Below are 72,089 nucleotides of genomic sequence, written 5' to 3'. Positions count from 1 at the left end.
GGGCTGACTGGGGCAGGGCCTGAGGTGCCTGGGGCGAAGGAGATGCCCACCCTCCTGGGTGAGCAGGCACAGGAAACATGCTGAGGGGCTGCTGGGAATGCAGTGCTGGTACATGGGTGGCGACTGTACCTGTAGTTGGGGTGGGCACAGAGGTGTTTGCCACCACCAGGGAGTTTCCATCAGAGGAGGTGTCCCTGTCCGAACTGTCCTCTCCAGTCTCGGCCGTGGTGCTCCCCTCGCCCCCGTCCCACTGGTGCCCTCACCATCAGTGGATTCGGCCTCATGGGACATGTGGGATGCAGCTCCCTTCATCGCCGGTGCCTCTGCTCCGCCACCAGATGATGCTAATGCACACAAGGACAGGGTGACAAAATAAAAAGGGGGGGAGAGACAGAGGATACACTTGGTCAATGCCAGCAACAACACCACCGTTGGCGTACACAACACACAGGGAACAGCCCTATGCACTAGGCCATGCACTACCAGTAACAATGCTAGTCACCAGGTTATGGAGTACAATACCTAACGCCAATAGCAGCATAGCTGAAACCCACAGGGCCCTGCCCAGTAGTAGATGCCCACTAGCATATTTGGGTTTGGAGAGCATCAGATTCTTCCCATCATGGAACTAACCCTGCCATGTTCATCCTGGCCTAGGGGCACCCGCAGACCCACATCCCCCAACCGGGTTACACCTCAACAAGTGCTTTTTTGTGATTCTGAAACTCACCCACTTGTGGCTGCTGTGATGCCTTCAAGCTCCCATCTAACTCCGGATAGGCCACCGCCAGGATGCGGAACATCAGGGGGTTCAGGGTACGATGGGCACCCCTTCCTCGTTCGGAGGCGATCCCCAGTTGGGCCTCCGCCGTCTTCCTTGCCCAGTGGTGCAGGTCCTCCCACTGTTTTCAACAGTGGCTGCTCCACCTGTCAAAGATACCCAGGGACCGCACCTCCTTAACGATGGCACGCCAAATACCCTTTTTCTGATGGGCGCTGACCTGCAGAAAAAGATACATAAAAAAAGGTATTAGTCATAACGTCCGGACTGTTACACTCATGGCCCACCATATCCCTCCCATCCCCTTACGCACATACATTGACCACCATAAATGCAGCACTCTGCCCAGGACCCCTCAGCCATCCTCCCTTTGCACAATGCTTACACGCACAGCACTCCATGCATTCATGCCCCATGCATTGTGCTCACAGTGTACTCACTTGTTGGTCTGGAGGACCATAAAGTAAACGGTACTGGAGTAGGACCCCATCCACCAGTCTCTCCAACTCCTCCGAAGGGAAGGCAGGGGCCCTTTACCCAGACACTCGAGCCATAGCCTATTCCAGGCACAGGTCACAGCAGCACTTGCAGTGTAGGTCCTCTCCTGTTGAAGGTCAGGTAGCAAGTGAGTGAACAGATAGAATATGGCGGTCACATCCGCGGCGGTGCGTACATTCACCGCCGGCGCACATCCTCATTGGCTACTGGAACCCATAGGGCCCAATGATAACCAATGAGGGGTTGAACGGCCGCCGTCGACCGCCTACAGCAACGGCACACAATGTCAGTGGAATTAACTCATTTCCACTTGTCCCTCCACAAAGTTCAGGCGGCCGCCATTTCAGGGGGGGAGCAGGCCATGGCACCTAACTGCGTCACAGCAGACATAGGCACATTTACGGAACTAGACGTTTACATACTGTTTCTGTCACAACATGCAAGGCATTTTACTGAGGATATGTTAGAATATGACTATCTGCTCACCGTTTTTCACCCTAGAGTTCAACCGCTGTGGATGAATAGGAGATGGAGACATCCTCCTGTGTACAGACCCATGGTGGACCTGCCAACAATGGAGGACTGGCACATTATCCTCATCTACATACAGACTTGATAGGGCCACAATCCAAGAGCTGTGTGCCCAATTGGAGCCAGACCTGATCCCAGCCATCGTCACCCCACTGGGATCCCCCCTCTTGTGCAAGTACTATCAGTGCTACATTTCTTGGCAAGTGGCTCCTTCCAAACGACAGTGGCCTTGGCAGCAGGGATGTCACAGCTTATGTTCTCAAACGTGCTGACCAAAGTGCTGTCTGCCCTAATGAAACACATGCGCAGCTACATAGTTTTCCCCCAGGTGGAGGATTTGGCCACAGTGAAGGCTGACTTCTATGTACTAGAACATTTCCCCAACATCTTTGGTGCTATTGATGTCACACATATTGCCTTTGTCCCCTCCCAGAGAAATGAACAGGTGTACAGAAATTAAAAGAGCTTTCACTCTATGAATGTGCAGATAGTGGGCCTCACGGACCAGTACATTTCCCATGTGAATGCAAAGTATCCTGGGTCTGTGCATGATGCCTTTATCCTGAGGAATAGCAGCATCCCATATGTAATGGCTCAACTCCAGAGGCACAGGGTGTGGCTAATAGGTGAGCCCATGGTCCCCACCCAGTGTATGTTGGTATATGGGTGTGGGGTAGGCCCTAAGGGTGAGTGTAGCGACTAACAGGTATCACTCGATAATTACAGGTGTCTCTGGTTATCCCAACCTCTCATGGGTACTGACCCCAGTGAGGAATTCCAGGACAAGGGCAGAGGAACATTACAATGAGGCACATGGGCGAACAAAGAGGAACATTGAGCTCACCTTTGGCCTCCTGAAGGCCAGGTTCAGGTACCTCCATCTGACCGGTTGATCTCTGTGCTACTCACACAAGAAGGTGTGCCAGATCATCATTGCATGTTGCACAACCTGGCCTTGAGAGGCCAGGTGCCTTTTCTGCAGGAGGATGAGGCTGGAGATGGTCGTGTGGCAGCTGTGGAGCCTGTGGACAGTGACGAAGGGGAGGAAGAGGATGTGGACAACAGAACAACTAATATACAACAGTACGTCCAGTGACACACAGGTAAGACACTGTAACCTCACCTTCCATTGCTGTTTTGTGAAGTGAATTGTCTCTGGCTGGCTGCTGTTTACACTACATAGGCCACTTATTGTACCCTTTAGCATGTCTATTTGCAGATATTTGTGCCCTCCTGTGGTTCCTGGTGTATTGGCTGCAGCACATTACGGGTTATAACTATGTATACGTCACTGTACAGTCTATTTGCAATGTCTACTGATTGTTAAACAACTACATCTTTAATCATTTGACATACTCCATAATTGTTTTTTCCAATGGTGTTTATCTCAGTGCTGAGAAGTAAATGGTGATGTGCAATGGGCTTGGGTGATGATGGAGGAAAGTCCAGGATAGGGTCCAGTCTATTTGTTTCACAGGTGCATTGTCCAAGGGGGCATTGGAAGTGGAGCAATGGTAGTTCAAGGTAGACAGGGTGACATTGGCATGGGCACGGCAGGGGCCCCCAGGGGCCCCGCGACCCCCCCTACCACCATCCTGTTCATGGCGGCTTTCCCGCCATGAACAGGATGGCAGTAGGGGGGGTCAGAAACCCCCATGGCGGCGCAGCAAGCTGCGCCGCCATGGGGGATTCTGAGGGCAGCGGTAAACCGTCGGGAGACCGCCGGTTTACCCTTTCTGACCGCGGCCAAAGCGCCGCGGTCAGAATGCCCTGCGGGGCACCGCCGGCCTGTCGGCGGTGCTCCCGCCGACCCTCGCCCCGGCGGTCGAAGACCGCCGGGGTTAGAATCAGGCCCAATGTCACAATGGTGGCGCAAACTCCTTGTAAACATGCCCCATAGTCTATTCTTGTTACGCTTTTCACTATGGGTTTGGCATTTCTTATTCTTACCCCCACTCGGTGTTTCGTTTTGGAATGGTGCCTCCCTCAACCAAACCATACCCTGGTCCTGGTTCCCTCCGGAGAATAACAATAGGGGAGTACTTTTGGAGCACCAAGCTTGGAATATTTGAGAGTACCTTCGTGCTTGCAATGGTCCCGTGAGTTTCTGGGAAGCGGTATCATGAACCAACTGATTATTTGCCATAACTGTGGTCTGGGTTTTTGGGGCTGTCTGCAAGTGTCCTGCTGGCGGCTTTGGATTGTTTATCCACTACAAGATGTAGATGACCTTGCCCTTCGGCCAGCTGCTTGACCATGTTTTCTGGTTGAGTCATTCTTGGCATCTGTTCTTAGCGATGAAAGAATATCCCTCATCTGACACTGCTGTTCCGGGGCGGCTACTATGATTCAGAACAGTACAGGTAGGTATAAGGATTTTATTATAATAGAAAATAGGTTTGTTGTGTAAATGACGTTACTGCTGTCTGTTTTTTTATGGGTCTTATCAGCTGTTAAGTTTTTCTCCATGTCTTCTCCTTCTCAGGATGGTTCCAGGAAGTGCCAGTTCTCACCCTTGGAGAAAAGGAGAAAAATGGAGAAGAGGTCTTCGTAATCAGGCTTAGTTGAAATGTAGGGGCCCAATACCACACAGTAGGTTGTCCCTTGTGGCTGACTTGGGGAATCACCAAACTCAGATGTGCCCACTTTGACCCCTTTTATAGACCTTTTCTTCTCGCAATGTGGTTGGTATGCTTTTTTTACCAGTGCCTCTGGTACTTCACATGTCAGAATTCTCCCCACCAACCAGTACTTTATAGTGTAACACACACTTCAAAGAGTATATAACTGTGCAGCTCATGATCTCCTTAGAAACCGACTAAGTATCCTGGTGACCTTGCCCACCAAACAATCTGTTGTAAGCCCAGTTAAGGTAGTTACCTGAGGCCGTGACTCTGCCTTAGAGTCATGGTGGCCTCATCTGTGTCACCTTTTCTCAAGCTTGTTGCTTGCTGTTCCCTTCCTGGGATGGTTGTAGCAGCTCCTGCTACTGTGATGTGATATTCTCCTCTGTGCTGAAATCTGCAATTCCTGGCTCCTCTGCTTCTGACTCCAAACTGTAGGTGTTGCCACCTCGTGGTCTTCATGTTCCAAGTCTTCCGGGTCCTCTTCTCCAGGTGCTGCTTCCTTCTCAGTTTCCTGGTCTCAAAAGCCATATGCCATCTATCTTGGCCTGTTGACAGCCCATGAGCATTTGGGGTGTGACATTGGAAACAACTAGAATGCTCACCTGCATTCTCCTTATGGGCCCGGGGTCCTCGTCTGGGCCAATTTTGATCCCCTCTCCGGTCTTCCAATCAGAGTCCCCCTTATTACCTTTCCTTCCGTTGACACACACTTTGAGTGGGTGGGCATCAACACCATTGGGCCTATCCATCCCCAGACTACATTGGGCCATAGGTTTATCTTGGTCTTGGTTGGTCATGCCACTAGGTACCCAGAGGCAATCCTTCTAAGGACCACAACTGCACCTGCAGAGGCAAAGGCCCTGATGGAAATTTTTACACAAGTGGGTTTCCCCAAGGAATTTGTGTCTAACAGGGACACAAACTTCGTGTCTGCTTACATGCAGTAAATGTGGAAGGAGTGTGAGGTAACCTACAAGTTCTTGACTCCTTACCACCTAAAAAGAAATGGGCTTGTTAAGAGATTCAACAAGACCCTAAAAGGCTTGATCATAAGCCTACCTGAGGCATTGAGGAAAAAGTGGGATATCCTCTTGTAATGCCTGTTGTTTGCCGAGGGAGGTACCACAGAAGGGAATAGGCTTTAGCCCTTAGACCTTCTGCATGGCATCCTGTCAGAAGACCTCTGAGTTTAGTCAAGGAAAGATAAGAGCAAGCTCCCAGGAAGATTCAACATGATGTAGTGAGCTAAATGCTGGCCTTCAGGAGCCAAATGACAAAGTTGTGGAAGCAAGCTACCAATATCTGAGAAGCCAGCCTGGCTGTAATGAAAGAGTAATATGACCAAAATTCTACCACTGTGGAATTCCAGCCATGGCAGAAATAGTGTGCTGTGGAACCTGTGAAACTTGAGCCCCCCCCCCCCAGGCTGCTGGATTGGGCCATATGAGTTTATTGAGAGGAAGGGTAAGGACACCTACCCAGTGGACCTTAAGACCCCAGTCAACCTCACAGGGTGTTCCACATCAATCGCATCAAACCCCCCTTTGAGAGGTATGAGCTCACCATGCTGTTAGTGACAGATGGAGAAGAGGCGGATGAGAGTGACCTTTTCCTGAACATCTTGCACTCCAACAAGAAAGATGAGTCTGTGGACGGAGTAACACTTTCTCCTAGTCTAAATCCTGAACGACCAAGAGACTGCTGCCAAGTGTTGGGACAGTTTGCCTCTCTGTTCTCCCTTACTCCTGGGATTTCCCACCTGTGTACCGATGATATAGACACAGGGGACAATCACCCTGTCAAGAATAAGTCTTATAGGTTGTCAGATTATGTGAGGGTCAGTATCAAGAGTGATGTCTCTAAGATACTAGAGTTGGGGGGGATAGACCACTCCAGTGGCCCCTGGCTCAGTCCTGTAGTTCTGGTACCTAAAGCGGCCCCACTGGGCACCACACCTGAAGTAAAGTTCTGTGTGAATTACAGAAGGAGAAATTCAGTGACTAAGACAGATGCTCATCCCATCCCCCAGTCTGATGAACTGATAGACCAGATAGGGGCTGCCCAATACTTAACTCCCCTGACCTCATATCAGGCTACTGACAGATCTCCTTAACAGACGGTGCCAGGGAGAGGTCAGCCTTCATCACTGCAGAGGGCCATTTCCAATTTTATGAAATACCCTTTGGACATAAGAATGCCCCTGACACCTTCCAGACGTTGGTGAAGCAGGTCCTTGCTGGAATGGAGGCCTTTTCAGATGCCCATCTGGATGACATAGCTGTCTTCAGTAGCAGCTGGAAGGACCACCTCTTTCACTGCCAGGCTTTGCAGCAGGCAGGCCTGACTATCAAGGCCAGTAAGTGTCAGAAAGGGCAGAGGTCTGTTGTGTACTTGGGACACCGGGTGGGCAGGGGTAAGGTGCATACCTTCCAGGCAAAGATAGAAACTATCATGGCCTGGAAACCCCCCAAAATCCAGACTGAGGTCAGAACATTCTTGGTATGAAACAAAGTGAGCACACCGTTCCTAAGATAGAATTAGAAAACATTGAGGCACTTCTAATTTTAGAAGCTAGAACCCTCACACGTCCATTGGAGATCATGCTTCATCCTCGGGTCTGCTCCTCGTCGGGCTTCTGCTGCAGTGCCCAGTGGGCCCCTGTGAGGGGGTTCCATGCTGGAGATCTTTTAAGAGTGTGTGCTATAAAGGTAAGTAGGAAAAAATTCAGTCCCACTAAGAAGGACAGAGAGCTAGAAACGTTTAAAATTGGATTTGGAACCAGCCTACAACCAGTTTATTGTGAATGATGGGTCTCGGTCAAGGTTAAAAGCAAGGGGAGTATAAGGGAAATTATGTTTCTCTACTCTAACCAGTCACACGTAGGGCAAAGGACATTGGCTTCAGCCCTAACTATTAGATTGACATGTTTCACACCTCAGGCTTCCATAAGGATCAAATGGCGTTTCATCAGGACCAAGAAACAAAAACCTTACCTACTCAAAAGACATAAATTGAACTTACATGAACAGCTACGCAAACAAAGCCACAGTTGGTGTAGACCTAAACAAGAGGAAAAAGAAACAGACCACAGCAAATAACATGAAAAAATCCATAGATTATACCAAAAGTGATGGCATGCCAACATGCTAAAAGTGACAATACATACGATGTTTTTTACATCCATCGAAAAAAAACCCTAACGAAAGTTATCAACATTAAGCACATGAGCAGGAGCTTACCCTGCTAATTAAGGCAAGGGCATCATGGGTAAATTGCTGGCCAAGGGGCTGTCGTCACCTTGAAGGAAAGCAATCATAATAGATGTATCCTATCTCAAAAAATTCACAGACATAAAAAAATATTATCTGAATGTACGTAGAAAACATGGAATAAGTATGTAACCCGATGTTACCGGGAATGTCAAATGCCATAATATCACACACTAACGGGCCCCAAGGAAAGGCATTCATAAAGCCCAGTCAGTGAAGACATGTGGGCATACTGAAACTTAAATCCCCCTTCATATAGGAGAGTCTGTCTTTCAGAAAAACAACACAGGACAGGGAATCTAGATCCCAGCTGTACAAAGGTTGTAATAATCGAGTGCCCTGCACAAAAAGCAGCTGTCCGACTAAGCGGAACCTGCCGTCTGAAACAAAATATTATGTAAAGGGAATACTCACAATTTCTGACGGGGCCCCTGCTGGGAGACGTACCCGTGGCCGCATACCCGTAAGTAGTAAGAACATCAAACTGCCTGGTTAAATGTGAAGAAGGTGCCGCCCATGGGCCTATCACAAAAGCCACCCAGCCTAAAGGAGTGGCTCTGTAGTGGAACGTCTCCACAACGTGAGCAGAGAGACAAAAGAAGGACTAACAGCCCTGTAGCTAGGTAACCATGATAACAATAGTGGTCATGGTTGCATATCATAAATAATTTTTCATCTTTTAAACCCTGGATATGAGTTTTAAGCCTAAAAACCCAAGGCTGTTCCTTTTCTAGTAAAAAGAGTTAGTCAATCCTTGGGTCATCAAATGCCTCAAGAACGACCCAACTCCGGTCATTAGGAGAATGCTTAATGTCTATGCTGTGCATGCTCAATTTTGTAGAGGGGCACCCACGTCTGATATTACTACGAGGTTCATTGATACGGGCCCTGACTGGTCTTCTTGTCATCCCTATATTACACAACTTGCATGGGCATGTGATCATATAAATACAGTTACAAGTGTTGCAATTGGTATGTTTGGTGAGGTGCCAAATGCCAATAGGTTCCAAATCTAGCCACTCTACTCATCTAGTCAGTGGAAATACAGAACAGTTACTGCACAGGTGGTGTCCCTGTACTGGTGAAAGGTGGTATAATGTGCTCTGTCTGGGCTCAGAAGTAACTGTCTTGGGAGGAGGGTGAACCACCATGTCCCTGATGATTCTAGTGCGTTTAAAAGCAAACAAAGGTTTTGGTATCTTACAACCACCACTCTCAAGGATAGGCCAGCGTTTATTGATGATTTTCTTGATGGAGTTGGACAGTACGGTGTATGTGGACACACAGGTCAATTTGGGATCCATAGTTTTAGGTTCAGTTGACAGAAGGGAGTCTGTATGATTATTACATGCTCGTTTATGAGCAGTATTAATGATTTGAGGTGGATAGTGTCTGTTTTTAAGTTTCTGGACTAAATCATCTTCTTGTCTCTCGAAGGTCAGGGTGTTGCTGCAGTTGCGGCGAAGCCTCAGAAATTGGCCAAAAGGTAGATTGTCATGATTGCCGCGACCCAGGTTGCAGGTTGAGGTTATTGCCCCTTGTCATTTTTTCCTTCCAAATGTTAGACAGTGTGTAAAAAAATACGTTTATTTGAGAAATGCCTTTTAATTCACATGCTAGTATGCGCGCCCCGGAATTCAGAGATGTGCAAATAACCACTGCTTCTCAACACCTTGTCTTGTGCTCATGTTGGAAATGTGAAGGTTTCCTTGATGCCAATTTTTTCACTCTTTATATTTCACCAAATGAATTACTGTATACCCGGTATAGAATGAGAACTCATTGCAAGGTGCAGCTCCATTATTGGCTCTTGGTACCTCGGGATCTTGATGAAACTACAACCCCTAGATATCCCTGCAACCAGAAGAGTCCAGTAGATGTAACGGTATATTGCTTTTGAAAATCTGCCATGGCAGGAAAAAGTGACAGAGTAAAACGTGGAGAGAAATGGCTGTTTTTTTCACCTCAATTTTAATATTTTTTTAATTTAGCTGTGATTGTCTGTAGGAAAACCTTGTAGGATCTTCACAAATAACCCCTTGCTGAATTCAGAGTTTTGTCTACTTCTCAGAAATGTTTAGCTTCCCGGGCTCCAGCATTGGTTTCATACCCATTTCTGTCACTAACTGGAAGGAGGCTAAAACCACAAAACATAGTAAAAATGGGGTATGCGAAAATTGTGTTGAAAAATTTGGTTTTCTGATTCAAGTCTGCCTGTTCCTGAAAGCTGGGGTGATGGTGATTTTAGCACCACAAACCCTTTGTTGATGCCATTTTTAGGGAAAAAAAAACACAAGCCTGATTTTGCAGTCTTTTTTTCCCAAAAAAGTTTTGCTGTATTTTGGTTAATTTTTTGATCTCCTTCAGGGTAACCCACAATCTCTGGGTACCTCTAGAATCCCTAGGATGTTGGCAAAAAAGGATCCAAATTTGGCATGGGTAGCTTATGTGGACAAAAAGTTATGAGGGCCTAAGCACAAACTGCCCCAAATGGCCAAAAAAAGGCCTGGCACCTGAGGGGGAAAAGGCCTGGCAGTGAAGGGGTTAAAGTTTGAATTTGCCCCTGAGATGTCACCCCCCCTAGAGCTTACTCCATTTTAACTTATTTTGTCATGTTCATATTGCTTTTACCGAAAGGTGTTTAATTCCTATATTAAGGATGAGTGGAAATAGAAGATATGGCTTACTTACAACAGTTAAACTATCACTCTCTTTGTGCCAGCATCTGCTCTTTAAAAAAAAAATGTGCTCTTGCAAAAAGGAAATCAATGTTAGTTTAGCCAAAAGCATCTTAGCAGTGTGTGGCCATTCTGATAGATGTTCATCTTGGGTCAAGGTCTAATGAATCTGCAGGTTTTTACTTCTTTTAGCCTCATTTGTCTTGTAATGCACATGCCAAATACCTGCCTTGAGTCTGGGGATCTCGACTTGTCTTGAATCAGTATCATCTGAGTTGCCTGATATAGACATTTACTTTTAAAAGTGATTATGTTACTTCATATATTGGTTGCTTTTATTAATTCATATGTTGTGATAAACTCTGGAAATGGAATGCTTTGAGTACGTATTTGATGTTTAGCTGTTTTGTAGCTGAGATAAAGGTTTTGGTACGATACGATGCACATTTACACACTTTCTGTGACTGTGATCTTGGTAGGGGAAATTACATCTAAATAAGAAATTTTGGATTAGCTTCAACCCTTAAATCTTTAAAATGATTTTGTCGACCATAGTTCCATTGTTTTCTGCAAATCTGGTAAATACTTGATTCGATAGGTTTCAAAGCTAAAATCATTACTTCCTGGCAATTCATGTTATAATGTAGAATCGAAAGTTCATGGGTGGGACAATAAGCTTATTAGCATTTTTTGTTTTAGCATAGTTTCGTTATTAGATATTGCCTTAATTCATAAGCACGTGTCTTATTAGTATCTTCTGGCAGTGCATAGTTAAGCACCATACATGAAAGGGCTATCAAAACACATACGTGTCTAGATTAGATTAAACATTTTTGGGGTCATTCCAACCCTGGCGGTCAATGACCGCCGGGTTGGAGGACCGCGGGAGCACCGCCGACAGGCCGGCGGTGCTCCCAAGGGCATTCCGACCGCAGTGGTAAAGCCGCGGTTGGACCGGCAACACTGGCGGTCTCCCGCCAGTGTACCGCCGCCCTTTGGAATCCTCCAAGGCGCCGAGGAGATTCCGACCCCCCCTACCGCCATCCAGTTCCCGGCGGTCCGCCCGCCGGGAACCGGATGGCGGTAGGGGGGGTCGCGGGGCCCCTGGGGGCCCCTGCAGTGCCCATGCCACTGGCATGGGCACTGCAGGGGCCCCCGTAAGAGGGCCCCTACAAGTATTTCACTGTCTGCTTGGCAGACAGTGAAATACGCGACGGGTGCAACAGCACCCGTCGCACCTTCCCACTCCGCCGGCTCGATTACGAGCCGGCATCCTCGTGGGAAGGGAGTTTTTCCCTCGGCTGGCGGGCGGTCTTTTGGCGACCGCCCGCCAGCCCAGGGAAAAACTTAGAATACCCTCCGCGGTCTTTCGACCGCGGAGCGGTATTTTGGAGGGGGGAAGTCTGGCGGGCGGCCTCCGCCGCCCGCCAGACTCAGAATGACCCCCTTTATCTGCTAAAAATCACACCTATGTAAGTCGTGTGGCAGGTTGTACAGATGTGCTACTAACATAGTGTAGCGTATTATAATGAGTTGTGTTTTAAAATTCTTCTACCACTACTTTGCATATTTTAATGATTTTCCAGGTAATGAAACCTCGCGTATACCAACTGTCAACAGACGTTTTGTGAAGTCAGTGCTAAATTGGTAAAACAATAAGGGGGTTATTCTAACTTTGGAGGAGTGTTAATCCGTCCCAAAAGTGACGGTAAAGTGACGGATATACCACCAGCCGTATTACGAGTTCCATAGGATATAATGGACTCATAATACGGCTGGTGGTAAATCCGTCACTTTTCCGTCACTTTTGGGACGGATTAACACCTCCTCCAAAGTTAGAATAACCCCCTAAGTGTAGACTCATAGGCCCTCATTATGACATTGGTGGTAAGTCCCGGTTACCGCCATGCTGACTGCCGCCAACATACTGCTGCCGCAGCGGTTTACCGCTACCCATATTATGACACACACATGGCAATCCGTCACTATACAGACGCACACATAAGTCCACCAGCCCAAAGGTCAGTGATAAAATGGCAGTAGCAAAACCCTCACCGTTACGGCAACAGAACTACACCCACAGCATTGTGATCCACAAATCACAGTGGTGGACATTCAACCACAGTGGGCCTGATTCTGACCTTGGCGGTCTTTTCGCAAGACCGGCGAGTTACCGCCGCGGTAAAGACCGCCGACCGCGGCGGTATGCCGCTGCGCGTATTCCGACCGCTGGGAGCATTCCGCCGGAATACCGCCAGCAGCCACACTGGCGGTCGGCGGGAAAGTGGAGACTGGTCAACCTCCACCGCCACGCCAGCAGAACACCGCCCCCAGAATTACGACCCACATTTCTGTGTGGCGGTCTTCTGTTGGCGGTCTTCTGTTGGCGGTCACGTCCCTATGGCTCCCGTCGCCTCCCGGAGGACCAACGCACAAGGTAAGTTGATCGTCCGTGAGGGGAGGGGGTGGGGGGGTGTTGTGTGATGTGTGCGTGCATGGGGGTGTGTAGAGGGGGTGTGTGAGTGCGTGCATGCGGGCGGGGGGTGCTGCTGTGCCTTTGGGCAACGTGTGTAGTTCGGCGGGTGCGCATGTCGGCATGTATGTGTGCGGGTATGTGCCCCCGTTGTGTATGTGTGTGTGTAGGGGGTGTGCATATGTGCATGTTGGGGGTGCGTGCATGTCGGGGTGCGTGTATGTGCATGTCAGGGTGGGGGGGCAGGGGGTTCGTACCACCTCTGGGGGGTGGCAGGGGGGTGGAGGGTGTGGGGGGAGGACTCGTGGGGGGCAGTGGGGGGTGGGGGAGACCCCTATCAGTGCCAGGGAAGGAATTCCCTGGCACCGATAGTGCCTACCGCCATGGTTCGCATGGCGGTTCCCGACTGCCAAAAACCGCGGCGGTAAGCAGGGTCATGATACGGTTGGCGGTCTTGGGTCGACCGCCGGGCCGGAGTGTGCGAACTCCAGCCCGTCGGTCATGACCGCCGTGGCGGTCGGAGTGGGGAAGTGCCGGTCGATCGCGGCGGTGACCGCCGCGGTCAGAATGCCATTTTTTGGACCGCTGGTCTGTTCGAGGTCCGACCGCCGCCTCTCCGCCGACCGCCAAGGTAAGAATCAGGCCCAGTAAGCCATTGGCGGTCACTACTGCTGCGCTCAAAATACATGCACACATAAAAACACCACCACATTGGACAATTTGAATAACACACACCTGACACCCATACACACATCACACCCACACCACTATAAAACACACACACACATTAACCACAACCCTTTATGACTCAAAGAAATTGCCACTAAAGAAAGATATAGCAAGAGCTTCACACAACCAGAGCAACAGAACACCATCACCCATACACCCATCCATGCACCTCGCAGCACACACCCTAACACATCACCCCACACGCCCTCACACACACCACACACACTACACCCATGGCACCACAAAGACACTCCAGGTTCTCTGAGGAGGAGCTAAGGGTCATGGTGGAGGAAATCATCCGGGTAGAGCAGCAGCTATTCGGATCACAGGTGCAGCAGACATCCATTGCTAGGAAGCTGGAGCTGTGGTGGACAATCGTGGACAGGGTCAACACTGTGGGACAGCACCCAAGAACAAGGGATGACATCAGGAAGAGGTGGAATGGCCTACGGGGGAAGGTGCATTTCTGGTTGCAAGACACCAGATAGCAGTACAGAGGACTGGTGGTGGACCCCCCCACCTCCTCCCCCACAACTAACAACATGGAAGGAGCAAGTCTTGGTAATACTGCATCCTGAGTGCCTGGCAGGAGTAGAAGAAGGACTGCACTCTGGTAAGTCAGATCTCTCTTACTATCACCCCCACCACTTGCATGCCATCACATACCCCCACCCTCACCGCCATTACTCCACCACCTCCCACACACCCCACCATCACAACCCACCCCTCCCACTACCAAGCCCTGTTTGCAACACCAATGCATGGACACCCATCACAAACCTGCATGGACACCCATCACCAAAGCATGCTCACTTGAGACAATCACCTAGCCAACCAAATCACCACTCACACAAGCCCAGGCTGCCAGGGCAATCACAACCTTACAAGGCAACACACTCATGCACAAGATTTCACACGCAGAAACAATAACACTGCATTTACATCCTCACAGGTCCCCCACACAACGTCACCGGAAAGGAGGTGCCAGCAACATCCAGTCCACCCACAGAAGAGGCCCACAGTAATGACAGCAGCTCTGCACGCCTGGTTCAGGATGACCAACCAAGCCCATCAGGGACCTCCGGACAGTCTGTTACCCAGGCACAGTCCCATATCACCACAGAGCCTCTCCCCTCAGGAAACACAAGCACAGCACCCACCCAGCGGACCATTAGCTCTGTCCCAAGGACACGTCAATCAGCAGTGTGTCCACCACTGCAGGGACCCCAGGCCACACCACAAACACAAGACGATCAGGGACCTGGGGTCAGTGGCAGTGGCTACACAGTTCAGGGGACAGAGGCACAGGACAACAGGGAAGCTAGGAGGACTGCTGTGTGACAGTGGCAGGATAGGTCCAGGGAACCGACTCTTCATGAGGCACTCACCCACATCCTGGGAGCATACCACCATTCCCAGGAGACCATGGGCCAGATACTGGCCAAGTTGCAGGAGACCCAGCGGCTTCAGGAGGAACAGTACCTGGGGATCAGGGAGGACCTGAAGGTCATCCACACCACCCTGGCCACCATTGCAGGGATGCTGGCAGACATGGCCAACACCATGAGGGAGGCAGTGGCACACCAATGGGTCCCTGACACTAGCCACACCGATTAACAGCCTTCCACCTCTGCTGACGCTAGTGGACAGGAAGCCCCGCCACAGGAACAACAGGCCACCAACACCCCTTCCCCTGCAGAAGGAGAACCACCCCACAAATTGTCCTTGCGATCCAGGTAGAAGCCAGAGAACATTGCCAAGACCCCCGCCAGGAAATAAGACTCTCCTGATTGTCAACCTTGTGTCCCACTCTGTCACCCTGTCCGCCTTGAACTGCCATTGCTCCACCTCCTATGTCCCCTTGAACAATGCACCTGTCATACAAATAGACTGGAACTCTTACCTGGACTCTCCTCCACCACCACCCCAGCCCATAGCAATACCCCATCCACTTATTAGCATGTAAATAAACATCCTTATAAAAATACAAGTAATGAGTCTGTCAAGTGATTGAACTATGTATTCGTTTAACAATCTGTAGACATTGCAATTCAACTGTACAGCAATGTATACATAGGTATGACCTGTATTTTGCTGCAGTCAATACACCACGAGCCAGAGTGGGGCACAGATAGCTGTAAATAGACATGTCAAAGGGTGCAGTAAGTGTCCATAGTAGTGGGAATATGAGCCTGCCAGTGAAAATTTACAATACAAAACTGCAATGGAAGGTGACGTTACAGTGTCTTACCTGTGTGTCACTGGAAGTACTGTTGTATGATTGATTTTCTATTGTCTACAATCTCATACTCTGCCTCCTCTTCGTCACTGTCCACAGGCTTCAATGCTGCCACACGCCCATCCCCAGCCTCATCCTCCTGCAGAAAAAGCACCTGGCGATGTAAGGCAAGGTTGTGCAACATGCAACATGCCACGATAATCTGACACACCTTCTTGGGTGAGTAGCACCGGAACCACCTTTTAGATGGAGGCACCGAAACCTGACCTTCAGGAGTCCAAAGGTTCGCTCTATAATTCTTCTTGTTCACCCATGTGCTTCATTGTAATGTTCCTCTGCCCCGTCCTGACACTCCTCACAAGGGTCAGTAGGCATGAGAGGTTGGGTAACCAGAGTCACCTGCAAATACCAAGGGATACCTGTTAGCTAGACACTAACCCTTAGGGCCAACTCCATCCACCAACATATACTGGGTGGGGACCATGGGCTCATCTATTAGCCACACCATGTGCCTCTGGAGTTGAGCCATCACATATGGGATGCTGCTATTCCTCAGGATAAAGGCATCATGCACAGACTCAGGATACTTTGCATTGACATGGGAGATGTACTGGTCTGGCAGGCACATGATCTGCACATTCATAGAGTGAAAGCTCTTTCGATTTCTGAACACCTGTTCATTTGTCCAGGGAGGGTACAAATGCAATATGCCCCAATGATGTTGATGACATGTCCCATTGCATAGAAGGCAGCATTCACTGTGGTCAAAACCTGTATCTGGGGGAAAACAATGTTGCTGCGCATGTGTTTCATCAGGGCAGACAACGCTCTGGTCAGCACTATTGAGAACATTGGCTGAGACATTCCTGCTGCCAAGCCCACTGTCACTTGGAAGGAGCCAGTTGCCAAGAAATGGAGCACAGATAGGACTTGCACAAGAGGGGGGATCCCAGTGGGCTGACGTATAGCAGAGATCTGGTTTGGCTCCAATTGGGCACACAGCTCTTGGATTGTGGCCCTATCAAGTCTGTAGGTGAGGATAATGTGCCTGTCCTCCATTGTTGCCAAGTTCACCAGGGGTCTGTACACGGGGGATGTCTCCATCTCCTATTCATCCGCAGCGGTTGTAATCTAGGGGGCAAAATGATGAGCATCTGGTCAGTATACAACATTTCCAAAATGTACAGTGCATTGCATGTTGTGGCAGAAACAGAATGTAGTTGTATAGACCCAAATGGTGCCTATGTGTGCCGTGACACAGTTAGGTGCCATGGCCTGCCCCCCCCCCCGAAATGGCGCCCACCTGTACTGTGTGGCTGGACAGGGGGAAATGAGGCAATGCTGCTGACGTTGTGCGCCGTTGCGGGAGGCGGTCGAGTACCGCCGCGCAACTCCTCATTGGTTGTCATTCAGCTCTATGGGTTACAGTAGCCAATGGTGATGTACGCCAGCGGTGATGGGCCGCACTGCTGAGGACGTGACCGCCATTTTCAATCTGTTCACTCATTTGCTCCCTGACCTTCAACAGGAGAGGACCTACACAGCATATGCTGCTGTGACCTGTGTCTGGAACCAACCATGGCTTGTGTGACTGGGGAAGGGGCTCCTACCTTCACCGCTGCGGAGTTGGAGAGACTGGTGGATGGGGTCCTACCCCAGTAACGAATGCTGTATGGGCCTCCAGAACAACAGGTGAGTACACTGTGAGCACGATGCATGGGGCATGAATGCAAGGAGTGCAGTATGTGAGGGCCTTGTGTAAAGAGGGGTGGTTGAGGGGTAATGGGCAGCGTGCTGCATGTATGGTGGGCAAAGTCTGTGCGTAAGGGGATGGGAGGGATATGGTGGGCCATTAGTGTAACAGGCCGGACGGTATAACTGATGACCTTTTTCTATGTGTTTTTCCTCTGCAGGTCAGCGTCCATCAGAAAAAGGGTATATGGCTTGCCATCGCCAAGGATGTGCAGACCCTGGGGGTCTATGGCAGGCGGAGCACCCACTGTCGCAAACGGTGGGAGGACCTGAGACGCTGGGCATGGAAGACCGCGGAGGCCCAGCTGGGGATGGCCTCCCAACGAGGAAGGGGTGCCTGTCAAACCCTGACCCCCCTGATGTTCCACATACTGGCGGTGGCCTATCCTGAGCTGGATGGGCGCTTGAGGGCATCACAGCAGCCACAAGGGGGTGAGTACAGTTTCCCAATATACTACTTGCGCGCAGTGGGGGTGGTCTCTGGGTTAGGGATGTGGGCCTATTGGTGCCCCTTGGCCAGGTTGGACATTGCAGGGTAGGTTCCATGTTTCCACCTCCAAACAAGATAGTGGGCATCCACTACTGGGCAGGGCTCTGTGGGTCTCAAGTATGCTGCAATTGGCGTCAGGTATTACTGTCCATGGCATGGTGACTAGCATTGTGACTGGTAGTGCACTGCCTAGTGTGTAGGGCTGTTCCCTGTGTGTTGTGTACGCCAATGGTGGAGTTGTTGCTGCCATTGACTGAGCGTATCCTCTGTCTCTTCCCCCCTTGTTGTTTTGTCATCCTGTCCTTATGTGCATTAGCATCATCTTGCAGAGGAGCAGAGGTACCGGCTACAGAGGGAGCTGCATCCCACAGGGCCCATGAGGCGGAATCCACCGACGGTGAGGGCACCAGTGGGACGGAGGGCATGGGGAGAACCACGGCAGAGACATGGAGGGACAGTTCTGAAAGTGATACCTCCTCTGATGGACCTTACTAGTGGTGGTGGACACCTCTGTGGCCCCCCCAACTACATGTTCAGCCGCCACCCCCTAATCAACACCGCCCTCCCAGCAGCCCCTCAGAGAGTGTCCTGTGCCCGCTCACCCAGGAGGGTGGGCATCTCCTTCGCCCCAGGCACCTCAGGCACTGCCCCAGTTAGATCTGCTGCCCTGAGTGAGGAGGCTATTGACCTCCTGCGATCCATCTCTGTTGGGCAGCCAACCATAGTGAATGCCAACCAGGGTCTGGCAGGGCATTTGCAACAAACAAATGCATTCATGGAGGGCATTCACTCTGGGATTGCGGCCCAACTGTCAAAGCCCAGCTCACCTGAGTTCTTGTTCAGTTCTGATGGAGGTTGAAGACAATCCGACCCCACCCTGAAACTGCTTGTTCCAGCACACTAGTTTTTAAAACAGTGCACTAAGAACAGAAGCTCAAGGGAAGGGGGGAAGTGGATAAAATAAAAAAGAGAGACAACACCGTTCTTGCGTTTCCACTGTTGAAGTGCTGCACAAATCTGCGGCCCTTTCTGACTTCTGTAGAAACTGGTGCCTAATGAAACATAACCAAAGAACAGATAAGTGCAACCTATTCCTAAATGGGTTCCTGACTATCCCTTTATTTATTAGAAATTCTCTTCTAAAAGTACCTCTTGGATCCTGGTCTCTAGTTTCCAGGTTTGGAATGTGTTACTGCTCTGGGATGTGTTTTCTATTACTGTAAAGCTTCTAAAACATTAAACAAATACCATTATCAGAATTACCAATATCAAACATTCATCATAATATAACTAAAGCCTAAATTCCCAAAAGCAGACTCACTTTTCCCATATTTCCAGAATCTTTTATAAAACAAATACTGTACTTTTACATCAAAATACAGCATGTAATTTGTGCAAGTCCTTGATTTACTGTTTGCCTTGCTGTTAATGGTTTCCACTGTTCGATTCTTAAAAGTTCCATGAGAAAAAACAATGTTTGCTTCACAAAGTTCTGCAAAATATTCTTGTAACAAAGAGTTTGAATCACAATGTTCGTGGAAGGTATTTCGTTTCAAATTGTCTATACACGAATCCAGAAATTGTTGTCAAAGTTCTTTCAGGTAATAAAAGGTTTTGCACTTACTTGTTGCTGGTAAGAGATACTGATCAGTCTAACCTTGTCTTCTTTCTCTTTTGCAGGTTACTCATAGGAGAGAGGCTGAAGCAAGGAGGAACCGGAAACCGGAAGAAGGAAGAGCCAGAAGCTGCGCCCATTGAAGTCAATGAAAGTCTGTAAAGAGCAGGAGTGCCAGCGCCGAGGGATCTGTTCTCAGGTAAGCGGGAGGTAGACGAGCACAAGCACTGGGTGAGGCTCGGGGATGCCTTTTATAGACAGGGCTGGGTGTGGTTTGAAGAGCTGGGTGTGGTCCTCACATGCTGCACATGTTCTTAAAAGGTGTGCAGAGTTTCAGTTATTGTACAAATGAATTGGATTAACACATGGCCTAGGGAGGAGTATTTTAAAGAAGCCTTGGTAAAAGCAAGGCCCAATGTGTAAACAAAACAGCACATTAAACAACATACACAGAAGCCTAGGGGGGGGGGAAGGTGAGATAACAAGAAAGGCTTTCAATAGTAAGTTTAAAAGGGAGCTATTACAGAACCCACTAGTGCAGTGAGAGGGGACATGCTCTTTGCTGTGTACAAACCCTAACACCAACAGAGATCATTCCATGGCAGCCATTGTTCCTGTCTCTAGCCTCCCCCCTCCAACTTCCTCTGCCCAGTCCCATTCCCCTGAACCCCAACCTATCCCAAGCACACATTCAGACCAGCATGCACCAAAGACAACACACAGCAGTGGCTCAGGCAAACACAAGCACCAACATCATCCCACAGGCACTCACACAAACCCCATCCAGATGCAGACACATCAACATCCACTGCCTCCACTGTGTCCCCCTCCTCCTCATTCACATCTCTCCCAGTAGTGTCTCAACTCACACCTGCATGTACTACATCCACACCCACTGCCTCCATCACCCTCACACCTATCACTACACACCCCTCACTTGCAGTTACCACCCCCAAATCCATGCACACGTCCCTGTGTCCTCTCCCACTGTGTCTGTGCCCCCTCCTCCCAAAGTACACAAATGCAAGCACTCAGACACCCTACAGCCATCCACCTCACAACAGCATCCAGCCCATGCACCTGCACCCAAACACAGCAGACAGAAACCTCCAACAACCACTCCCTCCTCCTCCACTGCCAAACCTTCACCCTCTTCCAGCCCCAGTTTCCCTAAGAAACTTTTCCTCTCCGCCATTGACCTCTTCCCTCCCCCTCACCCCCAGTCCTTCACGTCAGGCCAGGGTGGGCAGAACCCAGGCTAGCACCTCAGCCACCTACTCCATGGCCACAGTAATTTTGGCAGCTACTGCAGGTGTGAGAGGCTCCAAGGAAACAACCATCAGCATTGGCAGTGTGCCTGCACCAGCTGACAAGGGGAAGGGCAAGGATGTACCACCAGCTGCCAAGGGGAAGGGCAAGGAGGCACCACCAGCTTACAAGGGGAAGGCCAAGGAGCACCACCAGCTGGCAAGGTCAAGGAGGCACCACCAGATGGCAAGGGCAAAGGGCCTGTCCCTTCAAGCAGGAAGAACAGGAGGCCTGGTGCTGGAACTGAGTCTGAGCCCCCAACTCCAACCATGGCGCTTCAGCCGTCTGAGGCTGCAGGGGAAGGGCTGGAGCGTCCCCCCACCACTGCCTGCACCGCCACCAGCACCACTGCCAGCAGCAGCCCCAGTGGGCAGCCATCCGAGGCTGCAGGGGAAGCGCTGGAGTCTCCCCCCACTAATGGCAGCACTGACACCAGCACCGGCACCAGCACCGCCACCTGCACCACCACCTGCACTGCCACCAGCACCACTGCCACCACCACTGCCAGCATCAGCAGCCCCAGTGGGCAGCCATCCGAGGCTGCAGGGGAAGGGCTAGCGCCTCCCCCCACCAGTGCCAGCACTGCCACCAGCACCACTGCCAGCAGCAGCAGCCCCAGTGGGCAGCCATCCACGGCTGTAGGGGGAGGGCTGGAGCCTCCCCCCACCAGTTCCAGCACCGCCACCAGCACCACTGCCAGCAGCAGCAGCCCCAGTGGGCAGCTGTCCGAGGCTGTAGGGGAAGGGCTGGAGCCTCCCCCACCACTGGCAGCACCGACACCAGCACCGGCACCAGCACCAGCACCGCCACCTGCACCGCTACCAGCACCCCTGCCAGCACCACTGCCAGCAGCAGAAGCCCCAGTGGGCAGCCATCCTAGGCTGCAGTGAGAGAGCTGGAGCCTCCCCCCCCCACTGACAGCACCAACAACAGCACCGGCACTGCCACCACCGAGCAGCCGTCACGGCCGGCAGACAGTGTGTAGTCCTGCCTCCATGGACTGTAATGCATCCTGACCACTGGAAATCGTGCAGTTCTGACACCCAGGTGAGTGACTGTGAAATTTCTCTCCCCAAGATCTGCATCACAGGGCACAAAGCCCCCTCCAGAACCAGTGGAAGAAGACATCCACTCACCCCCTCCTTGCCAGGATGAAGCACACTGGGCACAAAGCCCCTTCCAGAACCAGTGGAGAAGCCATCTACTAGGGCAACCGTGGCCTTGAACTCCCCAAGACCAAGCAGGGGGCAAACCATCCACTAGAGAGGAGACTGTCGCTTTGCATTTCCCACGACCAAGCAGTGGGAAAACCACCCACTTGAGAGACTGTGGCTTTGCACTCCCCAGGACCAAGTAGTGGGCAAACCACCCACTAGCGAGACTGTGGCTTTGCACTCCCCATGACATTGCACAGGGCATGTTTCCCCCTCCAGGACATGTGGTGTTGTATCATCTTCCAGCTGGGGGCCCCCCAATTCCCCATCCCCCTGAGGGGCCTGTGCATTTTCGACCTGATGTGCCAGCAGTGTTCTCTCTGTGTTGATGCAGGAGTAATGTGGGGCCTTGGCCTATGTGATGTGGCCCTGTGGCCCACGGACATTATGGACTGGACAGTGTCCCTACATTTGTATATATGTAAATACTGTTTTATTTTTTAGGACGTATTTCTAGTATTTTATCTTATTACACTCACTTCAATCACTTTCTTTTGTTCTTGCATTATTTGTGAGGGGTACGGGGTGGATGTGTAATGTTGTTTTATCTGTTTGTGTGTATGCTGTTGGGGGTGGGGATGGGGATGGGGGTGGGAGTGTTGCGTGTTGTGTGTGTCACTCTCTTTTTCCTCCTCCTTCCCTGTGTGCTAGGTGGCAGTACTCACCGTGGTTGTCGTCGCGGCGTTGGTATTCCTGGTATAGGCGTTGTGGTTCTTCCCTGAGTCTCCAGACGTGAGTCCTTTGACTTCTGAGATCTGTTTCTGCCGTGCTTTTGATGTCATTGGTACCACCCAGGAAAAGGTGGAGGTTAGGCCTCTTGTAATACAGTGGGCGGTACATTGTCTTCCGCCTGGCTGTTGGCGGTTACCGCTGCGTGCTTGTTGCTACCGCCGTGGCGGTCAGTGTGTTAAAGTGGCTGTCTGTGTGGGTGGTTTCCGCCGTGGTAATAATTCAATTTTTTGGACTGCCGGCTTGTTGGCGATATTACTGCCACTTTATCACCGACCGCCAGGGTTGTAATGAGGGCCATAGTTTTGTTCAGGTATTCAGGGTGACAAATAACAAACCTGCAAAGTACTTTTTCGTCTACGACCAGACAATCCCTGAAAATTATTTCACTCTTCCAGGTTCTTTTTTTTCCACACTTTCTCCCTTTATCACTGTTTATCCATATTTCTCGTCCTCACTCTGTCCTGCATTTGTGTTTTTCTCTCTCTTGCACTGTGTCAAAGTCTTATGAGTAAAAATTAGGGGAGATACAGCTCACGGAGTTCTACTCCGCAGAATTCTACAGAGTTATCTAAAAACTCTGTGAAATTCTGTGGAGTTCTGCGTGTGGTGGAATGCTGTCCGGTCCTAGAGTACAGCTGTAGTTTTGGTCCCGCTTCAGATTTAGTGAACTCCAGTAGCCTTGTTTGTGGAAATCTGTAAAGGCTCTCTGGATTTATAATCTGTGTCTTTGTGAAACACTTCTCCAAAGAAAAGAAACCGTTGTGGGAATGGTTACACTGGGCAAACTGATAGATTCTGAGCAAGTTTGTGAAATGGTGGCTCACACTGCCTGCCAGTGCTCCGCCACCTATGACCTCTGACTCAGCTGGTACCCCCTGCTCCTAATGGGCGCAGCCGAGCATGCACTGTATACACACTTACCCGCTTGATATCAGCCTTTCACTGGGCTTTCCCTGGGTGCACTGCCAGTGCTTAAAAACAGCCAGCCTGGAATTCAGATAATCACTGGGCTGCCTGCGTGTTACGTCACCGAGTGACCTCATTGACATCCATGCCCACGGTCCACACCTCCACCCACAACGAGCGGAGAACGTGCTCCTCACAGAGATGGCCGTAAACCCACCCCTGTCCTCTGAAATCTCATTTCCTGTGCTCTGCAAGTTTGGTGCCCATCCAAGGGGCATATTTATAATCTGCTTGCGCCAGATGTAATTTTTTTTTTACACAACTTTGGCGCAAGCCTATCATCGTATTTATACTTTGATGCCCGACTCCGCGAACGCCAAAATTCCACTGTGTGCATCTTTTTCTGGATATGGGAAACCGCCTTGCGTTAATGACATGCAAGGTAGACGTTCCAGTCCAAAAAACTACTTAATCACAAGTGCGCCATATTTATCCAACCGCGCAAAAATGCTGCACGGCTGGGAGGCGGAGTCGTAAAATGGCGCAAAGGCCGATTTGTGAAAAAAAATAACGCCTGGGTCCGGGCAGGTGTTAAAATGGGGCAAACACACCAGTACTTAAGGAAAACCCACAGAAGCAACATCTGAACTCCAAAAGGAAGACATGGAGATGCTATTCATCCAGAATGCACGAAGACGCAGAGCACAGAACCAACACCAGCAGCTTCCTCCACACCAGCAGGGACCCCAAAGGCAACGCAGAAGGCAGGAGAGGATATTCAGGACCAGGATAACCCTTCTGGGCCTCAGGGATCATGACATCATCCAGAGGTACAGACTACACTGGCAAGCCATACAGCAGCTGCTGCCCAACATTGAGCCACAGTTGGCACCCAGCTTGCAGACACTCCACACCATTCCACCAGAGACCAAGCTTCTAGCTGTCCTCCACATGTTGGCAAGTGGCTCTTTTCAAACCACTGGTGCCCTGGTTTCCAGAATCTCACAGCCCTCATTCTCTGCCTTCCTACCCAAGGTTCTGGATGCCATCATCTCCCTCACACCCCGCCACATCAGCTTCCCCAACACACATCAGAAGCAGCAGGAGACCAAACAGGGCTTCTACCAAAACAACAGTTTCCCACACCTGCTTGGTGCCATTGACTGCACACATGTACGGTTTGTGGCACCTGCTGCAACCGAGCATCTATACCGCAACAGGAAGCACGCACACTCCATCAATGTGCAGGCCATTGTGGATCACCGGGGATTGATCATCTTCCGTCACTGCACCATCAATCAACACTTCCAGGATGGATGATATGGAAATGGCCTACTTGTTGGTAAGTGCAGAAACCTACTTAAATCCACATAGCGCAACAACCCTGTAGGACACACAACACATACACCACTACATGGACACGTGGCCAGGAAGACACTGAGGTTGTGACACTGCAAGTCATGTTTGATATCCTGACCCAATGGGATACACACCTATGGACAAATGACAGATGCAAATAACAACAGATGCCACTCCAGAGACACACGTGACCAATGTAAAACCACACAGTGACAATGCCATGGCCTTAACTGGCAGCATAACTTGGAAGATGAACCTTCCAACATCACATCAATAACACTCTATCACACACCCTTCCAACCAATATGTACTGTGAAAGAGGTGTGTAATGTGTTTTGCTGCAGGTCAAACACCATGAGACATATACCATGATGATGATGACTCTAATGAATGGGACATGGAATCATTGAGGCTGTACCAACATCTCACATCACTCCTGGGCTGACATTGGCCGCTACCAATAAGGAAGTGGACTGTGCTAAGAACACATATTGATGTGACAATATTGCAAAGTGCACATTGCTACACATACGGATTGAGACAATTACACATATACACAACAGATGTACAGGCATATGGACTTCTGACAATTAAACCTTCACCCCCACAACCAAGTTAGCCACCTTACCTGGACCAGGTTCAGTAGTGTGGGTACACGTTTGAACATGAGCCAACTCGGTGAGGGCACAAAAATAGGTCTGCATAGAACTTGTCACACATGGGATATTTGTGCATTGTCAATTGTCAAAACTTCAGTGCTGCAAACGTATGGAGATGTGTTGAACATTGTCACCTGGCCAAATCAAAGGGCCTCACTGTTGTTTTTCACATGCTATTACATATGTTGAATTGGATGGGATCTTCACGGCATATAGTACTACCGTGTTACCACCACTGTGGAATTGATTCTGTGTGTGGAAGTATCATGTCACCCCAGAAGACACATGGACACCTCTGTCACATAACATAATGCATGGGAGTACACAATGTGCTGCAAGTGTACAAAAATACCGCTGATATCCGGTCAATCAGCCAAACCCCAGTTTAGATAATGAAACAACCCAATACTGATGGTACATTCTAGAAGCCTAGGATTCCATACAATAACACAAACACAGATGAGTCACAGAGAACACAAGATAACAACTGCCATGCAAAGTGATAATCATGGTGCAAGCCCCATCAAAAATGTTTCACTCATTTTCTCTTTCAGCTGATCAGGGGTATGGGATCCAGCCATGGATCTTGACCCCATTTCCCAACCCAAGCACAGCATCAGAGCATGCCTATAATGAGGCACATCGCGGGAGATGCACCATAGTAGACAGGACTTTTGGCATCCTGAAGTCAAGATTCAGGTGCCTCAACATCACCGGAGGCAGCCTCTTATATTCACAGGAAATAATCTGCAATCATTTTGACCCGTGCCATCCTGCACAACATATGTGTAAGGAGGAACATTCCCCTCTATAAACTAGAGGCAAAAATGCCTGAAGAGGAGGAAGAGGAGGATGTTGTCCATCAACATGAGGGGGACCATCCAAACACTGCATCAGGATTGTGTCAGAGACAACACATTGTACAAAACTTCTTTTAACTCTAGTCACCATCAACACTGTTTTACCATATGTCATTACAGTAAACACATCATTTAATCACTAAATCATGGTCTGGGTAATTATTTATGCATCACATGATCCCTAGGAATCACAATCAGAGTTTAGCCTCATGGAGCATTGCAGTAATACTGATTAGGATACTGAAAAAGCCACATCACATTTGATGGGTATGAATGTACACCCAACTTCACACACAGTGTAAATGACATACACCGTGTCCATTTCACATTTGAAGGGCAATATCAGAGTAGCACAGCTATGGCACACATCCATGTTGGCAACATGGTTCATTGCAGCATATGGCCCACAACTAAGACACCATCAATCATAAGTTAAAAATCTGCTTCATACATGAGGCAGTGGATGTGCTATTGCATTGTTAACAGGAATGTATGACCAGACCCTTGACAGCGGTAAGTGTGACATCAGCTATCTCTGCAAGGAGCATGTGTGACAAGAAGTCCATGTAAGCTACAAATGGATGGCACAAGTGTCCCAGGTATGACAAGCATTGCTCACAAGACATGCCCTGCGCATGCCATCCCAGGTTATAAGTCCTGCCACAAGCAAGTATTCAGTCTCTCTCCACCCTTCTCTAGGGGGCCCTGTAACTGGACTATTTGTACCCTGATAATCCGTCATCTACACACACCCAGATTCACATTCTGACTCTAGTGTGCTTCCCACTTTCGTATGGCATGCCATAGTCCTAGTTCATCTGTCTGCAGGAACTTCAGGTCCGCAAATGCACTGCCTGATAGTCTGTAGGACCTGTAATCACCTGTCCATTGCTCCCATGTGAAAGGTACTGTTGGCCCTTTGAACTTGATTCTCACCTACAGGACTTGTGAGAGACTGAAGCTGCACACACCTGTGAGCACATCCATGCAGACGCGTCATTTTAACCTGCACTGCCATTGCTGCTGCCTGGAACTGCTTAGAAACTGCCATTTTATGTATATCTTTCTTGGGCATTGCCAGATAAACCACTTGTGTAACACAACCCTTGGGTTATTGTCTAACGTTGCAGCCCACAGCACAAATTCAGTATTTATGTTCTACAGTGTTGTTCCAGCTTTTCCCAGTCAGAGTCTGCTCACTGTGCATTTGCCTTGTTCATGTTAGTTCCTGACAGAGACTGCATCCTGTCAGCCTGATTGGTTCCTGCCGTTGTGTTACCATAGAGGTTCCCTGTGGCTACATTTGTCTCATAGTTGCTTTCCATGCCCTCACTTTCCTCCTGGGGTATTTTGTTTGGTAGGTCTACGATGAATCCACAAATATATTGTATAGTGTAATTAGTTTACGTATTGTATTATTGCTTGGGACATGTATTCAAATAGCCTAATCCCAGCCCTATCCCTTGTCTGGGTTACATGTATGCATGATTGACAAACAGTGACAGTGTACTATGGCTGTATGCATGGATTGGGTATGGTGCCTCCAGCACAACAAACAATGTTTGCTAATGTGCATGAAAGGACAAAACATGTTTGTGCCCTGACGGTCCACACACAGATTCACATTGGCTGCAACCCAATGATGGTGCTTGCGTGGTGACTATCTGTGAGATTAATCAGCACAGAGGCGCTGATGTTCCCTGTTGCAGTGGGAATTTTAGAGGCCACTCTGTGTACAAATGTTGGGATGAAACCTGCCGGGTTCTATTAACTGATCCATTATGTTTGTGAGCACACCAAGCTTGCCTTGTTGTCAGACTCATAAAACGTCTGCAGTGCCATAGCTGGACTATCCCCATGTGTGTTGTCGATTCCTCTTTGGCTTTCAGTCATTTCTGCTTTGAAGGATACTCTGTTAATGCAGGGAATGGCTCCACAGACTAATGACTAGATCTGAATGTAACTGTGACAACATGGAGGCCAATAATGACACAGGGTACACATAGCCACACACTTGAACTGGACACCTTTGTGCAATTAACTACTGAACATATGTGAACACATGCAGCATGGTCTGCTGGTCCTCCACTGCCACACAGGAAACATAGGTCATATATATGACTCAAATTGTGGAGTGACATAATATTTTTGGATTGGTTTTGTGTCACAAACACTGTACCTACATAGCATTTTCAAATGCCTGACTCATGGGTAGTATACAAACCAGTGACCGGGATGTGGTATCCAACATTCCTGTACATGTGATGGCTTACTCATTGCCATTACCAACCGTCCTCTATCTATCCTGTGCATAGTTTGTCATGGGAGATGTTTTGTCCCATAAGTCAGGCAAGTTCACACAGCATTAGATGCTATGTGTATGACAAACACATATCCTGACTCATTTCTACACTGAATAGCATCTGATGGTTCTCCACATTTACAACACATGCATACAAGCACATTAATTAAAGCACTTCTTGTGAAGTTCACTCAGAGGCCCAACAGCAATTGAAATAGCCAATTCACAGTCATTAACACACAGGCCATGAGTGAATGTATTAAGTTGCGTAGCCTTGCTATCGTCTATTGATGCACAACCTGCTCAAACTGGGTAATACCAATTTTTATTCAAAATGTTTGGGTAGCTGTTGCGTCAGTGAAGAGTGGTCATCCGGTACAGCAATATGAGTATTATTGTCCGCAGTAGTGTGGTCTGCCACATGTGCTCAAACACTGGAACACACAATACAGGTGCAAACAGCCTATCTCTGTACAGTTACAGCTTTCATGTACGTTAAAAATGAGAGAAATTACACAAACACAGTAAAAGACAGATATTTTGACGCAAACGCTTCAAAAAAGACTCATATGCATCAACATTTTCTGCATATGCGTTGAAAAGTGATGCTCACAGTCATTATACATCCATGGGGCCTGAGCGGTAATTCCTACACTGTACCCCATGAAATTGGTTACCAATGAAAAATATTTGGCACTATGAATGCGGGTGAACTTTGAACCATTTGCGTCAAAAAATTATTGCCGCACAGCCCGTAAGCATCATAAAAGTTTCACGCATCATAAGAAAAACGCACCACATTTGAGACAGGAAGTGATGTAATAGGATATCCTGTTTACAGAAATGGTATAGTGGGTGTACTTTAACTTTTACTTTGTGATTTTTCTAGACTATGTGGCTGTGCTGGGAGTTTTGTCTGTCCATATTGTGCTTTTGTCTCCTTTGTGCCATCCTATTTGTCATCTGTTGTTTTAGTAATTGTCTCAGATGTTGACTGTAAGTGTGTTTTTGTCATATTTGGTGTCTAATTTTGTCTTTGTACTGTTGGGAGTGTGTAGTCAGTATTGTTAGTTTGGGGATTGTTGGGCTGTTTGTGGGTTACTTAACTTCATTTTCCTCCCTCCTTTCCCTGTATTTTCCTCTGTACCCTTTCCTATAAATATTATTTTGGTTATGTTGGGTAGGCCACGTCTGGGAGGAATGGTTGAGGAGGAGCTAGGGGCATTCATTTGGCTGGTGTGCCACTTTCTCCTCCTGATGATTGAGGCTGGTGGAAGGGTGATACAGGGGTATCACATGGAGGCTCAGAGGTTCAGGTGGTCCAAGGTGGTCTAGAGAGCAAGACCTGCTGGACCACCTGGGTTTGGTGATTGGTGGCCCTGTTGGTGAGTATAAATCAGACTAATGTGCACATATAATGTTCTGTAGTGACAATAGCAGATTTGTTGATATGCTGCATGCAATGTTTTTGGACATGTGGAATGCGAGATAAATATAGAGTGGCCCTGATTTATACAATATTTGCTACACATTACTGTCATTTGTTGACGCAACAGCTGCATAAACTTACAAAACACAACTTGATCCTGTAAAGTAGTGCTTTGACGTCAATAGATGATGGGAATGCGGCTCAAATATACGTTTCAATCATGGTCTGTGAGTGTACCAAGAAAGAGATGTATTTCACAAGCTAAAGCAAGGAACTAATGTGGTCCCCCATTATTTGGAATACATGTCTGAACTGTATTCCTGGCCATACGTACAAAGTTCTTCCTAACCTCTGGTAATATCTTAGGCTGATACTTTGACTTGCTTTGTGCCGCTATTGAATTAGAAATGGATGCCAAAGTAATGCACACGGGTTCATATCTACATGCTTGGTGCTACTTTCCATTGCTGTAGCGTACAACATGAAGCAAATGCCATATTGAGGAATACGAAATATCTCTGGCCCTCTGTTTATTGTCCCTGTGTGTTTTAATTTGCCTTGGGCACAATAGCTGGAACAGAGCTGATGCATGTGCCATCTCTGTCACTTTATAGCCATGCAATTCTCATGAGTTATTGGGTCATCATTGTAGAGTGTACCATCTTGCCTGGCATGTTACCCCCATATTTCACTGTATATATGTTGTTTTAGTATATGTGTCACTGGGACCCTGCCAGGCAGGCCCCCAGTGCTCATAAGTATGTGCCCTGTATGTGTTTCCGGGGTGATGCCTAACTGTCTCACTGAGGCTCTGCTAACCAGAACTTCAGTGGTTGTGCTCTCTCTGCTTTCCAAATTTGTCACTAACAGGCTAGTGACTAAATATACCAATTCACATACTTTTTCCTCCTTCTCACTGTCTCTAAACCTTTTGCTATCATGTCTGTGGTAGACTCTACTCTTAAAATGGTCAATACTACTTATGACAATTTAAATTACAAGAGCCTAAGGAGTCTCTGCTTAGATAGAGGTTTAGTGATAGGAAAGCTCCCTACAAAGGAGTTTCTATATAACATGCTTATTGTGAATGATGAGTCCCTAGGAGACACTTCAAATGAGAGGTTAATAAAAGGTTCCCATTCTGACTCAGGGGATCTCCTTGGAGGTGGGGAGGGTTCTGTCCCAGATCTGCCCCCTAGCAGGACACCTAGTAATGTTGGTAGTAATGGAGGTTCCCATCATAGTAGGGGAGTCTTTATTCCTGGAGTCAGTTAGGGACAGATCTCCCTTTGTTGTTTCCAATTTATCTTCTGTGTCCAAGCATTCCCAACCCACCCACCCTGAAGACAACATGTTAGAAGGGGAACTCAAAAAGTTGAGGGTTGAAGAGACCAGACTGAAGCTTAAACACAACAGCTGGACTTAGATAGGGAATCCCTAGACCTGGAGGAGAAACAAAGATTGGGGTTTGGACCCCATGGTGGCAGCAGCAGTATTCCTGATAGTAATCCTGTTAGAGAGCATGATTCCAGGAATCTGCACAAGATAGTCCCCCCTAACAAGGAGAGGTGTGACATCAACAAGTGATTTGCTGCACTTGAGAGGGCCCGTATGATGCAGGGGGTCCCTCAAAGGCAGTGGGCTGCTATATTCTGGCTATCTTTCAATGGAAAAGGTAGGGATAGGCTCCTTACTGTTACAGAAAGTGATGCTAATAAATTTGGAGTTTTGAAGAATTCACTCTTGGATGGATTTGGCTTAACCACTGAACAATACAGGATTACGTTCAGAGACACCAGTAAAGAGTCCTCACAAGACTGGATAGACTTTGTTGACTGTTCAGTGAAGGCCTTGGAAGGGTGGTTACATGGCAGTAAAGTTTCTGACTATGAAAGCCTGTATAATCTTATTCTGAGAGAGCATATTCTGAATAACTGTGTGTCTGACTTGTTACACCAATATCTAGTGGACTCAGATCTGACCTCTCCCCAAGAATTGGGAAATAAGGCAGACAAATGGGTCAGAACAAGAGTGAACAGAAAAGTTCATACAGGGGGTGACAAGGATGGCAAGAAGAAAGATGGTAAGTCTTCTGACAAGGGTGGGGACAAAAGTAAAACTGAGTCTTCATCAGGACCAAATCCTCTGGTGGGGGTGGTGGGTCCAAATCCTCTTCCAATAATCAAGTTAAAAAGCCTTGGTGTTATTTGTGTAAAGTCAAAGGCCATTGGACAACTGATGCCAGTTGTCCAAAGAAAAACACCAAACCTCCCACTACCACAACCCCTACTGCAAATTCTAGTGCCCCTAGTAATAGAAGTGGTGGTGGGAGCAAACCTACTAATTGCCAATCCCTGGGAGTAGTTGGGCTCACTTTTGGCAATTTAGTTGGGGTTGGTCTTGTTAGGGAGACCACAGAGGCTGTGTTAGTCTCTGAAGGTGCCATTGATTTGGCCACCTTGGTTGCTTGTACCCTTAATATGGATAAGTACAAGCAACTTCCCCTAATAAATGGTGTTGAGGTTCAGGCCTACAGGGACACAGGTGCCAGTGTTACCATGGTAATAGAGAAACTGGTGCACCCTGAACAACACCTACTTGGTCACCAGTACCAAGTGACAGATGCTCATAACAACACTCTTAGCCAGCCCATGGCAGTTGTGAATCTCAACTGTGGGGGGGGGGGGGTTAAAGGTCCAAAGAAAGTTGTGGTTGCCTCAGATTTACCTGTAGACTGTCTACTAGGGAACGATTTAGAAACATCAGCTTGGGCAGAAGTGGAGTTGGAGGCTCATGCAGCAATGCTGGGCATTCCTGGGCATGTTTTTGCTTTGACAAGGGCTCGGGCCAAAAAAGCAAAAAGGACAGGGTAACTTGGATCCTGGAACAATGGACCAAGTGCTCCCTAAAGCTAGGGGTAGCAAGGGTAAATCCCTACCCACTATCCCTCCCTCTACAGATGATTCTACTTCTGAGGAAGAAGAATTTCCTCCCTGTGCAGAACCTCTACCATATGAGCTGGCAGCAGACACTGCTGAGCTTTTGGGTGGAAGGGGGCCTGCCAGGGAAGAGCGGAGTGTGGCACAGCAAACCTGTCCCACACTAGAGGGTCTCAGACAGCAAGATGTCAAGCAGCAAAATGGGAATGCCAGTGACTCACATAGAGTTTACTGGGAGGACAACCTCTTATACACAGAGGCAAGGGACCCAAAACCTGGAACAGCCAGGAGATTGGTCATTCCCCTGCAGCACAGAGAGTTCCTCCTAACTCTGGCACATGACATTCCTTTGGCTGGGCATTTGGGCCAGATCAAACCATGGGAAAGGCTTGTCCCCCTGTTTCACTGGCCTAGGATGTCAGAGGACATTAAAGATTTTTGCAAGTCTTGTGTGACCTGCCAAGTCAGTGGCAAGGCTGGTGGCACACCAAAGGCTCCCCTTATTCCACTACCTGTGGTTGGGGTCTCCTTTGAAAGGGTAAGGGTTGACATAGTTGGCCCCCTTGACCCCCCTACTGCTTGAGGCAATAGGTTTATCTTGGTGGTTGTGGACCATGCCACCAGATATCCTGAAGCAATTCCTCTAAGGACCACTGCAGCTCCTGCAGTGGCAAAGGCCCTCCTGGGAATCTTTTCCAGGGTGGGTTTCCCAAAAGAGGTTGTATCAGACAGGGGTAGCAACTTTATGTCTGCATACTTGAAAGCTATGTGGAAGGAATGTGGTGTAACCTACAAATTCACCACTCCTTATCATCCACAGACTAATGGACTGGTAGAGAGGTTTAATTAAATTCTCAAAGGTATGATAATGGGACTCCCTGAAAAACTCAGGAGGAGATGGGATGTCCTGTTACCTTGCCTCCTTTTTGCTTACAGGGAGGTACCACAGAAAGGAGTGGGCTTCAGCCCCTTTGAACTCCTATTTGGACACCCTGTAAGAGGTCCACTAACACTTGTGAAGGAGGGTTGGGAACAACCTTTAAAAGCTCCCAAACAGGAAATAGTGGACAATGTACTTGGCCTAAGATCCAGAATAGCCGAGTATATGAAAAAGGCCAGTAAAAACCTCCAGGCCAGCCAAGAGCTCCAGAAGCAATGGCATGACCAGAAGGCTGTTCTGATTCAGTACCAACCAGGACAGAAGGTGTGGGTATTGGAGCCTGTGGCCCCAAGAGCACTCCAGGACAAATGGAGTGGACCCCATCTAATTGTTGAGAAAAAGGGTGAGGTTACCTATCTGGTAGACCTGGGCACTGCCAGAAGTCCCCTTAGGGTGATTCATGTCAACCGCCTAAAACCCTACTATGACAGGGCTGATCTCACCCTGCTCATGGCAACAGATGAAGGACAGGAAGAAGAAAGTGACCCTCTCCCTAATCTCTTCTCCTCCACTGAAGAGGATGCTTTAGTGGAGGGAGTAGTGTTAGCAGATTGTCTGACTGCAGAACAGAAAGACAACTGCATAAATCTCCTTGGACAATTTTCTGAACTCTTTTTAATCTGTGCCAGGCACCACATCTTGGTGTGAACACACAATTGATACTGGAGACAGCTTGCCTGTCAAAAGTAAAATCTATAGGCAGCCTGACCATGTCAGGGACTGCATAAAACAAGAGGTTCAGAAAATGCTTGACCTAGGAGTGGTTGAACCTTCTGAAAGCCCATGGGCGAGTCCTGTGGTGATTGTACCAAAGCCTCACTCAAAAGATGGAAAAAGGGAGATGAGGTTTTGTGTAGACTACAGAGGTCTCAATCTGGTAACAAAAACTGATGCTCACCCTATACACAGGGCAGATGAGCTCATAGATACACAAGGCCTCAAAGTGCCAGATAGGGTAGGGAAAGGTGGTTTATTTGAGACACCTGGTAGGTGGAGAACAGATTGCACCAGTTCAGGGGAAAACCCAAACAATCATGGATTGGGTTCCTCCTACACCACAGACCCAGGTGAGAGCCTTCTTAGGCCTCACTGGGTATTACAGGAGACTCATTAAAAACTATGGCTCCATAGCAGCCCCTCTTAATGATCTCACAAGTAAAAAGATGCCTAAAAAGGAATTATGGACAGCTAGCTGTCAGAAAGCTTGTGAGGAGCTCTAACAGGCCATGTGCTCTGCACCTGTCCTAAAAAGCCCATGTTACTCCAAGAAATTAATTGTTCAAACTGATGCATCTGAATTAGGGGTAGGGGCAGTCTTATCATAACTGAATTCTGAGGGCCAGGATCAACCAGTTGCTTTTATCAGCAGAAGGTTGACCCCTAGAGAAAAGCGTTGGTCTGCCATCGAGAGGGAGGCCTTTGCTGTGGTCTGGGCACTGAAAAAGTTGAGGCCATACCTGTTTGGCACTCACTTTATTGTTCAGACAGACCACAAACCTCTACTTTGGCTACAACAAATGAAAAGTGACAATCCTAAATTGTTGAGGTGGTCCATTTCTCCACAGGGAATGGACTATACAGTGGAACATAGACCTGGGAGTACCCACTCCAATGCAGATGGACTCTTCAGATATTTCCACTTAGACAATGAAGACTCATCAGGTCATGGCTGGTCTTATTGTCCTTCGTTTGGGGGGGGTTGTGTAGGAAAGTACCATCTTGCCTGGCATGTTACCCCCATATTTCACTGTATATATGTTGTTTTAGTCTATGTGTTACTGGGACCCTGCCAGGCAGGGCCCCAGTGCTCATAAGTATGTGCTCTGTATGTGTTCCCTGTGTAATGACTAACTGTCTCACTGAGGCTCTGGTAACCAGAACCTCAGTGGTTATGCTATCTCTGCTTTCCAAATTTGTCACTAACAGGCTAGTGACTAAATTTACCAATTCACATTGGCATACTGGTACACCCATATAATTCCCTAGTATATGGTACTGAGGTACCAAGGGTATTGGGGTTCCAGGAGATCCCTATGGGCTGCAGCATTTCTTTTGCCACCCATAGGGAGATCTGACAATTCTTACACAGGCCTGCCAGTGCAGCCTGAGTGAAATAATGTCCACGTTATTTCACAGCCATTTACCACTGCATTTAAGTAACTTATAAGTCACCTATATGTGTAACCTTCACCTGGTGAAGGTTGGGTGCAAAGTTACTTAGTGTGTGGGCACCCTGGCACTAGCCAGAGTTCCCCCACATCATTCAGGTCAAATTCCCCGGACTTTGTGAGGGCAGGGACACCATTACACGTGTGCACTGTACATAGGTCACTACCTATGTACAGCGTCACAATGGTAACTCCGAACATGGCCATGTAACATGTCTAAGATCGGCATTGGGGGGACAATTCCATGATTCCCCCCGTCTCTAGCACAGAACCCGGGTACTGCCAAACTGCCTTTCCGGGGTCTCCACTGCAGCTGCTGCTGCTGCCAACCCCTGAGACAGGTTTCTGCCTTCCTGGGGTCCAGGCAGCCCTGGCCCAGGAAGGCAGAACAAAGGACTGCCTCTGAAAGAAGGTGTAACACCCTCTCCCTTTGGAAATAGGTGTGAGGGCTGGGGAAGAGTAGCCTCCCCCAGCCTCTGGAAATGCTTTGATGGGCACAGATGGTGCCCATCTCTGCATAAGCCAGTCTACACCGGTTCAGGGTCCCCCAGCCCTGCTCTGGCGCGAAACTGGACAAAGGAAAGGGGAGTGACTACTCCCCTGACAAGCACCTCCCAGGGGAGGTGCCCAGAGCTCCTCCAGTGTGTCCCAGACCTCTGCCATCTTGGAAACAGAGGTGTTGTGTCACACTGGACTGCTTTGAGTTGCCAGTGCCAGCAGGTGACGTCAGAGGCTCCTTCTGATAGGCTCTTACCTCTCTTGGTAGCCAATCCTCCTTCCTAGGTAGCCAAACCTCCTTTTCTGGCTAACATGGGACAAGAAGGCCACAGCACACAGAATGTAATGTCCAACAGTAAAACAAGAATAGATATTCCTGATGTCGTTCTGTAGGTTGGGAGAAGAAGTATGAAGTTGAAACAAGTCACGGATCCTGTTTGCAGATAGTGTCTTTATTTATAGTTGCTCAAAGCCATTGAGTCATCATGGAGATACAGCCAACACGTGTTTCGTCACACAGGTGACTTCATCAAGGCTGTAATACAGTAATAAAAGCAAACATTGGATATATATGTGTGTTTAATTTAAATAAAATTTTGGTGTGGGACCCAGAATCTGGTAACCAGTGGTACGAGCTTGAGTAAGTGAGTAATTAGTGAACATGGCTATAAAGGTAAGTAGTAGTTGGGACCCAAGTTGTGAAGCATGAAGATACAGAGTAAAACACCGTGATCAAGTGGATAGTGTTGAGAATAAAAGTGTTGGAAAGCTTATACCTTAAGTACTACGTAGGTAGAAACAGTGTTATCTAGCAATAAGTATGCAGGTAAGTGACTCGTGCAGGACTAAGACAAACAAGGAAAGTGAGTAGAAACTTCAAAGAAAGGGGAGATACGGTTATGCACATGTTGGGAAAGCAGAGAAGTAACAAGGGCGGGGGGCCCCGGAGGGCACACACAAGTAACTCATACCTGTGGTAGCTAGCCGATGTGGGTAAGTGGTGATGCTAAGTAGCAAAGTAGCTCAGTGATCAGTTGAGTGGGCTGGAAGGAAAGTAAGAGAGATGAACCAAAGAGGGAAAGAGCAGTAAAACTGTGAATAGCTACTTAAGTTGAAAGGGGGTGAATAGAGAATAAGCGTAGGAATATACACAGAAGGTAGTCTGGAGGAGAGATTTATGATAAAATTCAGACTTGAAAGAGAGAAAAGAGAGAAAAAGAGAAAGAAGTGGGTTAAATAAGAACATACCTTAGTATAATGGTAAACCTGTAAGTAGTAATGCTGCGCCAAGCAGCTGCAGGTGCGTAAGGTAGAGAGCTTGTGTGATAATGCAGATATAAGAGGCCCTGATACGCCTGTGATCATAACCTATGAAGGTACCAGGAAAAAATAATGAAATCACGTTGGGTTATATCCTGGATAAGGGGAACAATAGGCAATGTAATCTAGATATGTGATATAGAGCAAGATCCGAGTCAAGGGTTGTGTAATAAGATTCAGGGCTAAAAGTGAGTCTAGTATTGAGAAAAACAGTGAGAAAAAACCTGACAAGGTGAGAGGTAACAAGAAAGTCTAAAAACAGGGAGGAGTGCAGGCACGGGAAGACTAACCACTGAGGTTGGTGTGGAGAAGCAGGTAAGCTAAAAGCGACATAATATCGTGAATGTAAAATTGTACGAAGAATATGGACATAAGGGACATAAGGGAGCCAATGTGGTCAAAGTACAAGTGAAACCAGACCGGCTTTTCTGGCTATTTAGGGTCTCTGCTTTGGGGATCTCACCAGAAAACGAATGCAAGAGCTCATCAGAGTTCCTCTGCATCTCCCTCTTCACCTTCTGCCAAAGGATCGACCGCTGACTGCTCAGGACACCTGCAAAACCGCAACAAAGTAGCAAGACGACTACTAGCAACCTTGTATCGCTTCATCCTGTCGGCTTTCTCAACTGTTTCCAGGTGGTGCATGCTCGGGGGTAGCCTGCCTCCTCTCTGCACCAGGAGCTCTGAAGAAATCTCCTGTGGGTCGACAGAATCTTCCCCCTGCAACAGCAGGCACCAAAAGACTGCATCACTATTCCTCTGGGTCCCCTCTCAGCACGACGAGCGTGGTCCCTGGAACTCAGCAACTCTGTCCAAGTGACTCCCACATTCCAGTGACTCTTCAGTCCAAGTTTGGTGGAGGTAAGTCCTTGCCTCCCCACGCTAGACTGCATTGCTGTGTACCACGTGATTTGCAGCTGCTCCGGCTCCTGTGCACTCTTCCAGGACTTACTTCATGCACAGCCAAGCCTGGGTCCCCAACACTCCTTCCTGCAGTGCACAACCTTCTGAGTTGTCCTCTGGCGTCGTGGGACTCCCTTTTGTGACTTCGGGTGGACTCCGGTTCACGCTCCTTCCAAGTGCCTGTTCAAGTACTTCTGCGGGTGCTGCCTGCTTCTGTGAGAGCTCCCTGACTTGATGGGCGCCCCCTCTGTCTCCTCCTCCAAGGGGCGACATCCTGGTCCCTCTTGGGCCACAGCAGCACCCAAAAACCTCTACAGCGACCCTTGCAGCTAGCAAGGCATGTTTGCGGTCTTTCTGCGTGGGAATACCTCTGGAAGCTTCATCGCGACGTGGGACATCCATCCTCCAAAGAGGAAGTTCCTAGTCCTCTTCTTTCTTGCAGAACTCCAAGATTCTTCCAACAGGTGGCAGCTTCCTTGCACCCTCAGCTGGCATTTCCTGGGCTCCTGCCCACTCTCGATACTGTTGCGACTACTGGACTTGGTCCCCTTGTCTTACAGGTACTCAGGTCCGAAAATCCACTGTTGTTGCACTGCTGGTGGTTGTTCTTCCTGCAGAATCCCCCTATCACGACTTCTGTGCTCTCTGGGGGTAGAAGGTGCACTTTACACCTATCTTTCAGGGTCTTGGAGTGGGCTATTTTTCTAACCCTCACTGTTTTCTTACAGTCCCATCGACCCTCTACAAGCTCACATAGGTTTGGGGTCCATTCGTGGTTCGCATTCCACTTTTGGAGTATATGGTTTGTGTTGCTCCTATACCTATGTGCTCCTATTGCAATCTACTGTAACTGTACACTGCTTGCATTACTTTTCTTGCTATTACCTGCATAATTTTGGTTTGTGTACATATATCTTGTGTATATATATCTTATCCTCATACTGAGGGTACTCACTGAGATACTTTTGGCATATTGTCATAAAAATAAAGTACCTTTATTTTTAGTACTTCTGTGTATTGTGTTTTCTTATGATATTGTGCATATGACACCAGTGGTAAAGTAGGAGCTTTACATGTCTCCTAGTTCAGCCTAAGCTGCTTTGCCATAACTACCTCCTATCAGTCTAAGCTGCTAGAAACACCTATTCTACACTAATAAGGGTTAACTGGACCTGGCACAAGGCATAAGTACTTTTGGTACCCACTACAAGCCAGGCCAGCCTCCTACATTGGTTGTGCAGCGGTGGGATAAGTACTTGTAACTACTTACCACTTTGTCATTGTGTACTTTTCATAAGAGAATAATATACAAAACAAGTTCAGTGTATGTACACCTAACCAAAAAGTTTTGCTTTTCTCCTCTTAAACTTTTTACTAAGTTCTGAAAAGTACTCTAAAACTTCTAAAAGTTTCTAAAAGTTAGAAAAAGTTTTTTTCTCTGTTCTTTAAAAAGTTCTGAAACTTTTTCTTCCTTCTCACTGTCTCTAAACCTTTTGCTATCATGTCTGTGGTAGACTCTACTCTTAAAATGGTCAATACTACTTATGACAATTTAAATTACAAGAGCCTAAGGAGTCTCTGCTTAGATAGAGGTTTAGTGATAGGAAAGAACCCTACAAAAGAGTTTCTATATAACATGCTTATTGTGACTGATGAGTCCCTAGGAGACACTTCAAATGAGAGGTTAATAGAAGGTTCCCATTCTGACTCAGGGGATCTCCTTGAGGGAGGTGGGGAGGGATCTGTTCCAGATCTGACCCCTAGCAGGATACCTAGTAATGTTGGTAGTAATGGAGGTTCCCATCATAGTAGGGGAGTCTTTATTCCTGGAGTCAATTAGGGACTCCAGGAATGGAGTCCCTAATTGGTCTCTGTTGTTTCCAATTTATCTTCTGTGTCCAAACATTCCCAACCCACCCACCCTGAAGACATGTTAGAAGGGAACTCAAAAAGTTGAGGGTTGAAGAGAGCAGACTGAATCTTAAACAGCAACAGCTGGACTTAGATAGGGAATCCCTAGACCTGTAGAAGGAGAGACAGAGATTGGGGTTTGGACCCCATGGTGGCAGCAGCAGTATTCCTGATAGTAATCCTGTTAGAGAGCATGATTCCAGGAATCTGCACAAGATAGTCCCCCCTTACAAGGAGGGGGATGACATCAACAAGTGGTTTGCTGCACTTGAGAGGGCCTGTATGATGCAGGGGGTCCCTCAAAGGCAGTGGGCTGCTATATTCTGGCTATCTTTCAATGGAAAAGGTAGGGATAGGCTCCTTACTGTTATAGAAAGTGATGCTAACAATTTTGCAGTTTTGAAGGATTCACTCTTGGATGGATTTGGCTTAACCACTGAACAATATTGGATTAAGTTCAGAAACACCAGTAAATAGTCCTCACAAGACTGGGTAGACTTTGTTGACTGTTCAGTGAAGGCCTTGGAAGGGTGGTTACATGGCAGTAAAGTTTCTGACTATGAAAGCCTGTATAATCTTATTCTGAGAGAGCATATTCTGAATAACTGTGTGTCTGACTTGTTACACCAATATCTAGTGGACTCAGATCTGACCTCTCCCCAAGAATTGGGAAAGAAGGCAGACAAATGGGTCAGAACAAGAGTGAACAGAAAAGTTCATACAGGGGGTGACAAGATGGCAAGAAGAAAGATGGAAAGTCTTCTGACAAGGGTGGGGACAAAAGTAAAACTGAGTCTTCATCAGGACCAAATCCTCTGGTGGGGGTGGTGGGTCCAAATCCTCTTCCAATAATCAAGTTAAAAAGTCTTGGTGTTATTTGTGTAAAGTCAAAGGCCATTGGACAACTGATGCCAGTTGTCCAAAGAAAAACACCAAACCTCCCACTACCACAACCCCTACTGCAAATTCTAGTGCCCCTAGTAATAGCAGTGGTGGTGGGAGCAAACCTACTAATAGCCATTCCAAGGGAGTAGTTGGGCTCACTTTTGGTAATTTAGTTGGGGTTGGTCTTGTTAGGGAGACCACAGAGGCTGTGTTAGTCTCTGAAGGTGCCATTGATTTGGCCACCTTGGTTGCTTGTCCCCTTAATATGGATAAGTACAAGCAACTTCCCCTAATAAATGGTGTTGAGGTTCAGGCCTACAGGGACACAGGTGCCAGTGTTACCATGGTAATAGAGAAACTGGTGCACCCTGAACAACACCTACTTGGTCACCAGTACCAAGTGACAGATGCTCATAACAACACTCTTAGCCAACCCATGGCAGTTGTGAATCTCAACTGTGGTGGGGGGGGGGGGGTTACTGGTCCAAAGAAAGTTGTGGTTGCCTCAGATTTACCTGTAGAATGTCTACTAGGGAACGATTTCGAGACATCATGTTGGGCAGAAGTGGAGTTGGAGGCTCATGCAGCAAAGCTGGGCATTCCTGGGCATATTTTTGCTTTGACAAGGGCTCAGGCCAAAAAAGCAAAAAGGACAGGGTAACCTGGATCCTGGAACAATGGACCAAGTGCTCCCTAAAGCTAGGGGTAGCAAGGGTAAATCCCTACCCACTATCCCCCCCTCTACAGATGATTCTCCTTCTGAGGAAGAATAATTTCCTCCCTGTGCAGAACCTTCACCATATGAGCTGGCAGCAGACACTGCTGAGCTTTTGGGTGGAGGGGGGCCTGCCAGAGAAGAGCTGAGTGTGGCACAGCAAACCTGTCCCACATTAGAGGGTCTCAGACAGCAAGCTGTCAATCAGCAAAATGGGAATGCCAGTGACTCACATAGAGTTTACTGGGAGGAAAACCTCTTGTACACAGAGGCAAGGGACCCAAAACCTGGAGCAGCCATGAGATTGGTCATTCCCCTGCAGCACAGAGAGTTCCTCCTAACTCTGGCACATGACATTCCTTTGGCTGGGCATTTGGGCCAGATCAAAACATGGGAAAGGCTTGTCCCCCTGTTTCACTGGCCTAGGATGTCAGAGGACACTAAAGATTTTTGCAAGTCTTGTGTGACCTGCCAAGCCAGTGGCAAGGCTGGTGGCACACCAAAGGCTCCCCTTATTCCACTACCTGTGGTTGGGGTCTCCTTTGAAAGGGTAAGGGTGACATAGTTGGCCCCCTTGACCCTCCTACTGCTTCAGGCAATAGGTTTATCTTGGTGGTTGTGGACCATGCCACCAGATATCCTGAAGCAATTCCTCTAAGGATCACTACAGCTCCTGCAGTGGCAAAGGCCCTCCTGGGAATCTTTTCCAGGGTGGGTTTCCCAAAAGAGTTTGTATCAGACAGGGGCAGCAACTTTATGTCTGCATACTTGAAAGCTATGTGGAAGGAATGTGGTGTAACCTACAAATTCACCACTCCTTATCATCCACAGACTAATGGACTGGAAGAGAGGTTTAATTAAACTCTTAAAGGTATGATAATGGGACTCCCTGAAAAACTCAGGAGGAGATGGGATGTCCTGTTACCTTGCCTCCTTTTTGCTTTTAGGGAGGTACCCCAGAAAGGAGTGGGCTTCAGCCCCTTTGAACTCCTATTTGGACACCCTGTAAGAGGTCCACTAACACTTGTGAAGGAGGGTTGGGAACAACCTTTAAAAGCTCCCAAACAGGACGTAGTGGACAATGTACTTGGCCTAAGATCCAGAATAGCCGAGTATATGAAAAAGGCCAGTAAAAACCTTCAGGCCAGCCAAGAGCTCCAGAAGCAATGGCATGACCAGAAGGCTGTTCTGATTCAGTACCAACCAGGACAGAAGGTGTGTGTATTGGAGCCTGTGGCCCCAAGAGCACTCCAGGACAATTGGAGTGGACCCCATCTAATTGTTGAGAAAAAGGGCGAGGTTACCTATCTGGTAGACCTGGGCACTGCCAGAAATCCCCTTAGGGTGATTCATGTCAACCACCTAAAACCCTACTATGACTGGGCTGATCTCACCCTGCTCATGGCAACAGATGAAGGACAGGAAGAAGAAAGTGACCCTCTCCCTAATCTCTTCTCCTCCACTGAAGAGGATGCTTTAGTGGAGGGAGTAGTGTTAGCAGATTGTCTGACTGCAGAACAGAAAGACAACTGCATAAATCTCCCTGGACAATTTTCTGAACTCTTTTTATCTGTGCCAGGCACCACATCTTGGTGTGAACACAAAATTGATACTGGAGACAGCTTGCCTGTCAAAAGTAAAATCTATAGGCAGCCTGACCATGTCAGGGACTGCATAAAACAAGAGGTTCAGAAAATGCTTGACCTAGGAGTGGTTGAACCTTCTGAAAGCCCATGGGCGAGTCCTGTGGTGCTTGTACCAAAGCCTCACTCAAAAAATTGAAAAAGGGAGATGAGGTTTTGTGTAGACTACAGAGGTCTCAATCAGGTAACAAAAACTGATGCTCACCCTATACTCAGGGCAGATGAGCTCATAGATACACAAGGCCTCAAAGTCCCAGATAGGGTAGGGAAAGGTGGTTTATCTGAGACACCTTGTAGGTGGAGAACAGATTGCACCAGTTCAGGGGAAAACCCAAACAATCATGGATTGGGTTCCCCCTACAACACAGACCCAGGTGAGAGCCTTCTTATGCCTCACTGGGTATGACAGGAGATTCATTAAAAACTATGGCTCCATAGCAGCCCCTCTTAATGATCTCACAAGTAAAAAGATGCCTAAAAAGGAATTATGGACAGCTAGCTTTCAGAAAGCTTTTGAGGAGCTCAAACAGGCCATGTGCTCTGCACCTGTCCTAAAAAGCCCATGTTACTCCAAGAAATTAATTGTTCAAACTGATGCATCTGAATTAGGGGTAGGGGCAGTCTTATCATAACTGAATTCTGAGGGCCAGGATCAACCAGTTGCTTTTATCAGCAGAAGGTTGATCCCTAGAGAAAAGCGTTGGTCTGCCATCGAGAGGGAGGCCTGTGCTGTGGTCTGAGCACTGAAAAAGTTGAGGCCATACCTGTTTGGCACTCACTTTATTGTTCAGACAGACCACAAACCTCTACTTTGGCTACAACAAATGAAAAGTGAAAATCCTAAATTGTTGAGGTGGTCCATATCTCTACAGGGAATGGACTATACAGTGGAACATAGACCTGGGAGTACCCACGCCAATGCAGATGGACTCTCCAGATATTTCCACTTAGACAATGAAGACTCATCAGGTCATGGCTAGTCTTATTGTCCTTCGTTTGAGGGGGGGTTGTGTAGGAAAGTACCATCTTGCCTGGCATGTTACCCCCACATTTCACTGTATATATGTTGTTTTAGTCTATGTGTCACTGGGACCCTGCCAAGCAGGGCCCCAGTGCTCATAAGTATGTGCTCTGTATGTGTTCCCTGTGTGATGACTAACTGTCTCACTGAGGCTCTGCTAACCAGAACCTGAGTGGTTATGCTCTATCTGCTTTCCAAATGTGTCAATACCAGGCTAGTGACTAAATTTACCAATTCACATTGGCATACTGGTACATCCATATAATTCCCTTGTATATGGTACTGAGGTACCCAGGGTATTGGGGTTCCAGGAGATCCCTATGAGCTGCAGCATTTCTTTTGTCACCCATAGGGAGATCTGACAATTCTTACACAGGCCTGCTGGTGCAGCCTGAGTGAAATACCGTCCACGTTATTTCACAGCCATTTACCACTGCACTTAAGTAACTTATAAGTCACCTATATGTGTAACCTTCACCTGGTGAAGGTTGGGTGCAAAGTTACTTAGCGTGTGGGCACCCTGGCACTAGCCAGAGTTCCCCCACATCATTCAGGGCAAATTCCCCGAACTTTGTGAGTGCGGGGACACCATTACACGCGTGCACTGTATATAGGTCACTACCTATGTACAGCGTCACAATGGTAAATCCGAACATGGCCATGTAACATGTCTAAGATCATGGAATTGTCACCCCAATGCCATTCTGGCATTGGGGGGACAATTCCATGATCCCCCGGGTCTCTAGCACAGAACCCGGGTACTGCCAAACTGCCTTTCTGGGGTCTCCACTGCAGCTGCTGCTGCAACCCTTCAGACAGGTTTCTGCACTCCTGGGGTCCAGGCAGCCCTGGCCCAGGAAGGCAGAACAAAGGACTGCCTCTGAGAGAGGGTGTAACACCCTCTCCCTTTGGAAATAGGTGTGAGGGCTGGGGAGGAGTAGCCTCCCCCAGCCTCTGGAAATGCTTTGATGTGCACAGGTGGTGCCCATCTCTGCATAAGCCAGTCTACACCGGTTCAGGGATCCCCCAGCCCTGCTCTGGCGCGAAACTGGACAAAGAAAAGGGGAGTGACTACTCCCCTGACCTGCACCTCCCAGGGGAGGTGCCCAGAGCTCCTCCAGTGTGTCCCAGACCTCTGCCATCTTGGAAACAGAGGTGTTGTGGCACACTGGACTGCTTTGATTGGCCAGTGCCTGCAGGTGATGTCAGAGGCTCCTTCTGATAGGCTCTTACCTCTCTTGGTAGCCAATACTCCTTCCTAGGTAGCCAAACCTCCTTTTCTGGCTATTTAGGGTCTCTGCTTTGTGGATCTCACCAGAAAACGAATGCAAGAGCTCATCAGAGTTCCTCTGCATCTCCCTCTTCACCTTCTGCCAAAGGATCGGCCGCTGACTGTTCAGGACGCCTGCAAAACCACAACAAAGTAGCAAGGCGACTACTAGCAATCTTGTATCGCTTCATCCTGCCGGCTTTCTCGACTGTTTCCAGGTGGTGCATGCTCTGGGGGTAGCCTGCCTCCTTTCTGCACCAGGAGCTCTGAAGAAATCTCCTGTGGGTCTACGGAATCTTCCCCCTGCAACCGCAGGCACCAAAAGACTGCATCACTGGTCCTCTGGGTCCCCTCTCAGCACGATGAGCGTGGTCGCTGGAACTCAGCAACTCTGTCCAAGTGAATCCCACATTCCAGTGACTCTTCAGTCCAAGTTTGGTGGAGGTAAGTCCTTGCCTCCCCACGCTAGACTGCATTGCTGTGTACCACATGATTTGTAGCTGCTCCGTCTCCTGTGCACTATTCCATGATTTCCTTCATGCACAGCCAAGCCTGGGTCCCTGACACTCCTTCCTGCAGTGCGCAACCTTCTGAGTTGTCCTCTGGTGTCGTGGGACTACCTTTTGTGACTTCGGGTGGACTACGGTTCACTCTCATTCCAAGTGCCTGTTTTGGTACTTCTGTGGGTGCTGCCTGCTTCTGTGAGGGCTCCCTGACTTGCTGGGCGCCCCCTCTGTCTCCTCCTCCAAGTGGTGACATTCTGGTCCCTCCTGGGCCACAGCAGCACCCAAAAACTTCTACCGCGACCCTTGCAGCTAGCAAGGCCTGTTTGCGGTCTTTCTGCGTGGGAATACCTCTGGAAGCTTCATCGTGACGTGGGACATCCATCCTCCAAAAAGGAAGTTCCTAGTCCTCTTTTTTCTTGTAGGACTCCAAGATTCTTCCAACAGGTAGCAGCTTCCTTGCACCCTCATCTTGCATTTCCTGGGCTCCTGCCCACTCTCGATACTGTCGCGACTACTGGACTTGGTCCCCTTGTCTTACAGGTACTCAGGTCCGAAAATCCACTGTTGTTGCATTGCTGGTGGTTGTTCTTCCTGCAGAATCCCCCTATCACGACTTCTGTGCTCTCTGGGGGTAGAAGGTGTACTTTACACCTATCTTTCAGGGTCTTGGGGTGGGCTATTTTTCTAACCCTCACTGTTTTCTTACAGTCCCAGTGACCCTCTACAAGCTCACATAGGTTTGGGGTCCATTCGTGGTTCGCTTTCCACTTTTGGAGTATATGGTTTGTGTTGCTCCTATACCTAAGTGCTCCTATTGCAATCTACTGTAACTTTACACTGCTTGCATTACTTTTCTTGCTATTACCTGCATAATGTTGGTTTGTGTACATATATCTTGTGTATATATCTTATCCTCATACTGAGGGTACTCACTGAGATACTTTTAGCATATTGTCATAAAAATAAAGTACCTTTATTTTTAGAACTTCTGTGTATTGTGTTTTCTTATGATATTGTGCATATGACATCAGTGGTATAGTAGGAGCTTTACATGTCTCCTAGTTCAGCCTAAGCTGCTTTGCCATAGCTACCTTCTATCAGTCTAAGCTGCTAGAAACACCTCTTCTACACTAATAAGGGATAACTGGACCTGGCACAAAGTGTAAGTACTTCTGGTACCCACTACAAGCCAGGCCAGCCTCCTACAATCATAGGATACCTGAATTTGGTGATTGTATGGTCACAATTTATTACTTGTATGATGTTGTGCAAGGGACCTCTAACTGATTCCATCATACATATAAAGTGCCCATATACTTTGCTACTTTACGTTTGGTACACCCCTGCTGATCTAGTGCAGCATATGTACAATATCTAACTTCCCAGTATGAAGGCTATCACAGACATTGGTGTATGCTAAGATCAGAAGACCAGCATTCCTGTGACTGCTGCCATTCCCAAGGTGCATACAAATTGAAACCTACATCATCAAGATTGCCACAATAGGACATTTGCTATACCATGTTTCAATAATGGAACAGTGTCAGTTTGTTGTATACCCACAGATCACCCAACTTGGCTAATGTAAGATGATGAATGTGTCTACCTGTGAATTCCTTGACCCGATATTGGTACACAGGGCAATGAGTGACACATTTGAGGTGCAATGACTACACCTGTGCTCATGCATTCTGTCACGGATGACCAAAATAGACACTGTCAGCATATATTTCTTTACTGTATTAATTTAGATAAATTGCCAATCCATGTTTAGCGTCAGATTGTCATCAAGTAACACACAGGATCCCTGCCATTATGGTGTCATAGGAGGCATATCTGGCTCAGGGTACACTGTCAATCTAGCATATGTAGCCTACAGACAACACATGCCCACATGTAAAGGACCATAGAAAGCACAATAATTCATGAGCTAAACTCAACCCACATGAGCATCACACAGTAGCTGATTGTCCCTCGATGCACAAGGCACAATACATGAGTGACTGGTATTGCAGTGCACCAGGAATGCAGCTTTGCATGTTTCTCATAACAACAGATGAATAAATGGAGTACACCCTATAAAAGAATCTGCAACCAATTGAGGAATCATGTTTGTCACCACATGATTGTTGAAGCCACTGCATGTGTGCATATGTTTGTGTATCACTCACTGGAGTGACAGGGTCAATACATGTTTGCAGTGGTATGGCTGTTGGCGTGTCATCATGCCTGTTGGGCTAGACTATCAGCTATAGGCCCTCATTACAACCTTGGCGGTAAATCCCGCTTACTGCCGTGCTGATGGCCGTCAAGATACTGTGGTGGAAATCCGCTACAGGTATTACGACCCACATCTCGTAATCTGCCACAATACAGACACCCACGCAAGTCCGCCACACCAAAGGTCAGTGATAAACTGGTGATAGCAAAACCTACACCATCACGCCAACAGGAATACGCCCACACTATCACGACCCACGAATCAACGCAGCTGTCATTCAACCGTGGTAATCCATTGGCGGTACACACCGCCGCGCTCAAAATACACACACATTTACAAAACAAAACCACATTGGACTATTCAAAATGCACACACCTGATACACATACACACACCACACCCACACACTCACACCACTATAAAACACACACCCACATTACCCACAACCCCTTACAATTAATATTTTGGAAGAAGCAGAGAGAGAGAGAGAATAGGAAACAGAACACCAGCATCCACAGACACACAACACCATCACTCATACAACATCCACGCACCTCAAAGAACACACACCAACACAGCACATCACACAGCTCAACAAACATCACCTCACACATCACCCACACCACATTATGGTACCTCAAAGACACCCCAGGTGTTCTGAGGAGGAGCTCAGGGTCATTGTAGGAGGCTGGCCTGGCTTATAGTGGGTACCTAGTGGTACTTGCACTTTGTGCCAGGTTCAGTTATCCCTTATTAGTAGATTAGAAGTGCTCTAGCAGCTTAGGCTGGTAGAGGTAGCTATAGCAGAGTAGCTTAGGCTGAACTAGGAGACATGCAACGCTCCTACTATACCACTTATGTAACTTAGCACTATATCATAAGAAACACAATACTCAGAGTTACTAAAAATAAAGGTACTTTATTTTAGTGACAATATGCCAAAAGTATCTCAGAGGATATACTCCCTTAGGAGGTAAGTAATATACACAAAATATACACACAAACCAAAATCAGGCAAGTAAACAGTTAGAAAAGTAGTGCAAACACTGTAGAACACAATAGAATGCAATAGGAGACAATAGGCCTAGGGGCAACACAAACCATATACTCCAAAAGTAGAATGCAAACAGGCCTAGTGTAGTGTGTAGAGGGTCGCTGGGAGTGTAAGAAAACACTAAGGGTGTCCAAGATACCCCACCCCAAGACCCTGAAAAGTAGGAGTAAAGTTACCCTACGACCCCAGAAAGACAATAAAGTCAAACCGGTGTAGACTGGCTTATGCAAGGAGGGCACCATCTGTGCTCTTCAAAGCATTTCCAGAGGCCAGGAGAGGCCACTCCTCCCAGGCCCTTCACACCTATTTCCAAAGGGAGAGGGTGTAACACCCTTTCTCAGAGGAAATCCTTTGTTCTGCCTTCCTGGGACTGGCTGCCCAGGCCCCCGGGGGGCAGAAACCTGTCTGAAAGTTGGCAGCAGCTGTAGCTGCAGAGAAAACCCCGGAAAGATAGTTTGGCAGTACCCGGGCTCTATGCTGGAGACCCGGGGATGCAGGGAATTGTTCCCCCAATACTAGAATGGGATTGGGGTGACAATTCCATGATCCTAGACATGTTACATGGCCATGTTCGGAGTTACCATGGTGACGCTACATATAGGTATTGACCTATATGTAGTGCACGCGTGTAATGGTGTCTCAGCATTCACAAAGTCTGGGGAAATTGCCCTGAACAATATGGGGGCACTCTGGCTAGTGCCAGGGTGCCCTCACACTAAGTAACTTTGCACCTAACCTTCACTAAGTGAGGGTTAGACATATAGGTGAATTATAAGTTACTTAAGTGCAGTGTAAAATGGCTGTGAAATAACGTGGATGTTATTTCACTCAGGCTGCAGTGGCAGTCCTGTGTAAGAATTGTCTGAGCTCCCAATGGGTGGCAAAAGAAATGCTGCAGCCCATAGGAATCTCCTGGAACCCCAATACCCTGGTTACCTAGGAACCATATACTGGGGAATTATAAGGGTGTACCAGTGTGCCAATCAGAATTGGTAAAATTAGTCACTAGCCCGCAGTGACAATTTTAAAAGCAGAGAGAGCATAAACACTGAGGTTCTGGTTAGCAGAGCCTCAGTGATACAGTTAGGCACCACACAGGGAACACATACCGGGCACACTTTATAAGCACTGGGGTCCTGGCTAGCCGGATCCCAGTGACACAGGCAAAAACAAACATATATACAGTAAAAATGGGGGTAACATGCTAGGCAAGATGGTACTTTCCTACAGTCATGGTGGAGGAAATCATCCGGGTAGAGCCACAGCTATTCGGATCACAGGTGCAGCAGACCTCCATTGCTAGGAAGATGGAGCTATGGCGGAGAATTGTCGACAGGGTCAGCACAGTGGGACAGCATCCAAGAACACAGGATGACATCAGGAAGAGGTGGAACGACCTACGGGGGAAGGTGCGTTCCGTGATATCAAGACACCAGGTTGCAGTACAGAGGACTGGCGGTGGACCCTCACCTCCTCCCCCACAACTATCAACATGGGAGGAGCAAGTTTTGGCGATCATGCATCCTGAGGGCCTCGCAGGAGTAGCAGGAGGACTTGACTCTTTTAAAGCAAATATTTACTACTATATTCCCCCCCACCCTACCTGCATGCTATCACAAATTCCTAGCCCAACCCTCACACCCATCACCCCAACACCCCACAGATACCCCACTATCACAATCCACACATCCCAAAACCAAGCCCTGCATGTTACACCAATGCATGGACACCCATCACCAAAGCATCTCCAGTACAGATACTCACCCAGGCCCCAAAGTCACCAATCACACAAGGGCAAAGACAGTAAGGAAAGCACAGGAGTAGAGGGTAACTCACACATTGCACAAGATGGCACATACAGATACAATAACTATGCATTTACACCCCAACAGGACCCCTACCCAACGTCACTAGACAGGAGGTGCCAGACATATCCAGTCCCTCCACAGAAGAGGCCCACAGTGACGACAGCAGCTCTGCACGTCTGGATCAAGATGAGCAGCCCGGCCCATCAGGGACCTCTGGACAGTCGGTTCCTCTGCCACAGTCACAAACCACCACTGAGCCTCCCCCCTCAGGAAAAACCACCATAGCACCCATCCAGTGGGCCCATGCCACTGTCCCCAGGACACGTCAATCAGCAGTGTATCCACCACTACATGGACCCCAGGCAAACCCACTAACACAGGATGATCAGGGACCTGGGGGTCAGTGGCAGTGGGCACACGGTTCAGGGGACAGAGGCACAGGATAACAGGGAAGCTGGGAGGACTGCTGTGCAACAGTGGGTGGACAGGCCCAGGGAACCCACTCTCCACGAGGCACCCTCCTACATCATGGGAGCATACCACCATTCCCAGGAGACTATGGGCATGTTACTGGCCAGGTTTCAGGAGACTCAGCGGCTGCGGGAGGAACAGTACCTGGGGATCAGGGAGGACTTGAAGTCCATTAACACCACCCTGGTCACCATTGCAGGGGTGCTGGCAGACATGGCCAACACCATGAGGGAGACGGTGGCACACCAACGGGCGCTGACACTAGCCTGAACGATGAACAGCCCTCCACCTCCGCCGGCACTAGTGGACAGGAGTTCCCGCCACAGGAACAACTGGCCACCAGCACCCCACCCCCTGCAGAAGGAGAACCAACCTGCAAACGGTCCCTGAGATCCAGGAACAAGACAGAGAACATTGCCAAGACCCCTTCAGGAAATAAGACTCTCCTGATTGTCACCCTTCTGTCCCACTATGTCACCCTGACAACCTTGAACTGCCATTACTCCACTTCCTATGCCCCCTTGGACAATGCACCTGTGATACCAATAGACTGGACTCCACCATCGATATTCCTCCACCATCACCCCCCAACCCATTGCACAGCCCCCTCGACTTATTAGCACTGAAATAAACACCCTTTTAATCACAAATCAATCTGGAGTCAGTCTGTACTTTCACAAATGTGTTATTACAACCTCTCTGAAAAATAGAAATGTCAATGTACATTTTCACATACCAATGTTCAACAGTTGTTTGGCAGCAGTAAACATAGCAGAAGGCAGAAAGTGGTACCCAGATCTGTGAAATGGAAAGCCACAGTGAACTGTCAGGGTCTATACACAGAGGTAAAAAGCCAGAATCATGCATTGTCCTACTGTAGTCTGATATGAGAGGAGCAGTGCCAGTCTCTTACCTGTGTCTCACTGGAAGTACTGCATGATGATTTTGTTTCAGTTGTCTATATCTTCTTCTTCTGCCTCACCTTCATCACTGTCCGCAGGCTCCACAGTTGCCACAAGACCAACATCAGGCCCATCCTCCTGTAGAAAAGGCACCTGGCGTCGCAGAGCAGGTTGTGCAACATACAGCATGCCACGATGATCTGGCTCACCTTCTTCGGGGAGTAGTATAGGGAGCCACCTGTCGGATGGAGGCACCAGAACCTGGCCTTCCGGAGGCTGAAAGTCCGCTCTATTATCCTCCTAGTTTGCCTATGTGCCTCTGCCCTTGTCCTGGGATTCCTCACTGGGGTCTGTAGCCATGACAAGTTGGGGTAAACAGAGTCACCTGCAAATATCGGGACAACTGTTAGACACACACAAACCCTTAAGGTCAACTCCATACCGAGACACCCATTTAAAACGTGTGGGGAACTTGGGCTCACCTATTAGCCACACACGGTGCCTCTGGAGTTGGCCCATCACATAAGGGATGCTGCTATTCCTCAAAATGTAAGCGTCATGAACTGAGCGAGGATACTTGGCCTTCACATGGGAGATGTACTTGTCTGCCAAACACACCATCTGCACATTTATGGAATGGTAACTTTTGCAGTTTCTATACACCTGTTCATTCCTGCGGCGTGGGACAAATACCACATGAGTACCATCAATTGCACCAATGATGTTGGGGATATGTCCCAGGTCATAGAAGTCACCTTTCACTATGGGCAAATCCTCCACCTGAGGGAAAACGATGTCGCTGCGCATGTGTTTCAGCAGGGCAGGCAACACTCTGGACAACACGTTAGAGAACATTGGCTGTGACATCCCTGATGCCATGACCACTGTTGTTTGAAAGGACCCACTAGCCAGGAAATGGAGCACTGACAGGACCTGCACTAGAGGGGGGAATCCTGTGGGATGGCGGATAGCTAACATCAGGTCTGGCTCCAACTGGGCACACAGTTCATGGATGGTGGCCCAGCGGACATGCCCTATGGAGAAGGATGAGCAGAGGGTCAGACACCACATAGGTTGCACAAGGATTTTTTGAACAATTGTGATGTAATTGGTGTGTGGCTCTGTCTGCCCGTATTCCTGCACAAAAGTGATGTGACACAGTTAGTTGCCCTGCCATGTGGCCCCTTGAAATGGCGGATACCTGACCTGTTAGGAGGGACAAGGGGAAATGAGGTAACTGCGCTGGTGTTGTGCACCATCGCGGTAGGAGACGAAGTCCGCGCGCAATTCAGCATTGGTTATCATTGGCCCCTATGGGTTCCAGGAGCAAATGAAGATGTACGTCGGCGGTGATGGTACGCACCACCGCAGACGTGACCGCCATTTTATATCTGTTCACTCACTTGATACCTGACCTTCAACATGAGAGGACCTACACTGCAAGTGCTGCTGTGACCTCAGTCTGGAAGTGACAATGGCTACAGTGTCTGGGGAAAGGGCCCCTGCCTTCACTGTGGAGGAATTGGACAACCTGATGGTTGGGGTGCTCCTCCAGTACACACTACTCTACGGTCTTCAAGACAAACAGGTGAGTACACTGTGAGCATGATGGATGGGACATGAATGTATGGAGTGGCGTGGATAGAAGATACGGAGAGGGTGGGCAGATGCTAGAATGTGAGGATGGCCAGTGTATGTGTATCTGGGCAGAGTGAGAAGTTGTGGCCAATGAGTAAGAAGAACCGGATGGGGGAGTAAAAGTGGGCTGTGGGTTCCCAGAGACCAGGGCAAATGTGCCAGGGTAGATCCATTGTTAGGCAGGATCTGTGGCACTCCAACCCCAAAGGTAGTAGTGTCCATCTACACATAGTCAGGCTCCTGTGGGTTCCAGGTGTGCATCAAATGGGTCTAGGCACAGTCCCCCATGGGCATGTGATTTTCCCCTGAACTGTTAGTGCATGGCCTAGTGCATAGAGCTGCTCCCTGTGTGTTGTGTCTGCCAACGGTGGTGTTGTTGCAGGCATTGACCATGTGTCACTTCTATCTTTCCTCCCCTTTTTGTTTTGTCACCCTGTCCTTGTGTGCATTAGCATCATATGGCGGAGGAGCATTGGCACCGGAGCTGGAGGGAGCTGCAACCCACATGGCCCAGGAGGGTGAATGTACAGAGTCTGAAGGCACCAGTGGGAGGGAGAGCAAGGGGAGCTCCACGACGGGGGCAGGAGGAGACACCAGCGACAGCGACTTCTCCTCTGATGGGAGCTCCCTTGCGGTGGCCAGCACTTCTGTGCCTACCGCATCACCAGGTACAGCCACAACCCCCCCTACCAGCACCGCCCTCCCTCCAGCCCCTCAGCTTGTTTCCCGGGCCCGCTCACCCACGAGGGTGGGCATCTCCTTCACCTCAGGCACCTCAGGCCCTGCCCCAGTCAGCCCTGCTGCCCTCAGTGAGGAGGCTATTGACCTTCTGAGATCCCTCACTGATGGGCAATCAACCATTTTGAGTGCCATCCATGGTGTCGAGAGGCATTTGCAGCAAACAAATGCATATCTGGAGGGCATTCATTCTGGCGTGGCAGCCCAACAGAGAGCATTTCAGGCTCTGGCCTCAGCACTGATGGCAGCCATTGTCCCTGTGTCCAGCTTCCCCCCTCCAACTTCCACTACCCAGACCCAATCCCCTCTACCTCATCCTATCCTAACCACACCATCAGACGAGCATGCACACTCATCAACACAAAAGAGTGGACTTGGCAAACATAAGCACCACACATCCCACAGGCACTCTCACAAGCACCATACCCATGTAGACATACCAACATCTACTGCCTCCACTGTGTCCCCCTCCTCCACGTCCTCCTCCTCCCTCCCAGTCTCGTCTCCACTCACATCTGCATGCACCACATCCTCAGCCACTACCTCCATCACCAGCACGCCCATCACCACACACCGCTCATGTGCAATCACCATCCCACTACCATTCACACGTCCCCTGTGTCCTCTCCCAGTGTGTCTGTGAGCCCTCCTCCCAAAGTACACAAACGCAGGCACACAGCCACTCAACAGCCATCCACCTCACAACAGCCTCCAGCCCATGCACCCTCACCCAAACTCAGCAGACGTACACCTCCTACAACCACTACCTCTTCCTCCACTCCCAAACTCCCTCCATCTTCCTGTCCCATTGTGTCTAAAAAACATTTCCTAGCTAACATTGACCTCTTCCCTACACCTCCCCCGTCCTTCCCCTAGGGTCAGGATGTCCAGATCCCAACCCAGCACCTCAGCCACAAAATCCTCGGGCACTGTGGTCCCTGCAAGTCCAGTAACATCTCGGGCGGCACCCATCAGGGCTGCCAGTGTGCCACCTAGTGAGGCCAAGGATCACCCTATTCCGCCACCTGCCAAGGTGAAGAAGGGGCCCACATGCCATAGGGAAAAGCCGTGCCAACCACTCAGCAATGCCTCCCCCAAGACAAAAGAGGACAGTGCCAATGTCCCAGCAGCGACTTCCAAGGTGGGGAATGGACACAAGGCTAAAGGGAAGTCAGCTCAGGGCACGGAGCCTCCGGGTGAGGGATTGGTGTCACCCCTGCTGCAAGACAGAACAGCAACCTGCACCGCGGTGGCCACCGCCGCAACCATCGACACCTGCACCACCACCTGCACCGCCACCTGCACTGCCACCTGCATGTCTGCTGCCTCTGCTACAGTCCCCAGCATCATCCCTAGTGGGCAACTGCCACACACCATGTGTAGCACTCTGGGCACCATGGCCCCCTCCCGAACCAATGGAGAAAAACATCCACTACCCCAGTCCTTGGCAGGATGAAGCATTCTGGGAACAAAGCCCCCTCCAGAACCAGTGGAGAAAAACATCTACTCACCCAGTCCTTGGCAGGATGAAGCACTCTGGGCACAAAGCCCCCTCTAAAACCAGTGGAGAAAAACATCCACTCACCCAGTCCATGGCAGGATGAAGCACTCTGGGCAAAAAGCCCCCTCCAGAGCCACTGGAGAAAAACATCCACTAGAGAGACTGTGGCCTTGCACTCCCCAAGAGCAAGCAGTGGGCAACCCACCCACTTGAGAGACTTGAGAGACTGTGGCATTGCACGTTCCAGGAGTAAGCAGTGGAGAAGCCATCCACTTGAGAGACTGTGGCCTTGCACTCCCCAGGAGCAAGCACTGGGCCACCCACCCCCTTGAGATATTTGAGAGACTGTGGCATTGCACTCCCCAGGACCAAGCAGTGGGCATGGAGCCCACTCATGGAGCAGTGGCCTTGTCCCATCATCCAGCTGAGGTGCCCCCCTTCCCTCTGAGGTGCCTTTTTTTTTTTTTACTTGATGCCCCAGCAGTGTGGGTTTTACCCATGCATTTTAGGACCACTGGTCCACGGACACTGAATGGAACACTATCCGGACTTTGTGTAGTTACTGTACATATTTGTATTTATTGATCTTTTACAGACATGTTGGCCTATCTGGATTTTTGATGATTACACTTGTTACAATCATTTCATTTGGTCCTTGCGGTCTTCCAGAGGGTTACAGGGTTTATATGTTATGTTGATGCATGTATTTGTGTGTATGGTGTTGGGGGGTGAGGGTGGGGTGGGGGTGTTGCGTGTGTGTGTGTCACTCTCTTTTTCCTCCCCCACTCCCCTGCGTGCTGGGTGCAGTACTCATCGTGGTCCTCGCCGTCGTCTTTGATGTTCCTGGTAAAAGAGGAGGTAAACCAACATTGGTAACACCTGTAGTTCAGGCTCCATGGCGTCCTCGTTCCTCGTTGGGTGTCGAGAGGTGAGTGGTTTCCGTTCAAAGTCCTGTTTCCGCCGTGCTTTTGTTGGCGTTGGTACCACCCTGGAAAAGCTGGCGGATTGGTGCCTTGGAATGCAGTGGTCAGTACATTGTCTTCCGCCTGTCTGTTGTCGGTTAACGCCGTGGTGTTTGTTTCTACCGCCCTGGCGGTCGGTGTGTTAAAGTGGCTGTCTGTGTTTGCGGTTTCCGCCATGGTCGTCATTCCATTTTTTTTTTCTGCCTGCCTGTTGGCAGTATTAACGCCGCTTTAACACCGACCGCTAGGGTTGCAATGAGGGCCACAATGTCACACACAGTAATTTTGTCTTCACAGTGTTGTACAGTGTACAAACATTCAGCACATTTCACCCTTCCATGTGTTACATGTGGACCTGCCCCTTACACAATTGGAGAAGTGGCTCGATTTGCGGACCCAGACATAGCCAGTAAGCATTGATATTTCAGTTCTGTGTTTTGTTTGCAGCTGTTGTGTGATTGACTCCTGTGTGTTGGACACATAACAAGGTATTATGTGCTGGAACATGATCTGATATGTGAGTTGACTGGAGTTTGACTTTTTTTTGTTATATTTGAGTTGGACAATCAGTGGCGTAGAGACATCCTTAGGGATTGTAGTGCAGCTCTGTAGGAATTGCCATGTGAATAGGATGACATTTGTTGTTACTTTTCTTGTAATGAAATATTTGGAGGTAGCCATTTTCATGATTTAGTCAGCAAGTCATACTCTGAATCACACAGAGCAGGGTTACTGAAGTATTACCCACAGACTGGAGCCTCCCTGTTAACTAATGAACATGTAGGACTGTATGTTTGACTTCCTAGCAACATCTAGCTCCACATGTTGTGCTACATTTATGTGGCACGTGAGTAGAATGTCATAGGTGTGCATGCAGCTCAAGCCCAGATGGGTGCTTGCATCTATGTGCTTGTTGTAGGACAGGTATTGATAATATCAAATGATGTTGACAATTGTCCGCAATTAGGAACATATATGTGGATGTGATTGTACAATGTTTGTGTCTATCCTAGTTGGACACCCTCCTTACCTGTGGTGGACTGACTAAACCCATGGACAGCTGTCCAAAGCCTTCTGGCTGTCCTTGATGTTTGAAAGTATGTGTTGCATGTCCATCACCCCCTGAGGCACAGGCTTAGGGTTATGAAATATGTGTACCTAGGTGTGAGAATCTAAGTGTAGTACACAGACATGTTATTTAGCAATTCATTTGTTCCAACCTGGGATACCCCCTTATGATTAGCAACTGCATACCATCCTGGCAATTCCATTTACAAATCACAGATCTTGTGGCCCTTGATGGTCATCCAGAAGATAGTCATTAGTTGGCCTGTCACATGTGGAGGTCTTGCAGCATTTGTTATGTGACTAATGGCAGAACAATGATGCTTAGATCATTTAAGTTGGTTCACATCTTTTTGAGCATTTGAGCTCAAGGACATGTTTAGGTTGCATTGGCATGTACTTCCTGAGGGACACTCTGTGGTCTGTACTGTGATTTGGCCTGTTTAAGCTAATTTTGAGTAATTTTTTGAATATCATCAGTAGCTGTATCACACAATGATGTAACTAATGTTTGACTTAATCTTTTTTAACAGCAGCCAATATTGATGCCAATCAGATCCACGAATTCCAGAGGAGGGCGATGTGTTACCACCACATTCTGGATGTTGAGTCTGGGTTCCGCCACATGGCACGGCATTATCGCCATGAGAGAGCCACAGGATCCTGGAGGGCATTTGCCCAAGGGGGCCGATCCCTGTCCACAACAGCCGCCACCACCAGCACGACCACTCCATACCAAGTGGCACCAAGGATGACAGCCACCACTGCAGGTCCCTCTACATCCTCCGCTCCTGGACCACTGACAGCAGCCCCTGCACCTTCTCCTCCAAGCATGGCGCCGACAACAGCACAACCCTCCACAACTGTCACACAGACCACCCGTGCTGCAGTCATTGACAATGTTGATTTTAGGAACATGCAATTTGACATGCAACGGATGTTGCGCAGAATGGACAGGCTGCAGCAGGAGGTGTCCCAGATTAACAGGAGAGTGCATGGGATAAACAAGATCCTGTGGAGGGCAAACTTGTGACTATGGGACCCTCATCCATGATTCCCTCCCCTCTCTCCTCTTTCCTGGTTCTTACATTTAGTGGGTTTAGGGGGCTTAGTGTTAGGTTAGAATAGGCTGTTAGTTTAGTTAGTATAAGTGGGTTGGGGGTGGAGGGTATGATATTTGTACATGTTTTTTTTGTGGGTGGGTGGGTGGGGGATGATGTTGGGGTTTTTGTGTATTCAAAAATCAAAAATACAAACAAATGTATTAAAAAAATACAAAAACAGATATAAAAACAAAAACAATATATATATATATATAATTGTTCAGGATAAGATAGTATGTGTTTAGGTTAGTATATGTTGTCCTCCATGTGTCCCGCCATATAAGGGGGGTGGGGGGGGTTGGTGTTTACAGTGTTTAGTTAAATGTGATAAGTAGGTTCAGCTAGGGTAGTTAGGGCCAGTTGGGGGTAATGTGTAGTTAGGATAAGTTAGGTTAGTTAAGGTGTTTCCCCTAGTTTTATTATCCTTTTTTACAGTTCAATAAATATTTAGGTACTCCTTTACAGTATGTGTCATATGCTTGGGGATCAGGGCCTAGGCATGGGTGAACAGTGTCAATTTAGTATTTGGTTTTGTGTTCCATCCTGCATCCAAATCCCAATGAACTATCACATTGGTAGCTACACCAAAGCTACTTCTTTATGCATCTGCCATCCATTGCACCCACCACTCAAGGTTACTATGGTTCCCAATGTGTTGTTAAGTTTGGATGTATATTTTCAATCTGTCATACTATGAGACCAGATTTTGTCTTTGGGACAATGTCGTATGTCTGCCTGCAGCCTGATGTTCATTTGAACCCTGATAAGGTGAGTGATTGTAAAATCTTATGTAGTACAGTATACATAGCTCACACCTATCATTTCTTACATTGTACTGCCAGGTTACTTATTTGTCCGTACACTCGTACACATCCATTCCTGCTGTATAGTGTGTGTGTTTTGAAATTTTAGAGTCAGATGTCACATACCTAAATATTGTCTAGAAGGCAAATTTGAAGACATTGATTTTCTGCTTAGACATCCCTTGAAGCAGACTTATCCTGTCCAACACAGCATTATACTGTAAATTTTCTATGTACCTCGGAAATAACCCTCAGGAAGGGCAGATGATGGTACAAACTGGACCCCAGAGCATAGATATCAGCCCACTATCTTTCAAGGCAGTTGTATTGACATTCAATTGCCATTGACAAGAGGCAAACATCACTAATCTCCCTCACAGTTAACGTATCACATCACACAGAGGCAAAGTGGTTGTGAAAGTGCTATTTATTTTAAAGTGCTGTAGTGCTATATTTACATAGTCCAGGATTGTGAGTCCATTAGCGTGACGCCTTCTATTGTGATACTACACAAGTGCAAAAGGTAATGTCATTGGACATGCTGGGTTGAAGTGTCATACAGTGCAGAGGAACATAAATTGCCAATGAGGTAGTGAGAGATAATCGCAGAGCATAGTATTAAGGTAAACAGTGACCTGGAGAACAGTGCATGTGAGCTGCTGTTGCAATACTGGCATGTTACGTAGCACAAGACCTAGGATATCAGTGCTCAGGTGGCAAGGACCTCTGCTACTGGGTAATCTTACGGGTTAAGGTGATCTGTTCCACGTCTTCATCTTCTGAATCTTCTGAGGTGTGTGTCATCTCCTCTGCCCTTGGTGGTGGTAGGTTTGAAGGGTCAACACACACTTCAGTGTTTGAAGATGTGGAGTCAGAAATCCAGGTAGCTGCCAACTGTGGGGCTATTAAGGGCATTACTGCAGCAAGGAGGAGCTGCTGGTTCTTAAGTATAGCAGCTACATCACTGTGGCAGGCAGCCAGGTCGGCCCTGAGGGGGTCAATATTGCATTCGTGCACGCAGTGAAAGGTTTGGTGCGCGAGGTGTTGTGGCAACTCCCTTACTGCTGTGCTGATTTCCTTCACACTTTGTTGAAGTTTTTGCAAGATAGATGTTCGCCCTTGCATGGCTGCTGCCTGCTCTGCAGATGACATCCTGCACAAACGCATCCCCTCACGGCTGGCTGCCATATTTTGCATCCCCACCCCCACCTCCTTGGCCAACTCCTGCTGTACTCCAACTACAGTTCTCTCAAAGCTGGTGCCAGTGTCGTCAGAGTCCTCAGCCGGGTTGGGGTTGGCAGGTCGTACAATTGGGGTGGTGTGTGGCTCCTCTGTGATGGCTGCTACTTGTGTGCTCCTCCTTGCGATTGAAGGTGGGGTCTGGAGGGTTCCAAGGACATCTTGGAGGGTCTGCTGGTTGATGTTTGTCAGCTCGTCATCCATGTCATCAGGGAAGTCCAGGACAGGCAGATCCCCAGGAAAGCCTTCGTCCTCTGCAATGAGATATTGTACAATTATTGTGTCTGTGTTGTGGCATTTGTAATGTGAATTTCCTGAGTTCCTATTAGTTGCACATTGTGATTGTGGTTCCTGTTCATTGTTATTTTCATCAATATTGGCATTCTCCCAGGCCTATGCCCCACCTGCATGTCACATGTAGTGTGGGCAGTTTGGGGAAATGTCTGCATCACATCCTCTAGGTGTAGGTTCTGCCCAAATTGTATGTTGCCACCTTCTTGTCCTACTCAACCCTCCTTCTACTTCCATTATCATGGTGTGGCCTTGCAATGGCTGTGGGTGTTCTGATGGCACTTGCACCACACTTACCAATCTGGAACTGACCGAGTCTCAGATATTTCACATCCAGCAATATGTTGCTGATACTTAGCATATACTATGTATAGCATTGGCATGGCACAATACGGGTGTCAGCATTGGTAGTGTGTACTGCTGATGTTGGGCAATGTGTGCTACATTGGATTGCAGTGATAGTCCTAGCTGTGTTCCATTTCCTCTTATGACTGTGCGGGTGTGTTTCACTAGCATGAAACATATGTCCCCCCCAATGCTGTTGTCTTAGCAGTATGACAGTTGGGGTGTTGCATGGTGGCATTGCAGCTATTGTGACCCAGGCACAGGGTAGACCCTGACGTGCAGCATGTGTCTGACCTTACTGCTGTGTACCTCATAATGTTTATGACAGTGCCTGATGTTTGTAGGGACTATGGACATTAACATTTGACAGGATTAGCACATTTTTATTAATTGAAGGAGATTGATAACATTGTCATCCTGAACCCTCTAATTTAGGTGTGTTTGATCCATGGGCATGTGACTGCCATTAGCTACTTGACCTGCACAAACAGCAGAGATGGTAGTAGCAACTGTTGTCAATGTTAAATTCCACTTGCGGATATGGCCTGAGACAGGAAATTGAGGCATAGTCCAAAAAAGTGACAATACCAGCTGTTGTGTGACAGCATGCCAGTTTTACGTTGTACCCTACCCTCCTGGATTGGCTTTGCTTTTCCAACATCCTCGGCATTGCAGCATACCCCCATGCAAAGGTTGTTTGGGTAGTGTTGTACTGTGCCCCAGGTGTGCCCAGCACAGCCCATGCCCCCGTGCCACCCCCTTTGCCCTTTCCACTACCTGATTATCATGGCTTACATGCATTGTGTAGTAGGTATGACCCTCCACCCTGGTTGCAGTTTACAATTAGGCATTTTAGTTCCCCATGCCACTTCCCCTGCATCTGTGTTGTTTCCTGGTAGTCTGAGCTGTCCTGTCCTTGAATCCCTGTGACGATCTCCTCAGGGATGACAGCTGCCACCATTTCCTCCATGTGGTCCAGGGCCTCCTTCGGTGCTGGACTCCCACCTCCAGTCTGCAGTGCTGCCTTCCTGTTCCTTGACATCTTTTCCTTGGTCCTGCACTTGCAGTCATGCCAGCATTTCCTGCACTCAGTGACTGTTCTCCGTACTTGTGCCACACTGTTGATCTTAACAATAATTTGTTGTCAAATTGCCTCTCTCCTCCCAATTGGCAATTTGGAGGTGACAAATTGTTGGTGCTGGTGTTCCGTCACCTCTTTCACCAGTATGTCATGCTCCTCTGCACTGAACCGACACTTCCTTTTATTCTTTTCCCTCTCCTGGGTCTTGTGTGGGTCTTCCTGGCGGGTTCCTGGCAGGTTGTCATCTTCCTGGGGTCTCTCATAGCTTCTGGAATCTGGGTGGCGCAATGAAATGGCGTTAGCCGGCATTAAACTTTTTGACACAAAACCGTGAGCGCAGTTTTGCGTCAAAAAGTATAAATATGGGCCCAAATGCTTGTCACTTCTGCTCTGCCATTTGTCCCTGTTGCAGCAGGGATTGCAGGAAAAGTTTGTGCTCCAGAAGGTAGCAGGTAGTCATGCACAAAAGGTCTGGTTCCAAACTGTGAACATGCACTCTAGCAGTCCTCCCTTTACATGTCTGTGTGCATGTATGGTGCTTAGATACTTTTTCTGTGAGCATGTGCAGTGAAGAGCATGGTGGCCAGCTAGCAGACTAGTGCTTCTGAGTGGTGCACCGGTGAACCCCATTCTGTCGCCGGCTGGCGGAGTTTTTGTTGCCGAACTCCACGCTCATTGTTCTTCTAGGGTGGGTAGAGGTGGTCAATGATGAAGCATGACACTATTAAGTGTGTGAGACCACCTCTTCCATAAAGGAAACTTTCCTATTATTCTTAATCACAGAGGGATACTCGGGCAACCATGAGTATATCCCAAGTGGGGTTGAGCTCAAATTAACCAATCACCCTTTTTTTGGAACAACAGGTTTGGGTTTTCTTTGCGTTCACCTTAAACAGGAACACCAATCTGGACTTATTTCCCTCTCCACATCTTTTGTGTGCATAGTTGAAATGCCACTCCCATAGTAACCTATGGGCCTCCTTACACTTTGCTGCACTAGCGTCAAAAAGTTTTAAGCTAGTGTAGCAAAGCTCCACAATACAATACAAAATGTTGCAGCTATTGTGCTAACGACCAGCATGACGCATTGTATTATAAATATGGCACAACCATGGTGTCATTGAGTGCCGGGGGGGGAAAGAAAAGTAGTGCATCAGAGCTGATGCACTGCTTTTTCTGAAATGTGGGCCTACTTCTGGTGTGTGTCTTGTATGGGTTATTAATTATGTTGTTTTCATTTACTTTATTCCATGCTAAGAATTTCATAATATTTGTCTGTTAAGTCCATTCCTATCTCCTCATTTTTCATGAAAATACATCAATAATGGAAAAAATAGAAATACATAAAACACTGGATTCATTTTCAGTCGTGTTGATTTTGTAACAGTTGCACATTTTATTTGTAAAGAATGCATTGTGTGGACACCTCTGTCCCTCACTTGAAAATGTTACAAAGATCCAAACCTCCTAGTGACATATAATACAACTTTCAGCCACATAGGCCCCACACTACAATAAAGCACTCTCCTTGGGAAGATGAGATGTACTCAGGACTAAGTGAATTTCAAGAAATCCCCAACAGCCAGTTAAATAAAAGTTTTGATGACTGATTTATTAGGTGTTCGTACTTTAACAACATTTTAATCCTTTTTTGGGGCATTTTGCACTTAGAAGCAGTGGCTTTGTTGTTTAAGGTGCTGTGCACGTATGTTAAATATGCTAAATAAATAAACGATGTATCGCAGTGAGCATTCGTCCTGCCCTGACTTCAGACTCTATAAATCGTCTATTGATTGTATCCCTTCCACAATTTGCTGTTTTAATTCTGCTACGGAATTATAAGATTTATTTTTAATTTTTTGTGACGAGGCCAGCAAATCCTGAAAGTTTTTTGCATCCACACAAATGTATACTGATTTTCATGCTATTTGCCTGTAACATGCACATTACCGTACAAATATTCCTCTAAGGTGAAACCTATTGGCATTGCCAATGCTATTTTTAAATTGGGATTGATTGACTACTGCAATGTGGTAAGGTCTGAAGCTGTGGGAAATGGCCACAAGCACGTAAATTTCCCGGGCCCACTACGCTGAACCTGCCAAAGAGTCAAACTATAAATGTGGTCCTGAGCGGCAGTGATTGAAGCAAGACATCCAAGCGAAAACAGCTCACAATGGGCAAAGCAGAGGAGCAACAAGGCCAGTGCAGCCTACTGGGCCAGGTCATTTTGGCCGGGCCGACCAGGACAGACTTACAAAGTTACAGGGAAAGTGGTTCACAGGCAAAAGCACTGAGGAGAAAAAAAAGGGCCACACATTGCTACCCAGGCAGATGAAGAAATCCTGGCCTAAAGGTGACAGTAAACCCAGGGGAGCACAGTGCAGAGTACAGCCTGGACTTAGGTTTGCAACAGACGAGGGATTAAGTGTGGTGGGCCTCTCTCCCCCTTCTCCTCTCCAGATGCTTGGATGATAGGAGTTCCTACAGATGGGCCATAGAGGCAGAAAGCTGGGCCTCCACACCCTCCTCAGCGTCCATTTTAATTGTATGAAAGACATAATGGGCTACCAGCACAGCAAGATTACTAGGTGTAATTGAGGCTCTACCTGTAACCAGCTGGGGTGTAAGGCAGAGTGATGAGTATAACTTTATAGGGAGAAGCAAACTGATCAACTTCAGACTTTGCTGACCCAATTATATAATTATGCAACACAGACTCATAAGAACCAGCTGTGGAGGGACAGGATATGGCCAAGCCCTATGTGAATACTCCCTCTCATGGAAAAGTAACACCATTGCTATAAAAGGAATGTGTGGTGCACAGGCGTGGACTGTGAATGTGGGCAGGGGTTGAAGTGAAAACTAAATACCACAGGGAAAAGGCCTGATATTCCTCAAGCAGGCTTCTCCACTTCACAGACAGCTGCGTTTATGGGAACACAGTCCCAATATCCTGGTAGATCAAGATTTGGTCCTGAGAAGAAGGTGCACAAATAGCAAACTTTCAGGATGATTGGAAAAGAACACAAAAGGGCAGTGGGAGCATCTTCAAACCAAGTAACCTGATAATGTGACAGGATGGTAGTAGCACCACACCCAACAGAACAAAATGGACAAACCAGCCTTTCTGCACAGTTCAAGTGATGTCAGAGCTAAAGAGGAGGCAGAGAGATGCACAAGTATGCAGTCTACAAAATTATTAGACTAACAGAACCCACTAAGAGGGACATCATATTTGCAGTGGGACACAAAAATGTCACTTAAATCTAAGATTGACTCCGTCATCATCAAGGTCAATGTCCTTAGAACCAATGTCCACAAAATGAAGGAAAAAGTTGAAAACAAATGAAGAGACATTAACCATGTTTAAGGCAGTGATTAAACCCCTACAAAATGGAGTAGACATCCTGCGAAAGGACAACACCTCTATGCTGACATGATTGGAGGACTCTGGGGATATTTTAGAAGAGATAATTTCTTGATAGTGGAAGTGGCAGAAAGGTTAGAAGAAAAAAGTGTGGAACTTTTCATTAAAGATTAGATTCTCGAAACTCTCAACTCAAAAGGAGTGTCTAACTTCTCAGTCGAGCGAGATCACTGTGCTAAGATCCCGCCACCCAAACCGAGGGCATCATGGTGAACAATTATAACTTTAATTGTCAGTTACTGAGATTGAGATGTGATATTACATGCAGCCAGGAAGCAAAGGTGACTTCATTATAAAAGCACTGAAATTAAGATAATTTCCAGACTTTACAATTTTGGTGTAAAATAGATGCATAACTTTGATGGTATGATAACAGCACTGAGAAGAAAAGACATCAAATACATAAGGATATTTCTGACAAAGCCGCACCTTATAGCAGAATGAAAGTCATCAACTTTCTTGACACCTGAAGAGGAATAGGAATGGGTTGGGGGAGGGTGTCCAGTCACCAGAAAACACAGCAGCAAGAGTGATACACAAAGTCAAACCAGCCCTTTGGGCCCATGGATGTTTGTCCTGAAGAACTGAGGTATAACAAAAGATGTCTGACCCTCCCCTTCTCAACAAAGGATGAACACCAATAAAGAAAGCCTAACAATCACAGAGGCTAGAAGGAATAAATAGGACAAGCAGGAGTCCTTAAATGACTGACAGTATGCAGAATTTGATAATCGCCTGTGTGACAATCAGCTCTAGGCTGTAATATGGATGTACCTGTGGATTGAGTTGAGTGCACAGAGAAATAAGAAAGAAATTGACAGAGAAACAGCAGAAGTGTAAATACACTGATAATTTAAGTGGAGTATCTGGTTGTCAGAGTATACACCCCGTACCAAGCAGGAACAACCACTCTATTCAGGGTAAGTCAGATACACACTTAAAATCAACCTGTGCTCATCCTCTAGTGACTTGACACAGAGTCGGCAGGCTTAACCTGAGAGGCAATGTGTAAAGTATATCTGCAACACAAACAAACAGTAACCCAATGAATACACCAGACTTCATACAGGTTTAGAAACAAAGATTTCTGTATTATTAGCAAAACAAGACCAAAACAATGGAAATGCATGGTTCTCCAGATATGTGCATTCAAAGTTACAAGCAAAAAATACAATGCTCGGGCTCTCTCCGTAGTTCACTGTTCATGTGTTTGGCAAGCTGGACCAAAGAGAACCAATAAATGATGATGGGTGAGGCCTCCATGGAGGCTGCTGCCTGGTACAAAATGCAAATAGGATCCCAAAACCTGAAGGTGCGAGGAGGCAGTTGGTGGGACACTCACACCGTGCTGTGGTGCAAGGGACCTGTCTGCGAGAGAGCACGAGTCGGAAAAGCCAGTACATGGAATGTTGTCAAAGAATGGAATCTGGCAGCGCCCAGTACGATCTAGGAGGTGGGCTGTGGAAGTTGTCGGCTGGCCTTGGGAGAGGGGCCTGTGTTGTTGGCTAAACAGGATCCCTAGCGGCGGCTGAAGCAAGGAGCATAAACCGGCTCTTGCACGCGGCACAGGCTGATAATCCTCACACTTCAGGACACTCCCCTCATTACAAGGGCAACACGTCATGGTGAACCAGGCTGAAGGCACTCCAGCTGCTGTGTGCACAGCAGTGATTGACAAGAGTTCAGCTGGTTATTGAGGAAAGGAGCACTGATTCCTTGGCAACGCGGGAAGGACTAATTGTTTTGAAAACAAAGTCCCTCGTAAATGTGGGTCAGAGTGGAATGCTTGACCGTTGTAGAGCCCTTTCTGCCATCAAGGAAGTTTGAAGTCTTTTCAGCCCCTAAGACTTCACAGACTTGAGGCAAGGCAACAAGCCCTTTGAGTCACTCTGGGTTCAGTCCTTGTCCTCATCTGGGCAGAGATCGACAGGCAGAAGTGCAGCTCAGTAAAAAAGAGAGGCAGATCCTTAGAACAGTCAATCAAGGCAAAGTGGCAATCTTTATAGACCGCAGTTTTTACTACAGGTGAGTTCTTCTCAGGTCCTGTAGTGTGCTGGCTTTAGAGGGTCATAGATCCAGTGCTTACACCCAAAAGTATATTCAATGTAGGGGATAACTTCAAAGGAACTCTATGAAGTGCACAAGGATCCTTTTCAAACCAGCCCTGTCTGCCAGGCTATCTATGTGTGGGGTAATCAGTCCTTTGTGTGGGATCAGGCCACTAACCTTTAAAGCGGAAGTGTGAGCTCCACCCGTCGTTCCTGCCTTGGAAGACCCATCAATATGCAGATGCAGTTGAGTGACATGTGTTGTGGTTGTCCAGAGCAAATGCACAAATTTAGCTTTCACCCAGCCCAGATATGTATTTGTGACATGCTGTCAGGCACACGGAACAGTAATACCAGAGAAAAACACACTTTCTAAAAGTGGCATTTCTAAAATAGTAATGTTAAATCCGACTTTAACAGTAAAGAGGATTTATCATTACCATTCCAGTGATGTAAAACATGATGTAGCTACTCTTTTCTGATCGGGGATTTCAGCTTAAACATAAATGAAGTAATTTCCTATACTGGCCTGTTGGAGGAGTAAGTCTCACAGTAGTGAAAAACAATTTGTTTGTTTTTTCACTACCTGAGCATGTAAAACATAGAACTATATGTCCTGTCTTTTACTTACATAGCACCCTGTCCTATGAGCTACCTAGGGCCTACTACAGAGGTGACTTATATGTAATAAAAGGGGCCCTTAAGGCTTGACAAGAGGATTTAAATTCCAAGTTGAAGTGGCAGTGAAATTGCACACACAGGTTCTGCAACGGCAGGTCTGAGACATGCCTAAGGGCTACTGAAGTTGGTGGCACAATCAGTGATGCTGGCCCACTAGTAGCATTTCATTTACAGGTCCTGGATATATGGTATACCACTTTATAAGGGACGTATAAGTAAATTAAATATGTGAAACAGGTGTAAACAAAAGTTACTGTGTTTAGAAGAGAGAGCGTATGCACTTTAGCACTGGTTAGCAGTGGTGAGGTGCTAACAGTCCTAAAGCCAACAGAAATAAGGTCATAAATAAAGGAGTAGGAAGGCAAAAGTTTTGGGGTAACCCTGCCAAAAAGAGCTATTTCCAACAGGTATAGAAATCTGTCTGTTCTAAAATTGAAATACATAGTTAAAAGCAGAGTTGCAGATTCTGTTTGTAACAAACGAGGGTCACTGGTACTGCAGCTATAATGGTGAACATGAGGCACCAGTGTATGACTTACAGCTTTATTTTGTAGAAGTTAACGGATTGGACAATAAGGTGAAGAAGTGGGTTACACACCAACACTTCAACAGTGTGTGTGATTTTTCTACATGAAACACAGTTAAAATGGGCCAATTGCGAAATGATAGAAAGGGGAACTTAAAGGGAAATGCCTCAACCATAGATCAAGTAAAATTGCCAGGTGGGTGGCAGTCCTCACAAAAACATTGATATCTCTTTTGAAAAGGGAAATATGGGTAGTCTCACAGGGAACGTATGTGGCAATTTCTGAATTTAATGTACCTCCCGCCCTGAGTTCAGTCCGCAACTTTAGACCACATGGATTTAGGTTATATTGGAAACTGCTAGAACAGAAGGGATACTACTGTATGACCTCCATGCCATCAGTAATTATGGTAGTACATACAACTGGTAAACCCCAAAACAAATGTGCCTCCTATAGGCCTCTTTGTTGCTAAATGCCAAAAATAAAATATTGGCAAAGATGTTGGCCTCCAACCTGAGATATGTAACTAGATCCTTGGTGTACCCTGACATGAAAATCCTTTTATGATGCACTCAGAAATACTTTAACCCTTCAATCCAGGTTTTCATCCATCAATCTCTTTTTCTTGCCATTCATTGATCCTTTGATTCTTTCACCCACCCATGTAAACATTATTTAACCCTTCCATTCATCAAACCTTTCACCCATGCACCCATCCTTTCATCCCTTTGGACCCTCCTTTTAAGTTTCTTCCCTTTTTGTGTGTCTTTCCTTTTACCACCCCTTCCTGTTCTCTCTTGCTTTCTCTCTCTTTTTATCTTCATTTTTCCACATAGGCATCCTTTACTGATTGACTCTGCATCACTCACCTTGGTTATGGGTTTTCCTGTCTGTTTCTTAGGAGTCTTTGTCTGCTTAGCTGCAAACAGAACTACCTCATAATTAATCTGCTTCTAGTATCAGCACCTCTCCCACTTGAATGGGGTGGGGACAGGGTCACAATGCCACTGCC

The sequence above is a fragment of the Pleurodeles waltl genome, chromosome 3_1 (assembly GCF_031143425.1).
Source record: "Pleurodeles waltl isolate 20211129_DDA chromosome 3_1, aPleWal1.hap1.20221129, whole genome shotgun sequence".
In the NCBI taxonomy this organism is placed as follows: Eukaryota; Metazoa; Chordata; class Amphibia; order Caudata; family Salamandridae; genus Pleurodeles; species Pleurodeles waltl.
The sequence above is the reverse complement of the archived record's forward strand: the minus strand, read 5'-3'. Positions refer to the sequence as shown.